This window comes from Vipera ursinii (assembly GCF_947247035.1).
Source record: "Vipera ursinii genome assembly, chromosome: 2".
NCBI lineage: Eukaryota > Metazoa > Chordata > Lepidosauria > Squamata > Viperidae > Vipera > Vipera ursinii.
Window position 1 is genome coordinate 100332272 of NC_139513.1, and position 72089 is coordinate 100404360.

General features: G+C 39.4%; 2 protein-coding genes across 2 annotated transcripts in view; both read right to left on the reverse strand.

Annotated features, from left to right (window-relative positions):
• The window catches only part of DOCK2 (dedicator of cytokinesis 2), a 341341-nt gene extending 339466 nt beyond the window's left edge, over positions 1–1875 (reverse strand). The window contains exon 1 of the mRNA XM_083351346.1: positions 1712–1875. Within this exon, the coding sequence (XP_083207472.1) occupies positions 1712–1751 (40 nt within the window). The 5' untranslated portion in view covers positions 1752–1875. The remainder of the gene's footprint in view (positions 1–1711) is intronic.
• A 4409-nt stretch (positions 1876–6284) lies between these two features.
• SPDL1 (spindle apparatus coiled-coil protein 1) lies at positions 6285–33987 on the reverse strand (the record flags this gene model as incomplete). Its single annotated transcript, XM_083356581.1, has 11 exons — positions 6285–6513; positions 16209–16506; positions 20589–20776; positions 22558–22667; positions 23752–23892; positions 24797–24907; positions 27106–27204; positions 28841–28990; positions 29221–29415; positions 31032–31208; positions 33823–33987. 11 exons carry the CDS (start codon positions 33985–33987, stop codon positions 6357–6359), a joined length of 1791 nt encoding a protein of 596 aa, XP_083212707.1. The 3' UTR covers positions 6285–6356.
• Between the last annotated feature and the right edge of the window lie 38102 nt (positions 33988–72089).

Genomic DNA, 72089 nt, shown 5'->3' on the forward strand with positions numbered 1-72089 from the left:
TTTGGTGTCAGTTTTTTTTATCAGAGCTAAGAGGGACTGATTTTCCCAAGTACTGAATTAAACTGAATTATATAATTTAGATTTTACAATAGTCAAAGCAGTGCCACATAATTCAAATTACCCCATTGTTTTCTTGCAACATAGAGAACGAATATATCTTTTTTTAAAATGCTGTACTATATAGCTTAACAGATATTTTGCTTTGTGATATTTTGAAAGATCCAGTCCATTATTATGATCACATGGTTCTCAAGGCTCCAGGGGTGACACTCTTTTCTTCCTGTTTTGGGGGAATATCCAAATTTCCTGGATGAGGCTCTAGGTTCTCTGGGAATAAAGTGTTGCTGGGAAGCTTGTATGGATTGAAAAACCCAGTTAATGGGCCTAAAATGTTTCACAGAACAAGAGATCCTTTACTCAAGCCTGAGATTTGTCCCTGTACTTGATGCACCTAACCTGAGGGAGAATTTGTTTATTCCTTTTCAAAGGATTGAAATTATCATTGTTGTGTCAACAAAATATTACCTCACCCAACAAAGGTTTTGAAATTTTCTATTTTCAAGTCTAACTTCTACAGCTCTATCTGTGAGAAAGCCACCCTGGAATACTGTGGGCTATGGCTATGTCTTGTCTGAATGAAATGATTCCCCATTACTGATTCATGGAGATCTAGCCCAAAAATCAGTTCCCTCACTTGCAGAAACTCTCTAGACTATAGAGTTTCAACATTGCAGTGATGGAGAATGAAACTCAGACCTCTTGCAGACTCTAAGTTGGCTTTCAAAATAAAGCCACTACTCTAGTGGTTTGAGCTAGAAACCAGAAGACTGAGTTTTACTTCTACCTTAAGTATGAAAGCCAGCCAGGTGACTTTGGGTCAGTGTCTCAACCAACCCACCTCCCAAGGTTGTTGTTGTGGGGAAAATAGGAGGAGGAAGGAATATTAGATACGTTTGCTGTCTTCAGTTATTTATAACAGTAAGGCGGGATATATATATATTTTAAAAAGTTCAACATACAGATGTGTTCTCCTCCTGCTTTCTCAAATGCAAACCCTCTTAATGCTGCTGCCACATGGGTAGTTTAGCATAGAATATAATTACATTATCATTGGAAAATGCACAGACAATGCCAGCAAATAAGGAGACTTTGCAGAAAGTAGACTGTATCTTCTAAATAACTGTCAATTGTGTCAAATCTACTACAAAGAATAGATTGCAGTTCTTAAGAAGTCTCTAGCAATTCACAGAACTCATTTCTAAGAAAAAAAGTCTGTTATTTCCTGCCTGTATAGTTAAGCTGAAACTACAGAAAAAGTTAGTGAACCCTCCCATTTAATTTTGATAGCTTAAATTTCACAGCTAATGACAATTGAATAATTTTCACACACAAAAAAAATCTCAAAGGTCAGCTCAAACTGAGGAGTTGCTTGGGAACAACCTTATTTTTAATTATTGTGTATCAATCAGCTCAAAAATATCTCTCCCAATCTTTCTGGAACCTTCTGGACTACAATTGTAGAAATCTCAGCCACCAATGGACATTCTGAAGGGAAATTCTGAGAATTTTAATTCAGTGAATATGGGGATTCCCAAGTTAGGAAAACCTGCTCGCTTTGGCTTTTTTAAAAAAATGCTTTTCAGCCATTTTGGCATTTTTACCCACCCTCTGCAGAAAGACATACTCAGAGAAGAGGCTGCATGATACATACCCACTCCAGTCTTCTTTTCACTTTTGTGCCAAGGAGGCATTGCTAGGGAGTCCAGCAGTAAGCCGTGATTCAGAATGGGTGGCTGGGGTGGACTGTTCCGATTAATACAAATGAATCAGAAGGTAACTTTGGCTGCAGCAGCAGCAGGTTTGGGCTGTGTGGCTCTCCCTGTTCCTCTTCTTCCTTCCTCTTTTTGTGTTTGCGCACTCTCCTCAGTGTAAGGTTCTTGCACCAAATGAAAGTGATACTCAAATGGGCATGTCTTGCTTGACAGAAGAACGACAGGGGAAGTAAAGTCATGTTCCAGACTAAGCAAATCAGGCAGCTATAAAGCCTATCAGAGATCAGTTCTTCAATCAGTCATATTTTTTTTAGGGAGGGGGGGGTCATCAAAATAATTTTATCTGGAAATGGCAGATCTACCAGAAATCGCTGTGGCAGTCAACTTATGTTTTACAATAGATTGAGATTTATTAAATTTATATGCCGCCCTTCTCCCCAAGGACTCAGGGCGGTTCACAACAATAAAAAATTAAAAAAACATAAAAGTACAAAATTTAAAAATGTAAATACAGAGATTGTAATGTAAGCTCACACAAAAAGATGCTTCCTCTTTCACAGAAACTATAGTTTCAGCTAAATCTTCCGAACATTTGGAATATTGCTCCATTTTACAGTAAACTTCTCTCAATTGCCATGGAAAAATTCAGCATCGATTGCTTTACTGTAAGTGGTTGCCATAGTGACTTAATTTTCTACCAGCATACCTGAGCTGACATAATCAATTGATATTATGGATTATTGCACAAATTCAGCCCTACCAACTATATCTTCCCTTAGAAGCAGAGTTGATGTTATAATTAAAGAGCACAACTAGGGAGAAGTTGTCTTGTCACAATCAGATTGGTCTTCATATAAACCCAGCTACACTGAAATTAAGATTCCTTTTGGTGGATAGCAAAGAGTTTTGCAACATGGTAAGACATGGTTTTGGATAATGCATGAACTGACATTATAGATTAAATTATTTAAGATTCTTAAACCCAGTTTGTACCCATGTTTGTTTCAAGTAAACTCACGCTTATCACAGTAATGTGTGTCATCTAAAACTGGCTTTAAGGGTTATTTTTCCCCACCTTTCAAAATAAAGTTAAAATGTAATTAATTACGCTGTGGTTCATATTTTGTGAACCCAACTAGAAAAGTTAAATTGTAGTTTGAAGTTATGCAAATGGAGGCAACTGAGTAAACTATGCTCCGAATTCATCAGGATAAAGCGTTCTGATTTTAGCAAATATTTGGTTACAGGGAGAAAAAAACACTATTTGATACATATTCTAAGTACTTCAATGTCTAACTTTAATGTATATGATTGTGACAACAAAATAGCATTGAATAGTTTGGCTTCTCACCTTAATTCCAAATTCAAGCAATTTCAAAGTTCTCATTATACCAATTATTCTGTAATCATTCTTGTAATCAGTTCATGCTTGATTACTACACTAGACTTCATGCTATTGCACTGTCCAAATAATTATTCTATTCATGCTATTTTTGAGCAATATTTTATATTGTTATAGATGGACTGCAATATCATTTATCTTAATAGGTAAGAATCTTAGCAATGCAATGGTTTAAAATCAATATTCCACCAAGAAGACATTTAAAATTCCATCAAATCTAATTAAGATCCTGCCCAAAAATGAGAAAATCTGTGATTCTGCATCCATAATTTTGAGGACATTATGCTGACAGAGGATCAGAACCAAGGACGCATCATGCCTGTCTAAGGGGAAAGCAATGCAATCGTAAAGCGCAATGAGACATCACATATTTAATTTCGGCAATCCCCACTGCCATTGTTAAATGCAGATAACTGTTCATTAAAAGATTTCCTTACAACTTCCTGCCAGCTTTCAACAAGCATAGTCAATGAAGAAGTTGAAAGTTGCAAATTCCCCAACAGGCAGTTGAGAGGCTGCTGCAAAATCGGGAAGGTATGATGGCTCTCATGACACAAGCGTAGTAGTGTGGTTGTTGCTGGGTATGCAGATGGCTGGCAGGACCACAGAGAGCCAGGAATGGTTTCTGCCAAACGCTTCATAGTGCTGTTGTGATACATGTGCAGGAGTGCATGGATGTGACAGGGCTGGTTGATGCCCGATGTATCATGGTGTGCAATTGGTTATCGGCGTATGACTCTTGTGCAGCAAGTGGCTGCTGAGTTACATAGCTGGCCAAGGACACGGCAGTACTCACATGGCCAACTGTTAGTGGGTGTGAGGGGCTGTAGGAGCATGTCACAAGTGCAGCCTGGCTGCTGCTGGATGAGGGAGGTATGAGGACTGGCAGTGCACAGTGCATCCATGGTGGCTGCTGCTACCGTGTTTCCCCAAAACACAAAAATTAGTCCTAGCTTGATTTTTGGAGGTGGGCCCATTATAAGCCCTACCCCAAAAATAAGCCCTAGTTTTGGGGCAAGGCATACCTAAAAATCAAGCTAGCTGCCCCAGGTGCCCTGCACCCACTTACCTTGCAGCCAGGCCTCTCCTCACCGGCCCACTTCTTCTGAGGCATCTTACCTTGCCGTCAGGACTTTCCCCCCCCCCTCAAAAAAAGACCCGGTCTTATTTTCGGGGAAACACGATATACATAGGGAATAGTGTGCAAGTGGGTGCCGTGGGAGGAAGTGCTGGGGGTGCCACAGCCGGACACCTCAGGTAGAAAAGCTGCTGAAATACGAGTGACTTATCAGAGGAACGTGAGATCTTCCCTGCTGCTTCTGCATTGACTTAGCTTGTGGAATGCCAGTAAGGAAGGTTGCAAACAGCAATAACGTGGTGCGGGACATTGGAATTATCTTAAATAAAAGCCAGTTGCCACGTATCTAGATTGTGATCATGTGACCACAGGGCTGCTGGTATGTCTGGAACTTCAAAGATGTTCATGAATATGATCGTTAAGCACCAGTGTAATTTTGAATGGTCACTGAACAAGTGCTTGTTAACCAAATATTATCTGTACTTTCTTTCCATACTCTAAAGGACTGCCTTGCAAACCTTTTCAGGTGTGTGTACCTCAATTTGGAGACAATTGTTTTAAGGAAGGACAAGAAATAAACCCACGGAAGCTCTTTATTAAACAGCTAAATCTCTTGGCCTTAGTGATCAATAAGTTTGAAGGTGCAAAAACCCAGTGTAAAAATTGAATTCCAATACTGTATTGCATTACAATGCCTGGTGGTGTGCATGTGTGTGTCAAAAAGTCCAAACAGTGATGTGACTAGGATGTAGTATAGATTCCATTACATGAATATCCCTGATTACTCTTTAACTTCATTATGGAGCACCTTTGCCTTGTAAAGATGATACATTTCACCCCCATTAAGCTCAGAGGTATGTCTGCTCCACCTTGATTGGCTATCTCAATTTGGCATAAACAGCGTATACAAAACCGTACAAATAATTGGAAGGAAATCACAGCTCCTCCCTAAGCTCTACAGTTCCTTATTTAGCACTTGGCATTATTTGGCATAAGCTTTATCTGAGACAACTCAACTAAGTTAAAATTTCTAGGCTTTCCCCCTTTCCTATCCTTCCAAGCTAAGAGATGCTTAGCTAGCCTTTTGATGCCCTCAAGAGACATTTAGATTTTATTTATATGATTCTCAGTACCCAGGCAACATGTTGCTTCCGGCCAGGCTCAGCCCTTGCATATTATCTGCAAAAGGCAAGGCAGGAGCTCCACTCTGATTTTATATCATCAACCAACTTTCATTCAAAATAATTCATGTGTTCAACTAACAATACAATTCAAACAGTCATAAAATGAAACACGTTTCGATTTGACACAATGGTGTATGGATTCTCTTTTTGGTAGGAAACTACAATTTTCCTAAGGGAGAAGCAACCCGAAACAGGTAATGCATTTTACACCTCTGAAGTTTTATTTAATATTTATTACAGATGAATGAAACGATTTCAAAATTTTATTTAATTAATACATACGTACAAGTAGAGCAGAAACAGTGCTATGTTACATTCTCATTAATATATATTACATCCATTTATTTATATCTAGTCTTATATGTTCAGTTGGGATTCACATAAGGAGTAGATTATATACTAGTATGAATATACTGCTGGTAAGCAGCATACTGATTTTTTTTTTCCCCTTACAGATTTGCAGTTTTTAAAAATATACTACACGGAACTTACAACTGAAGTAACAACTTCAAATTGTTCAGGTGTTATGTTCAGCTGATATTATTAAAAAGCACTGAACAAAGTCATTTCATCATCACTTATTCTGCAACAGCTTTCCCCAATCTGGAACCCTCTAGATCAGGGGTTGGCAACCTCGGCTCTTTTATGACTCGTGGACTTCAACTCCCAGAATTCCTGAGCCAGCATAGCTGGCTCAGGAATTCTGGGAGTTGAAGTCCACGAGTCATAAAAGAGCCGAGGTTGCCGACCCCTGCTCTAGATGAATTGGACTAAAACTTTTATCATGCCCAATCAATACAACTACTGGTTATACTGACCAGAAATGATGAGAGTCACAGTCCATACATCTGGAACCTTGCAGGTTGGGGGCAGGCTACTTCAGATACATTTGAAAGGACTCACAAAAGTGACAAAAACATTCATTGTTGAGTGCATTGATTTTCAAGATTTTGCTTGGAAGACACATATGTTATGGGATAAACATTCTTTCTGGTTTTCTTCTTGTGCTTGGATGTATCTTCAGCTGCACCACCAAGATCATTTTCTTCAATCTTTAAACCAGGGTCAGAGGTTAACCTATAGTTAAAGCAACCATTCGAGTTTCACATTAAATATAAACATTAACTTGTCTTCAGACTACATTAAGCATGCCGTTAGTCCCTAGTTCCCATATTACTTAGCTTTTGAATGCTAAGTTCATGCCAAAAAAGGAAAAAGTGGATAGAAAAAAGCAAACAAGCAAAGATTAAAAACAAAGGAAACCATTTAGCTAATAAATTACATTACATACAGATATAGTTGGAAGCGTAATAATATACCAGATTTATTAGCCCAGGTTTTACATCAAATTAATATTTGATGGATATATCTGAGATCTATTTTAACTGAGCTACCGTAGCATAGAAAGTGCATCAAAGACTAAGCTTATACTGTTTCAAACAGGATACCTCAAAAAAATCTGTGTTGCATAAGTTAAACTACTTTTTGAACAACCTTGCATCTTTTAACACAAGAGCTAAATTAATAGGCAGAAAAATATTTTAGAACAAAGAAAATAGTATCACTGTGTGTGTGAGGAAGGGATTCAGTTCACTAATGTAGTATTAAATAATTATGGATTTGCAGGAGTAAATGATATACAACAATACTATTTATAAAAGATTATGGATATGGATAGATATGGTTTTTGACACTGCTCCAAATTACGGTATGTCTCCAAATTTTGGAATTTGATTATTGTTGAGGAGTTATGGTTGCTTTGGGCCGAGTGTTGCTAAAATAAAAACCCAGGAAAAGTAGTAATATTCCTGATATATTAAGGATTGAATTCAAGAGATCTGTGAATTGTTCATTTTTGAAATCACAAGTTTATCCACTATTCAAAAAATGAGGAAGAGGAAGAGAAGTTTATTAAGTCACTTGAATGTAATAAAGTATGCAAAATGCAAATAGATACCAAAAAAAAAGTTCATAATAGTCAGTCCTACTACAGTAAAGCCCAATCTGATCTACTGTAGGTATTCTGTCCTCTTTGAGATGGCTTTTGAAATTAAGAGTGCAATCTTACTGGTGATACACAAGTTTCTTCCCTGCAATAGGTAAGATTGTTTTTAGTCTTTTTAAAATATTTTTTACGTTTTAAATAAGGGTTTATGTAAGCAGCCCTTTCTGGACAATATAATCTGCCATCAACATCTTCAATGGCTGATGCTCCACAAATGCAGTCTTTCTTCAATTGGGACTCCATTAAACGTCCCATGTCTTACCACGGAGTCCAGTTGTTTCAAAGTTTTTGAAAGAGCTGTTGAAGCATGTAAATTGTTAAATATTTTTCTCACTAATTTGGGTTGAGCCAGCCACTTCAGACACTTGACACATTTAAGTGCAGTGTGTGTGTGTGTGTGTGTGTATATTATAAAAAACAGTCGTTTATTGCTAAAAGATCATAATAAGCAATATCTGTTCAATTGGGTTTGCTGTTTGTTTGCAGCAAACAGAGGATAACGCAACTCATAAGAAAAAGAAGATACTGATCATGCAACAACTAGCCGAGAAGACAAGGAATGATCTGAAGACAACCCCAATTGAACAGATATGGGTGAACTAAGGAAAGAGAACGCCACAACACACATACACACCAACACACAAAGAACATCCAAATACAGCAAGATCAACTAAATCAGATAGCAGAAAGCAAGGGCGGCATATAAATAAACAAAAAACATTGGGGTGGCTAGTCCAGGGATCAGATAAAGATCAGTGAATAAGCATTGAAAGAAAGATATACGTGCAAGTGAATTGGGGCGGGGAGCTCTTTGCAGAAATCATGGAAGGGAGTCAAGAGGGAAACCGGGGCATAGCACAGAATAGCCAATCACAAGCAAGGAGGGTAGAGAAGGAGGACATAGAGAACAAGGAAATACAAATACCGACAGCTATGACATTGGACGAGGAACAAGAAAAGAAAACAAGATCAGTTAAGGTAGTCAAACCAAAACAGATAGGGAGGAGAAAGATTAAAAAAAGGGGGACATTAAGACCGGATTGCAAGGGAAGCAATGCAAGATAGTCAGAACAATCACAATTGCCTAGAGCAAGGTCCATCACGCGGCCAATGAGCAGAGCGCAGAACCAAACAGGCTTACCAACGGTTTTTCAAATCTTCAATGCTTTCTGATGATGGTGGCAGAGGACCAGTGAAAGCTTAGATTAGGTAGATATGCTTTAAATGGTTACTTTTTATTGCTTATTATGATCTTTTAGCAATAAACGACTGTTTTTTATTCATCCTGGTGTTTGAAGATTTTATACTTTAAGTAAATATGCCTGGGATTCATATTTTTAAAATTATTAAGAATATATATATATATATATATATATATATATATATATATATATATATATATATATATATATATATATATATATATATATATATATATATGAATACTAGCGAATCATTGATTTTTGTTAAACAGTTCTTCCTTTCAATTTGGTCAACTGTTGAAATCTGATGTTTACTATGTGACGTATATAAATGATTTCCCCCTTTTGTTTTATTTTCTTTTATGCTAGTTATGCTGTGTAGCTATTTTTTAGTTTTTCAATCTATTTATTTTCCTATTTTAATTCTTGTCTAGTTCTTTCTATAAAACTTTAGATAAATTAAAAAGAAAGAAAATCTGTATTAATTTTTGCAATTTACATTGACAATACTGTAAAGATGTAAGCAAAATTTTAATAATTAGTGAATGCATGTATGGAATGTATTGAAAAAAAATGGGTTGCAGCCAAGTGAGAACTCTTATGTCTTCCAAATAACTTTAATTCACCTTCAGAGAGATTTTACCCCACAACTGGGGGCAAACCAACCTCAACACTTAAAATTAACTTTTTCCATAAAACATTAAATGCCATTCCATAGTCTTCCTCTAAATTTGATATCCTTCCTCTGTAATCCCACTAACTATCCTGCCTTCTCTAACCACTGAGGTTCTTTCACAGATCAAGCTTTCCATTCCCATATACCCACTTCACATATCACTTATATGCATTCTGTTCACATTCTATTTACTCCCCAAACCTGCATCTACTTGCAGCAATGTCCACAATGGTATGGCGGTGGTATACATGTGCCTCAAAATAGGCAAGAAGCAATGGTGACATAATTAACAACCTGTCTCTTTGCGTGCGTATGTCATTTTGCCGATTTTGACCATTAATACAGAGCTGCTGTCCATCTGCTTTAATTTGCTTTTAAACATCAACATATTCTTTAAAAGGATACATCCCATAATGTTGACTTAGCCCCACAGTTCTATCCACATAGCAAAATGGATGGTGTTTGCATTTTTAAAAAACCTAAATCTTTTCATAATTACAGCCCTGTAATATAAACATTCAATAATCTCACAACGTAGGTTAATTCTACAGTAGATCTCCAAACAGAAGCAGTGCCTCTACAACACATTAAGATAATTTTCTATGTAGAACTACTGCTTGTGTTATGACTCAAAATAGAAACATCTATTTATATTTAACTAAATAAAAATTCATTTCACTGAATGAAAAATAAGCTGCTCTATCCTGCTCAGTAATTCTGTGACTTTATTCCTTCCCATCAGTCATGACCTTTTCAGGTGTACTGCTGCATCGGTTTGTAACTGGGAATTGGGGAGAGGGAAAGGGATAACTAGAAGCTGCAGTAACTAAAGATGATAAAATTGATAAGTATGCAGGTTCTTCTCTTCTTGTACTTAATCCATCAATTATCTTGGTGTCTAATTGTAAGAAAGACCCTCCATTGGAATATCTTACAGGCATCACTCGCCTTCAGAACAGCTTGTGTGTGCGTCATTGCTGAAGGTTTTTAAGAAGTGATTAGACAGCCATGTCAGGAATGGTATACAATCTCCTGGTTGGGCAGGGGGTTGTACTAGAATACCTTCAAGGTCCCTTCCAGTTGTTATTCTGCTACTTCCCATGGGGAAAAAGAAATTACATATAGTAATTTCTTCCCAGGTTATAAGGCAATGCCTAGACATCCTCAAAGGAATCACTGAGTAGCTAAATGGGACTCAGATAAAATGGTGTCTCAGGGACATGATTCACTGATCTCCTTCAGCCAACTGTAGACAGCAAGCTAGTGGTCCTCTCTGAAGGGCTGCAGGATTATTAAGGAACAGGAGGCCCAAATTAAGAACTCAGGCAGCTTCACCAAATCAGCATTCAGATGTGAACAAATATCACTCCAAGAAATTACTGCCAGGTATGGACCTGAACTTGACTTCCCAAAGCAAACACATTTCTTTCATTCACTTAGAACCAGTTACACTCTGTCCAAATCATCAGATAGAATACTGAAAGCTCAGTATTCCTCCCTGTATTAGTGATACAGGAAGATTACAACATCCTGATTAAAAACACACATTGTAGTGTGTTTAATCCTCAATAAAACTGTATATGATTATCCAGTGAAAGGAAAAAAAATAGCTTTTAATGAATGGTGCGCCATGCCCAGCAAGGACCAAATGCCCTGGAAGCCTCCACAGTGAGGCACGAGACAGCCTCTGCCTTCCATGAAAGGCCAAAAGCTTCCAAGGAAGCTGATCTCCTCTAAGAATCTGCTCAATGTTTTTTAACACACGGAAGTCAACTTTTCTATAAAACCACTGAGCAGATTCTTAGAAGAAAGTGAAAGCACTTTTAGAACAAAGCCAGCATTCCAACCCCTTCTTGTGCGCCAAATTTTTGATCATGTGGCCATGGGGGTGCTGCAAAAACCATAACCTTTGAGCAGAGATAGTAACTACGTTCAGTACCTTGACGTATCACTGAATGAACACTCCCAAGTCGAGGACAACCTACAGCACTATACAAAAGATGTCCCAAAACTTGCTGATGCCTATGAACACTAAACTAAGCCAGAGGTTCTGGCTAATGAAGTTAAATGAGCCCTATTGCTAACAACAAAGCTGCAGGGTCTGATGAAATAAAATAAATGCTGTTTAAAATCTTCCAAAACAATGGAATTAAAACTTTTATTTCTTAATATATATCTTAATATATATATATATATAGATGTGGAAAATTCAGCCGTAGCCAAGGGATTGGAAAATATCAATTTATACTCCAAAAATCAAACAACACTTCTAAAGAATGCTCAGATTACCTCACAACTGCACTCGTCTTAAGTGCTGGGAGGAGACTTAAGATTTCACAATCTAGTCTTCAACAACACATGAAAAGGAAGTGTTGGATGTGTAAGCTAGGTTCAAAAAAAGCAGAGGCACCCAAGATCACATTACTAACCTCCAATAGACCATGGAAAGAACTAAGTTATCAGCAAGAAATGTAAAAACTTTGCTTTATGGATTACCCCAAAACCTTTGACTGTGTAGACCACAACAAATTGAGGATAGTTCTTAATAAGATAGGTTTGCCCAGGCCAGCTCTTCTGCTTACTGCTTAACTTGCATGATTACTAATGAGCAACAGTTAGTGAAATATGGTGCAATTTACATTGTTCAGAATTAATTTTGCACAGTGCTACCTTCTTTAACATATATGCAGAGAACTGATAGGCTAGAAATAGAATTAAAAGTGTTGGAAGAATCATCAACAGCCACAGAAATGGTTGTGACTGGAAGAAGAAAAAATTTAATATTTTCTTGTTAAAAGTGAAAGAAGTTAGTACAAAACAGTTTCTGCTATCATTTATTAAAAAATAGAATATATTAAAAGGCAATGCCAACATACATAAATGGATGGATAAGCTGTTGAAATCTTCATGTTTTCAGATTCAAGCATTCAGATACCGGGACTTAATGAAACAAAAATGCCTGTTACTTGAAAGAAAATCTAAGACAACTTTATACAAAATACTGAGGTGTAGAGATATGATGGCAACAAGGGTATACATTGTCAAGACTGTTATTTTCCCAGTTGTCACAAATAGCTCTGAAAACTTGAACACTAGAAATGTTGAAGAAAAATCAATACCTTTCAATGGTAGTGTTGGAGAAAATTGCTATGAGTACCTTGGACTGAAAGAACAAATAGTTCATTGACAGATAGGGTAGCACAAATAACAAAGCTAGTTTAAATATTTTGGTCACATAAAGTGAAATCTATAGTCATTGGACAATATCCTGGCACCTGGAAAGTGCAAAAGAGATAGGAAAAAAACAAAAAACTACATGACTAGATGGCATCAGTGATGACACAATGTGACCTTAAAAGAATTCAAAGAAGCAACTACTGACAGACAATTCTAGTAAAAGGAATTTCATTCAGTAAAGTTTACTGAATTCCATTCAGTAAAAACAATTGTAAGATGAAAGTAAGAGATAAATTGACTACCGAGAGGTTTAGATTTCAATGTTTTTTGTGTACAGAGTTAATGTTTAAGGTAGATAACGTTACATTTGGAATTTAGCAGCACAAGACAGCATTTGAAATCAAACTATGTACCAAAAAAATGAACATTTAATTGCTAAAGTGTATAAACTTTTATTGGAATTTGAAATGGAAGAACAGGTGGAAGAGTATGGTAAAGTGAGCCAAAAACTTTGGACAATATTTATTATTTTATTTATTCCTTTATTTATATCCTGCCTTTATTGTTTTCATAAATAACTCAAGGTGATGAACACATCCAAAACACCTTCCTCCTATTTTCCCCAAAGTACCGGTAACCCTGTGGATTGGGCTGAGAGAGTGACTGGCCCAAGGTCACCCAGTTGGCTTTCATGAACTCACTTGAGCTTGCTTTCTGGCCTAGAGCCTTAACCATTGGACCAAACTGGCTCTATCAATATATAGATAGAACAATGGGAAAATATGTAACTGAAAGAACTGTAAGTTACATTATAATTTAAGTGACTTTATAAAATAATGTGCCACTGGTACATGACTCCAAAAAATTATCCAAAATGTATAAAGATACTGCAAATTTATGGTGGAAATGTGGGGAACATGAAAGGTCATTTTATCATGGCTGGTAGACTTGCACAAAAGCTAGAAAACGGTGGCTTCAAATATGTAAAATGATACAAATAATTTTAAAGAGTAATAGATTCAGTTGAAAGCAGAAATCTTGTTGGGACAAACGGATAGACAACTAGAAAAGAGCTGGGGCAGACTATTTTTATATATAACTGCTACAAGATTATATGCTAAAAAGGGAAAGATTCTGAAATACCCATGATGGAGGAATAAATGGTAAAGATGACAGAATTAGCAGAGAGGACAAAATTGACTTGTCTGATTAGAGAAAGGACGAAAACTATATTTATTGCTAACTGGAAGCCTCTTATGGACTTTTTGCTGAAAAATAAAAAGAAAATGAACTTGTGCTTTAGAGATTTGATGATTAGAAAGGATAGACAATGGAAAAAAGGAAATTATGTTGCAATCTTAGAAAGAGTGTAAAGTATAAATGTATTTGTAATTGCTGTTAAGATTGGAAGCCATTTGCTTATAACATTATCTGTCTTTTTTTTTTCTCTTCTCTGTTTTTTCCTTTGTACTTCTTGTACTTATTTGTTTACTTCCCTTACTCTCCTCTTTCAAAATTTGTATTGTTTTATTCTTTTAAAAAATATTTTGATAAAAATTACCTAAAAATAAAAAGGTTTACAAGTGACAGAACAATTGATCAACAAGTTTATTTTGTGTTACTGTCTATACCAGGGGTCGGCAACCTCGGCTCTTTTATGACTCATGGCCTTCAACTCCCAGAATTCCTGAGTCAGCTATGCTGACTCAGGAATTCTGGGAGTTGAAGGCCATGAGTCATAAAAGAGCCGAGGTTGCCGACCCCTGGTCTATACCTATTTGTCTTCAGCTATGAGGTGCTCTGGTTGAAATTGGGTTTTACGGGAACAGTAGGGATGACTGCTGGGTTTTTAAACCCTCCCTGCTTCTCAGCAGCTTTCCTGCCTGAGTTGCTGAATGCCATTGCTAGGTTGGCAATAACATCTCCAAAGATGCTGGGAATGGTGTTATCCTGCTCACATATTTTCAAAAACCTTACAGTTGTTCTCACTCCTACCCACCTTCATTTAAACTTTAAAATTTAAAAACTCAAAATAAAATAAAAAGACAGTCCAACTGGCCAGTATTAGCATCCTCCATTTCCTTGATGACATCAAAAGCAAGCAGTCTGGTTATTATGACCAGTTTTAAAGACAACCACACAATGAAAAGCTAACTTAACACCACTGTATTGCCATCTCAACAATATAGGGAAGAAACCAAGGAGTTAGGACAAAATGAAAATGCTAGCCAATGGTAACTGGCAACGAATGAGTAACTACCATGAAGCTCTTGCGTTCACACTGCAGAATCCTCCAAAGTATTTTCAAATATATCACAACAGAGGCAGAACCTATGAAAGCTCATTGTCCAGTAAGCTATTGCATGATTATGAGGGTATGATGCTAATCTGGCAGTAGAGCATATGAACATATGCTTAATTGCTCATACCGTGTTTACCTGAAAATAAGACCAGATTTATTTATTTTTTTGCCTCCAAGAGGCACCAGATCTTATTTTTGGGGGGTGTTTTACTCACTTCCGGCACCGACAGTCCCGCCCAGCAGGTCCACTTTTTCAGGGGCCGAAGAAGCAGCTTCATTCTGCAGCTGCATTCTGGCCTGCATTTTGCAGTCAGGCTTTTCGGGAAGGCCTATGCAAACAAGTACCGAGCTATGGATTCAATTTATAGCTCGGTCCTCAGCTGCATAGGTCTTGGCTGCACAGGCCTTCCGGAAAAGCCTGTGACTGAGAAATGCAGGCCTGGCTGCAGAAGATGCCTCAGAAGTGGGCAGGTGAGGAGAGACCGGGCAAATCCACACCCCCACCCCCACTTGATTTTTAGATGTGCACCTCGCCGCAGAGCTAGGGTTTATTTTTGGGGGAGGTCTTATTTTAGGGGAAACATGGTAGTTGCTGAGTAATACAAATCCTTATAAGTGCTTTAGAATGCAAGAAACATATATGAAATACTTTTCTATAAACCTTTAAAGCAGCCTAGCCTCTTACAAAATTCACATGATTTCAAACTTATAGGATAGCTACAAATAATTATGTGGATCTGGAAAGAGGCACAATGTAATAGGTGAAAAGGAGCTGCTTGTTATTGCCCAAATGTTTTCCAGAGTATCTTTTCTGAAAGCATTTTAGAGCCATAAAGAAATCTTAAATGTCTTGTCAATTCATACAAAAGCTCTCATTACGAGGTTATACATCCAGACATTCAGATAGCTATCATGTTCCACCACTGCTTTAATCGCATCTCTACTTTCACATATTACATACATTTTTACAGTCTTAATGCATCATTCATTCATTCATAAAGAAAAAAAATCTCTAGAGGCTAACATTATCGAGTCAATATGAAATAACTGTGGGTCAGATTTCCATCCTGAACTAGAATACAAATTAACTTTGAAATGACAGGATGGTACAATAGCTAATGCAAATGAAATCTAGCACAGGCACTATATTAAGGTGATTTTTTTAAAAAGAAAAAAGGTGTGAAACAGTAAGGAATACTGAAGTCCATAAGAGTCCTTTCCATTTTCTATTATTTTGCCTTTTTAAAGAATGTTGAGAGTTTCAGACTAGGCAACTGGAGCTGGGGTAGCACACTGCATGCAATACTGAGAAAGTAGATGAAGAAATGTATAGCATAATGCATGCAGCGAAAAAACAGAGATGCAGGTCTGTGCTGATTGTCTTGCACATAGATATTAGTAGACACTGACCTGGTGGTCTGAAGCAATCCTGCATCATTCCCAATTTTCTTATTCATAGCTGTTCTGTCAAAGTCTTTCTCCTCAATTTTCACAGTCTTCTTTCCTCTTTGTTCTATTGGTGGAAGAGGAACAACATTCATTGACTTAATTTGAAGTGTAGTTTTGAGACCAGCCTTAGCTTCTTTTGTCTCTTCCTTGTTTTGAAATGGCAAACAAGATGATTCACCCAAAGAATTACTGATATTGAAGCTGTCTGAAGACCCATTTCTTGCATCCTTCTTGAGGCTGATCAGTTCTCCCATTAATTCTAGGAAACAATACAAAATTAAATCAGATTAATTCTTTAGAACAAAATTTATATAGGGGGTCTTTGCTAGCACACATCGTTACTCCTTAGTGACATACCATTCCACAAACTTAACAATTGATGGGGAGAAAATTGCACAAAATTGAATTCTTATTAGAACAGTTTTCACAATGAGTCACTAATCTCACTAAAGCATTCCCTAAGATGATTGTGTTTATAAGAGCTCATTCATTTGTTTGTTCACCAATTGTGTTTATTCTCTTTTAGAATAATATTATGCAAAGTGCAGAAAAAGAGAAAGTAGTAGTGAGGAAAGGAATGTAAAGATAGAAGCTTAAAAACAAGAAATCTAATTAAATAGTTTCCATAACTCCAACAACTACACCACACCATGCCTATTTTTGCCTTGCTAACTGTCCTTACTTTTACCATACCCATACAATAAAATATTGCTTCTCGTTCTTTAACTTCTTACCCATTAACTCCATCCAATCACCACTTTCTCAATCATCTCAACCTAATTCCTCTTTCTCACATATTTTGTGATTCAATCCTATTTACTTCTGGATTGAATTTCCTCACATGGCCTACAGTTAGTTAAGTAGGTCTCAGTGTTTAAGAGTCTCCATTTTCCCTTCTTTTGTCGTGCTTTCCTCTCTTCAGGTTGTAAGATTAGGTAGAAGGAAGGCTTTTCTATCCTCATGTGTCTCTTAATAAATCTATCTTTTACTCCAGATATGTCATGACAGCTAGGCTGTGCCCATATTCTGCTTCCAATATGACTAATATGCACATTTTATTCTTTTTAATCAACAATGAATAACTCATGTTATTGTGCTGCCCTGTTCCCCCTCCAAGAGTCTACAGGTGTTTATTCAAACCCTGGAAGTCCAGGAATGCAGCCCACAACATGTCAGGATACATGGCACGAGCACACAAGGTGCAGAACTGGGCACATTGCTCCAACAAGATTCAAGTCCTCAGAGAGGGATTAAGTAGGCAACGCCAGTGCAGCCCTTTATGAGATGCGAGGTTGCCTCCTCACAAGTTAACCAGCATTGTCCCTGTCTCCTCTTTGCTCTATGTGTTTTTAGATCAGGAGAAGGTGTGGCCTCCACCTCCTACTCATTGCTAATGGGAGGCAGTTACTCCCAGTCCTAGCCTGGAGCTTTCTAGCCAACTTCCTGCAGCTGTGGCTTACCTCCTTTAGCCTGTCGCTCAACTGATTGACCCAGCTGAGGCTGCTCTGTCAAGCTAGCATTCTCTGAGCCCCAATCCTCAGCTCCGCAGTTTCCTCTGATGACTCAAACTCACCCTTCTCCTCTGAACTCGCATCTGGAGATGGGTCCGAGGGCGGATCCATAACACTTATACATTCTATTCTCTTAACACTCTGCTTCTAATTGAAAGCAAATCCTCCAGTAAGAGCTTCTGTTGAAGGTAATGTTTTTCTTTCTCAACAGCCAATTCTCACTTGGGTAACAACGTGGGCTGAACCATAGCCTGTATCATTTTCACTTCTTTGAACATACACATTCATTCCTTACAACACACCACCGGCATCTCACGTCTCAAAATCCTTCATGTGTTTACTGGTTAAAAAAAAAGTGTATCTTGATCTCTTTTTTTTTCTGTCTTATATAGAAAACACAAAAGTTGGCCTCGTTCTGTTCAGTTTTTAGAGCATTATCCCCCCAATGGATGAGCAGAATCTCAAAATTGCATATCTGATTTCTTTCCAATATTCACTGGGGTTAGCAAGAATAGCATGGTAGGAAAAGCATGCAGAGCATGGCTTCTGCAGTTCATTGTAATCCTTAATACAAATTTCTGTCTGGGAAAGAAGAGGAAGACAGGCTTCGAATGGAGCAGCTGCCAACAATTTCAGGCGCTGCCAGTTTGTCTGTCCCACAATGAATGCACTACAGGATTTTTTTTCTCTCTCTACAGCCCCAACTAGATCCACACCATTTTTGAACTTGATCTTTTTTTTGGGGGGGGGGAGAGCCAACTTTCCCCCCAATCCCCGAGTTTAATGCCATTCCATTCTATTTTGGAAGAGTTGTATGGAGAGACATACCAACCGACTTTTAAGCCCATTTATGTGACTCCCAACGTTCAACCAGATTGGAAAGAATAAAAGGAGAAGGAAATGAGGCCTCCTCCTTGGTGGTTTATTGGCTTCTTGTTGCAGTCAGCTACAGGGCCTGGCAGGCTCTTCTGCTACTACCCTCAGGAAGGTAGAAGCAACTCTGGGATAAAACCTGAGCAGGTCACTCCTAAGGTTCAGAAGAACAATCCTTCTGAACTATCTGAATTATCTGTTTGTTCAGGCCTTTTACTGCTGCATAGGAAGGTCTCCATGGTAAAACTGTGAGTTAGTAATCTCATCAGAACCCTCAGGCTTTGGCTGAAAAGACTGAAAATTCTCCATAGTGAGAATTTATTGCCTACTCTGTATTCCTCACTGCTTTTTTATTTTTTAAAAAAGCATAAGCTACCCAGAGTCATTATAGTCAAGCTACCTTTAAATCTAATCAAATAAATAAATAGCTCTGAAGTCTGAAGCTACAAGAGAACCTGGAACAGTTATCCTCTCAATTGATCAAGGGAAAATTACTACAATCTGAGGTATGAAGACTCTGTGTCAGGGTCCTCTGCATTACAGACTTTATAATTTTTAATGACATATTATCAAGAAACCACTTATTCCTTTGCGTGTGTTGGGGAAAAAATCTTATAAAGTTTTTTTTTCCAATTGCCTGGGGAAATCTGTTTTTGCAACACTCTGGCTCATGTGTAAATTGGTTGTTTGAACAGGCCGGCCTGGACTGAGGGATTGGATTTTAGAGTTTAAATTTTAAAAAATTTAAATTTTAGAATGTATTTATTACTTAGGGCTATTGATTTAATCTTATTTTAATTTTTATACCTTGTGTGCTGTTAGCGTTTTAATTGCCCTGTACACCGCCCTGAGTCCTTGGAGAGGGGCGGTATATAAATCTAATAAAATAAAATAAAATAAAATAAAATAAAATAAAATAAAATAAAATAAAATAAAATAAAATAAAATAAAATAATAAAATAAAATAAAATATAATAAAATAATAAAATAAAATAAAATAAATAAATAAATTGGTTTGCTTCATCAATTATTGACATTTCCTCTTCTTCCCTCCTAAAAGACAGAACCTAAACTGAAGATGACACTGAGTTACTTACGCTAACAACCTATTGACTATCCTTCCTACATAATAGGCCCTTTGTTGGGGCATCATAAGAAGAACTAGAAGAACCAGCTACATGGATCAAGAGTGTATTCTTCTTTAGGTGCCAGGAAGAACAAGGGGTAGTGAATGAGAGAAGCTTGGCAATGTATGCTGTCCACAGCCAGAACTCCAGGTGCAATAAAATAATGTTAAAACATTCGTGTTGGGGATCTGTATTGTCTATTACTTGGAGGAACATAAAGTCAGCTTGAACTAGTGCATAACTCACAGATGATTTTCCCTACACAAATGAAGCTGATTGATTCTGGAGAAAAAGGAGATGTACCCTGGCAGGGGTCTTTGCTTTCTAAAAGTGCTAGTGGTCTGAACCACGGTAATATTCATCCCATGTTTCAGCGAGGTCCCCTAAGGCGTGGAATTACAACACTGAACTTTCTACAGGGATTCCAGTTGTTGGGGAAAGTAATAAAGGTGAAAAATAAAAGAATTAAAATGCAGCATAGCTCTCGACAACGTTTCACAAACTGGTGCTAAACTGAGAATCTGCTATGCCCCTAACCAAAATGAAGAAGTAATGCATTTTCAAGATACACTTCTCCATTGTAAGAAAACAGAAGAGATTGTGCAGCCTGTTCTATGCCCATTTGCCTCAATGAATAACCTATATTGTTCTAAGGTCTCTCCCAGGCTTCTGAATTCTCAGCTATGCACAAACAATACTAAGCAATTCCCAATTGAGACTATGCAGTGAATGTGTAACTCTCAAAGCCTTCAAGAACCTCGGCCAGTTCCCACACTAAAAGGCAATATACGGATGGAAGTAGTGATTTACTAGGGAGCAGGGATAATTACCTTCTGGTTCATATTTGATTTTCAGTTCATCCAGCAGCACATGCAAATTTATGTTCTCACTTTGACAAGCTTCAAGTTGCTTTTCGGTCACAAAAAGCTTTCGCTCCATCTCTAAGACTCGCTGACTTTCAAATAAAGCTTTCATCCGCTGTAAAGACAATTCATCCTTCAAATTTTCTTTCTCCTTACTAACAAAAAGGAAACAAAAAGTATTAGAAAACATACAACTGCATAAAGTCAACATCCATATTGCAGGTCTCAATTCCTTTCATTTTTTTTTTCACTTCATCCTCACATGAACACTGCGTAAGGATTAAAAATGTGTAGAATGTGAACCAAAATTAGCAGCAAAACCATTCAAAAAGATTCATGGTACTCTCAGTACAGGAAGAGTAATAGCTTTTCGAGCAGAAATTTGTCGCTTATAGGATAGAGCAGAGGTCCGTTTTGGGCACCAGGGACCGGTTACGTGGAAAGAGGTTTCTCTGTGGACCGGAGGGGGCATGGTTTTGTATGCTGCCTGCATCCCGCGAATGGGGTTTTGCTTGTTTGTGTGGCCCGGTTGCTGACATGCTGCGGCCTTGTACCGGTCCACAGACTGGGGATTGGGGACCCCCTGGGATAATGTACAGGAAAAGGCAAAATTGAAGGAAAAGCACAACTTCACTCATTAAAAATATCAAGCCTTATTCATAAAGTAACATTAAGAATTTTGAAAATGGCCAATGTAATGTATGATTAAGGTGTTGGACTAAGATCAGGAAGGCTCAGCTTTGGGTTCACCTTCAGATAGGGAAAGTCAGTGACTGCCTTTCTCTCGGCCTAAGTCCACTATGTATGTTAGAATTCTGAACTCATATTAATATTCCAAAGGGTATTGGGTTTTTGGCTTCTAAAATATCTACTAATATTCAAAGTACCATCTCTTTTGTTGCATGCAAGTAAGCTGTTTTTTTTCTTATTTTTTCATCCTCTCAAAGTTGAATTAGTGGAAAGATAAAGAAGAGAAATGACTTTTTGTGCTTTTTGTACTCTTCTAATACACTCCTCCAGATAGAACATTTGCACATGGTTATTAATTTCACATACAACAGACTAAGCAAGGTATTTGTTTAATTTAGCATCTTATAGGTAGTCTAAAATTTATGACTGTAATTGAACCTGAAATTACGGTAATAGTGCTGGTGTTAAACATCAAATTACTGACTTAATTTTACATTTTTGGCAACAGTCACTAAGCAAATCACCATGGTCATTAAGCAAGTGCCACAGTAATCAAGCAAACCCATTGTCCTCAATGGGAGCTTTTCCAGAAACCAGAAATATATGTCAGTTTCCATCAAAAAAAATAATCATAAATTGTAGCCATGTGACCCCAGGACACTGAAAATTATAACTGTGAGCAGGTTGCTGAATACTCAAAATGTTTCATGTGACAACCAGGACCACTTGGAATCATATAGTTAAGTACTTTTGGGGGGGGGGAAGAGTTTCTTGTAATGCAAGTTGAGAACTACCTACAGATGAACTCAGTTCTTTTGTTTGAAACCGATATTGTGCTCAGCCATTATAGCTTATTCAACGAACTTTGTCTTCTGTGTGACCCTAGCTGATTCATCTAAGATACTAAAGCTGAATACAGATCCTAATGTATTATGTTCTTGCTAAATTCACACAACATGCTACACCATAAATCACCACTTATAAACAATGGTGGCTGATTTCACACAATATATTCCGTAGTATTACTTGGTTTCAATTTAAAATATTGACATTATGTAACCAAGGTTTATTTTGCTAAAATAGTTAATAGTTAACTTTAGCAATGGACATTTTAATCAAGAAAGTAAAAAAAAATAATCAAACAATTTAGCATTTAGAGAAGAAGAAATTAATACTCTAATCCAAATGAATACGCCATGGCTCAATCAGGCTGTCAATTTCCACAATTAGAATTCACAAGACTCACTCTGAATTTTCAAGTTTCATTTGAAGCAAATCAACATAATAGCCATTTTCAAATTCAGCATCTTCTGAGGCATTAAACGGTTTCAGATCTCTTGAGTTCTCAGATACCTTCTGGGTAAACAATTATTTTAAAAAAATTAAAACTAATATTGGCTTCTGGTAATTTTAGTTAGTGCCAAAAAGGTATGGCAACAAGAATAGAATATTTTTGAAGAAAAATCATCCCATTCAACTGTAACAAAATTATGCTATATACCATGAGGCAAAAATATGACTGTATAAGGGAATATATAAATTCAGCTCTCTTATATAGGAAAATTATCGAACAACTTACACACCAAATAGGTAACTCTATTGGTATTTTATTGCTTTTATGCTTCTTGAAATCAGCCTAGAAAACACAACCAGGGAAAAATAGCTGTGTTTGGTTCTTATCCCACAATGGGTTGTTCACTGAATATGAAAGCTTATCTTTATATAAATGCAAAGTTGTAAAACCATTTCTCTTCTTTATTGTATTTCCTGGAACTGAGATTGACAGAGCACACTATTGTGGGTACTATTCCTCAGCACTGAATTCTTCAAGTCTTTCAGTATGATCTACCACCATGATGAACAATGCTTGGGATAGGGATAAAAACCACGAAAAGCCATTCTTCAATATCATTGGAAGAAGCATGGTCACATTTCATTTTTATCCCAAGTTTGGGCCTCTCTAAAGCAAATTGCTCCTATTCCATTCTTAAAATCAGAACCATAAGCTGAGAAACACAAATTACACAGTTATAATTTAGTCATTTTGCCACTGAAGAACCATGATGCATTGGGGAAGTCTCTCACACCCTCCTTTCCTGAAACGCTCTGGCTTTAAATATTTGCTTGTGCCTCTTGCCTTGGGTATATGATTTGATAGTTCTTGCTGCTATCACCTATCTGCCTGGGGCACCCTCACTTGGAATACTCCCCACTAATAACTGTGTGTCAGAGAGAGATGCCCCCCCCAGTTATTTTCTGCATAAATTCTTATCCACATCTATTGTCTTAGCTGCACATTTACGGTTAAGTCTCTCTTTATGATTTCATGATTCTGTTTGCTGCATGGGCTTATTCTATGTAATGTTTTCTAGTCCAGTTCTATACCATTCCTTCACACCAACTGCCAATGAAGGATTTGATAATTTAGTCATGTACATACCACTGATTTTTCTAACTGTTTCAGTTTCATGAGCAGCTCTTCTATTTCACCATTCTTTTGTTGAAGCATGCTTTGTAAACGTTCCAGCTGGTCATGCTCTCCTTGTGAACCTTTCATTCTTAGAAGTGTAGCCATCTGCAGCTGCAAAATCAAACCAGATTTTGGTCATTTAAAAAAAAAATACAAACATTTTCTTATAAAATATATTCAGCTAACAGTCAGTTCTATGAGATTTAACACCAGTTCTTGTAAGTATCCATTTGTACTGAAAATACCAGCTAAAAATACCAAGCATGGATACTCTGGCAAACTTGCTAACTAAGAATAGCTATACTTTTCACAACAACCAAAGTTAAAATCTTCCTAATATTTCATACCAATACAACATTTTGTTTTCTACACCAGAAACAGAATGGATCAGTATCTCTCAACCTTGGCAACTTTAAGTTATGTAGTCTTCAACTCCCAGAATTCCTCACCGAGCATGGTGTGGATATTTATGCCAGGAAGATAATGACACATTTTGCTGAGTCATGATTAAAGAAGTGCTTTGATTAAAGAAGTCATGATTAAAGAAGTGTTTTTTGTTTCGGGAATTCAAAAATAATTTAATATAGAAGGCAACTTGTTTCTAGAAAAATAGTATTTACACAGCAAGTGACATTAATATTACACAGATGAAACAGCTTTGTTACTTAAACACGGCTTTCTTAATTCCATAAATATCTCATCTTAACTCCGTAGGGAGAAACTTCCTGACAGTGAGGACAATCAACCAGTGGAAACAGCTTGCCTCCAGAAATTGTGGGTGCTCCATCACTGGAGATTTTTAAGAAGAGCTAGACAGTCACTTGTCAGAGACGGTATAGGTCCTCCTGCTTGAGCAGGGGGCTGGACTAGAAGACCTCCAAGGTCCCTTCCAGCTCTGTTCTATCTATTCATGTATAAAACAGAAATGCTTCGCTATTAGAAATCAGAAAATTCCAGCATAAATGATCTAAAGATTTTTTTTCTTCTAACAAAATAAATTTTAAATTAAACATACCTTGACTCTTTGCAACTGTTCTCTGGTGAAATTATGCTGTTTTTGTAATAACTGATATTTTACTTTCATGCTAATTAGTTGACGCTCCATTTCTACTCTACGGTCCTCTACCTATGGCAAAAAAAACACCCCACTTAAAGTTGGTTCACAGTATAAAGCATTTAATATTTATGGCAAATTATGCAGTCCCTGTATAAATGCAGTATAAGAGAAATTATCATATAAGATGCTTAGAATGCAGTATGAGAGAAATTATCATATAAGATGCTTAGAAAGGTAAATAATGAAAGTTAATAACGTTGTCATATTATTCCCCAAATCAAAGCTATGTAGCTTCCAGGTAATTGCCAACTTATTTTAAAAATAATTCCCACAACACAACTGTTTCCAGAAGTTTGAAAGAATCTGTGAGGTTACTTAATCATTACTGTTACCATTACAGGGATTAGCATCATAAAAAATAAGCAAGTTCCTATATATTTGGATTCTGTAAACATTTTTCAGTTATAAGCTGCTCCTAGCAAGAGTCTATCAGTAGTTTCACAGCAACTCACATAGGTAAGTTTTAGGACTGAAGAGAAAGAGCTACTGCCTGCTTAAACTGATATATTTAGATAGGTTGTGTGCTACTGTAGCTCTGCTACATGCATTTATACAGCTAAATTGTTTTGAATAAAATATTGTCCTAGAGCAAGAAAAAAAAATCTTCCAACCTGTGATAATTGTCACAGCTTTTTTGGCATTTAATCTAGCCTTGAACACAACTGGAGGATGGGGAATTTCACATGCTTTAGTTCCTAGCCAAACTTACTAATTAATAATTGGACTGAGAAATGTTTATTACTGAGTCTAAAGCAGTGTTGTTCAACCATGGCAACTTTAAGATGTATGGACTTCAACTCCCAGAATCTCCCAGCCAGCACAGTATATTGTTTCCAAACATATAATAACTTACTACAAATAATAATAATAAACCTTTATTGTCAAAGTACAACATGTGTACATTGAGATTAGCTGAGCCTCCCCCTGTGCTCTCTCTCCCCACAACACACAGTGACAACAAACCCTCCATCCTACAACACCATGTGAACCAACTACACCACACACCGGCCTCCCAAGTCAACTCTGCATAGGTTCACAGAGATTATGTCCCATTTAAAAGCCTAACAGCCCACGGATAAAAGCTATTTTTCAGCCTGTTGGTACGGCTGGCTATATTCCTATATCTCCTACCAGATGGTAGGAGAGTAAAGAGATACCGTCTAGGGTGTGAGTCATCCCTGAGAATCTTCCTCACTCTTCCAAGGCAACGAGCCCTGGCGATGTCATCCAGTGGTGTCAGGGAACAGCCCACAATGTCTTGTGCTGTGCTCACTACCCTCTGTAATACTTTCCTGTCCGCGGCTGTCAGACCAGCATACCAAACCACAATACCATACGAGAGGACGCTCTCTATAGTAGACCGGTAAAAGAGGGTCATTAGCCGTTGTTCTACCCTGTTCTTCCGCAAGATCCTAAGAAAGTGAAGCCTCTGTTGGGCCTTTCTAGCCACCTGGGTTGTGTTAACTTTCCAGGTCAGATCTTCACAGAGGTAGACTCCCAGAAATTTAAAGGAGGAAACTCTCTCTACACAGTCCTCCCCGATGTAAAGTGGGGCAGGTTCCTCCTTTTTCCTCCGGAAGTCTAACACCATCTCTTTCGTCTTGCCAATGTTTAGGTGCAAGTTGTTGTTACTACACCATATGGATAGTATTTGTACCTCCGCCCTATATGCTTTCTCATCCCCACCTGTAATAAGACCCACCACAGTTGTATCATCTGTGAACTTGATTATCGCAGTGGATGGGTCAGATGATACACAATCATAAGTGTATAAAGAGTACAAGTAGGGGCTAAGCACACAGCCCTGTGGCGTGCCGGTGCAAAGCTTCAGGGGGGTGGACAAAGCAGACCCGACCCTCACTGTTTGTAACCGATCCCTAAGAAAGTCTTGAATCCAATCGCAGATGGCGGGGGAGAATTTCAAGTCAGTCAGCTTCTCGATGAGAATGCTCGGCAAAATGGTGTTGAAAGCCGAACTGTAGTCAACAAAAAGCATCCTGACATAACTTCCAGGTCTCTCGAGATGACTTGCTACAGAGTGTAAAGCAGTCGCTATGGCATCGTCTGTCGACTTTGGTTAAAATGCTTATTCAGAATGCTCTAATGAAGAAATAATTCAAGAGAATTGAGAAAATGACTAAATATAAGGTTTTGAAACTAACAATGGCTTTGTTGAAAGTAATATACACTTTTATGAAAATCCATACCTCAGCAAATAGAGAATTCCCTTGATTGGGAAAATCCAAGGTCTGCTGTAGCGCACGGTCAAGCTGAACTTGAAGATCTCGGTTCATTTCACGTACTTCCTACATTTGAGTCAAACATTGTTAATTTACCCAAACTAAATGCATCTTATCTACACAACTCTCCAATCTTTTGGAGCTTGTAATATTCAAAATTTCAAAAAAACCATGATAATGGTATTACATGTCCAAAACATCAACCACAGCCAGTTTGATCTAGTGGTTATGGCACCTGGCTAGAAAGTAGGAGACCATGAAATCAAGTTCCCTATTAGCCATGAAAGCAAGCTGGGTGACTTTGGGCCAGTCAGCCTCTCTCAGCCCAACCCACTTCACAGGGTTGTTGCTGTGGGGAAAATAGGGGAAAGAGGGTGTTGAATATGTTCACTGCCTGGAGTTATTTGTAAAAACAATAAAGGCATGATATAAATAGTAATAGCACTCGCACTAAGACTTATATAGTGCCCCACAGTGCTTTACAGCCCTCTCTAAACGATTTATAGTCAGCATATTGCCCACAACAATCTAGGTCCTCATTTACCAACCTCAGAAGGCTGAGTCAACTTTGAGCCGGTCAGGATTGGTCTGCAGTGGGCAGAGTTAGACCGCAATACTGCATTCTATCTATTGCACCACCACAGCTCCATAAAAAAAAATGTCTAGAAGCAATCTGCTAAGGTTGGACTTTGATACCTTCCCAGGCTGCTGTGTTATGCTTCAACTTATTTTAATCCTTATTCAGACCAAGGAGGCCGTGCTGGACAGTTGCTGCCTATCATTTTATTTCCCAAGACAAGATCAGGATAGGTGCAGAAACATTCTTGTAAAAAGAATGTAATCCTCCAATTTATGATTTTGCTTTGTCCTACACTAGCAAACATATTTTAAAACAACTGAAAAAATCAAAATAAAATACTAAGTGGGGCGTGAAACCTAGATGTACATAAGGATGTGACTTTGTAACATTTGTAATAAACTTTCCTATAAGCATCCTAAATTTGTTCAAGAAACAAATCTCGTTCTAGTTTTGCTCAGCTTCTGACAACTACAGTTAAATCCTTTTATTTTTGCTTGCAGTAATATGAGTGACATATACAGTATATCACTAATATTGTATATTAGAAAGCAAAAAATTTATCACTGACTAGTCTTAGAAAATAAATGATAATTTAAGGCAGTCCAGTAATGGTTTAGAATAGTAGATCTAGAGAATAACTTTTGATACTTAAAACCACCTGGAAGGACAAAAATCAAGTAGAGGATTGGCTTAACTTATCCTTTCCACAGATTCAAACAAATATATTCCTAATAAAATAAATAATAGCTAAGCATATGTCTTCTCAGGTGAAATCTGTAAAAGAAACAAAGCCAACAAAGCCAATTTACTTCTCACTGCTAAAAATATTTATGTTATAGAATCCTGAACACAGCCCAAGGAATTTCAGTAAATCAATTCTATTTGAACAAACAAGCTTTCTTGAGGGAAGGGTATTATAATTTTTTTTGAATGTTTTTTTCTTGCTTTTTTATTATCTTTTATTGTTTTATTCAAACTTCTAACATAATTCGAAAAAAATCTATTTAAACAAGCAACCCTTTATTAAATTCCTCACTATATTATTGTTTGTTTGTTTATTTAATTCCTCACTATATAGTGCAAGATCCTTTTGTAATTATAAATATCAACATAATACAACACCTCTAGTGAATTGCAAAACGAAACAAGATCTTTTTCTCTCTCTTCTTTCTCTTCTTCAAGCCGAGCCACTCGATTCATCAAATTGCTATTTCCAAGTTCCAGCTGTTCTTTACTGTATTGCAGATCATATAACTTGTCCTCAAGATCTGCCTGTCACAAAGTTAATAAACATGTGAATTATTTAACTAGCAGTTATATTTTGTCATGTAAACAATTATTAGGAGCAACAGCCCAATGCACAACATTTAATTTCAATTACTTTCCATGATATTTAAACATGATCAACTATAGATCAGAAGCCAACAGGAAGAATTGCTATCTGCAATTTATGTATTAACTTACAGGACACATAAGAGTTTCAGAATGAATCTGAGGCATACCTTTCCTTGCTCTAGGGATAGCAGTTCAAGCTGAAGACTGAGCACTTCTGAAGACATAGTTTCTTGCACACGTTCTGACATTATGTGTAGTTCTTCCGATTTTGAAGCAGTCACATCTTTCAGATGGTCCACTTTATGCTTCAGTTGTTTCTCACTAAGCAGCACTTCATCTAACTCCGATTTTAATTTCTCAACCTATAAAACAATGGTTTTCCAAAGGGGAAAATAACTTTTACATTTAACTTTTACTTATACACATTCCTCTTCAAATTTACCAGCATATTCTCACTAACTGTTGCTCTACTATATATTTCATTTTTATTCCATTCTAAAACTTAAGAAAGCATATATTAACTAAGGTCAACGTTTTTTTGTACAAGCCTTGCTGGTCAAATCACTGTATTTATAAAATAAAGCAATATTTTTAAAAAGACAGCACTGTACTTGCCAGAATTTTGTTATTACATTCCCTAAGGAAGAAGGCTGAAAAAACAGGCATGCAGTTGGGTGGTGTGTTTGTTTATTTACTACATTTTATGTTTCTAGAGCAGGGCTTTTCAACCAGTGGTACGGGTACTACCTGTGGTACATTGGCACCTGGCAGGTGGTACGTGACCATCCTAGAAAAGTGGTAGCGGGGGAGGGGAATGAGCTGAACCAGTGGCAGCACCACACAAGCCTGAGTGAGAAATGGCTGGAGCTTCAGGGCTGTCAGGGCTCAGCGGAAGCACCAGGATCAGTGCAGCTTTCCAGCTGATTGGCGCTTCTTTGGGGCTCTCAGGGCTCAGTGGAAGCGCCAGGATCAGCGCCAGGCTCCAGCTAGAGCCCAGCGCTGATCCTGGTGGTTCTTCTAAGCCATGAAGAAGCACCAATCAGCTGGAAAGTGGCACAGGTCCTGGCACTTCTGCTGAGCCTAGACGAACAGCCAATCAGCTGGAATGTTGCAGCATCTCCAGGGTCTTGTGATTTACATTCAGATGCTTGGCAACCGATTCATATTTATGATGGTCACAGTGTTCCAGAGTCACGTGAAGTGACCAAAACCTGCTGCAACCACCCAGCAGAGGGGGGGGGGGAAATAAAAACCAAACACCCCACCCCACCCCTGCTGCCAATCCTCAACAGAAATGCTCACAACAATGAAAACCTTGGACAGGAGGAAGAGTGCCGCCGGGTGGGCAGGCAGGTGTCTTGCTCAGCTGTGGCTTGGGGGGCACTTTTTTCAGTGCCATTGTAATCTTGAACAGTCACTAAGTGAATTGTTGTAAGTCGAGGACTACCTGTACTTCATCATTTTTTTCCTCTTTTTTTGGTCATCAAGTTTTTAACACCTTGCTAGGCGACTGGTGGCACTTGGATGTTGCCATATCCTAAAAGTGGTACAATGAGTGAAAAGGTTGAAAAGCCCTGTTCTAGAGTGCCCATCTCGCTTAGGCTTTTAAACACACCATGTAGTTTGAAGCAATGGGTTCAATCCCATCCCTCCTTTCTGCTCTAAAGCAGGATTTTAAAAATGGAAAACATGTTATATGTGCACATATGTGCTCTCTCTCTCACACACACACACACACACACAAACACACACACAAAACACACTCCCAGCTACCCCAAAAACTTTCCTTGCTATCCTATCAAGCTGCATATAATCAAGTACACAGTAATAATTTAGCATTGCAGAAAAATGCTCCAATTCACAATTGATTTCTCAATAGATGTATGGAGTCCAGAACATTTTAAAGACAGTTTAGCATTATTAGAAAGGAGCAATGACAATAAAACAACATATTCATCTTATTCTTTGTATAATGCACCTTATTCGTAAGCTCCTTTATTTCTTGCCCGTGTAATGTTTCCAATTGCTTACGCATTGCATCCAGCTGTGCATTTTGCTGCTGCTTAAGAGCGTCACATTCAAAATTTAAACTTCCCAACATTCGATTCTTCAGTTCTACTTCTCTCTGGAGAGTATATTTTTCTTGTTCAAAATTCTGAAAAAGAAGTATCCTGAAGTTATCACAAAGTACGACATCTGCTATAGAAGCACAGGGACAATCAAAAAGTGTTGACCCTGGCAAAGACTAAAAAATCGCACATTTCTTAACTGCACCAAAGGGAGAAGGTCTAGAATGAAACTGGATCAGCACGGGGAAAGATTAAATTCTACCTCCTTGCACATGGGGAAAATCCAACGAATATTCAATCATTCGTATAATGAATCATATTAATAGGTTGGTTATACTAATAGCTGGAAAATCATTCCAAATTACATTTACGTAGAGATGCTGACCATATAGGATAGCAATGTTTTTCTTCGTGATGGTAAAGGTAGTTGTTGACTTATAACCATTCATTTACCACAGCCTCGGAAAAAGTCAGTTACAAATTGTTTGGCACTTATGACCACTGCAAACCATTGAATACGAGCTAATCTGAGGGCTAATCCACATGGAGCTCCATTTCCATCTGTCCTGTTTGCCATCATTCGCTCCCTAGAGACTAAAATGGATGATCTGAAACCAGAGCTGGCCACAAACAAGGAGTGTATATCGGAGGTGGTGGCCCTTTGATTGCTGTATGCAATGAAATTTCATTTTGATGTATGCTGATTGGTGTACATTCAAAGTGACAATAAAGTTGTTGTTGTTATAACATCCCTTCAGTTACACGATTGTAATTTAGGCATTTGGCAATTAATTTACATTTATGACCAGTTACGTGATTGCTATTTGTGACATTTTTTTCTGCTTTTTGGCAAAAAACAAATGCCCATTGGGGAAGCTGGAATTGCTTAAAAATCATGTGATTTGTTTAATGACAATTCTAAAAATGGTCACAAATGTAGTGACTTAATTTATGACCGCAAAAGCTTACAGCCACAACTGGAACCATTGTAAGTCAAGAACCATCTGTATATTCTAATTGTAAATTTAATTATTTGCACACAGTCATTGGAAGAAGACAAAGCCCAGTGTTAGCAAGAGAAATAAGCAGAATGCTTTGCATATAAAAGTAGTCCTCAACATATGACCACAACTGAGACCATAACTTCCACTGTTAAGCAAAGCAGTTGTTAAGTAAATTGCACCTATTTTTTATGACCTTTTTGTCATGGATGTTAAGGGAAGCACTGCAGTTAAGTGAATCATGCGATCTTTAAACGAATCCAGCTTTCCCCTTTGATTTTGCTTGCTGGAAGCAAGCTGGGAAGGTTGTAAAGCAGGGGTGTCAAACTCAATTTCATTGAGGGCCGCATCAGCATTGCTGTTGCCCTCAAGGGGCCGGGTGGGTATGGCCAGGGTGGGCGTGGCCTACTGGGTGGGCGTGGCTAGAGTGTGTATGGCCTACTGGGTGGGCGTGGCCAGCTCTACATCGTTCGCATCAAGGGTGCCTATTGGGGCCTGGGCAGGAGTGGGTCAGATCTGAGGGTCTCTGGCAGAAGGAGGGTCTCTGGGTCAGGGCCAAGGCAGCAGGGGCCATTCCCTCACTGTTTCCAGGATGGCTTCGCGGGCCGCATGAAACCACTTCGCGGGCCGCATGAAACCACTTCGCGGGCCGGATCCGTGCCCCAGGCCTTGTGTTTGACATGTCTGTTGTAAAGGATGATCACATGAATCCAGGGATACTGCAACCATTGTAATATATGCTAGATGCCAAGCAACCAAATTTTTATCACCTGACCATGGGGTTACTGCGTTGGTTTTAAGTGCGAGGACTGGTTGTCACATTTTGAGTGGCATAACTCTGAACTGTCAACAAATGAATGGGTTGTAAGTCGAGAATTACCTGTAAGAGTAACAACTATTAACCTCATTATTAACTAATGAAATACAACAGACATGTCAAACACAAGGCCCGGGGGCTGGATCCGGCCCACGAAGTGGTTTCATGTGGCCCGCGAAGCCATCCTGGAAAAAGTGAGGGAACGGCCCCCACTGCCTTGGCCCTGGCCCAGAGACCCTCCTTCTGCCAGAGACCCTCAGATCTGTCCCATTCCTGCCCAGGCCCCCATAGGCACCCTTGATGCGAACGATGTAAAGCTGGCCATGCCCACCCAGTAGGCCATACACACTCTAGCCACGCCCACCCAGTAGGCCACGCCCATCCTGGCCATACCCACCCGGTCCCCTGAGGGCAACCGTAATGCTGATGCAGCCCGCAATGAAATTGAGTTTGACACCCCTGAAATACAATTACAGTACTCCATCACAAAATCTTTAAAACTGGTGTAGAATGGGGTCCCCAACCCCTGGGCTGTAGCCCACTACCAGGCCATGAGAAAACAGCCAAGCTCGTGCAAGTGGAATTTCAGGCACGAGCACAAGGACCCTCCGCTTACCACAAATGGAGCTGCAGCCACACCTGCCACTCTCTCTCTCTCTCTCTCTCTCTCTAACTCTCTCTCTCTCACACACACATGCACACCATGCTGGGCCACCAAGCTGGAAAGGTTGCGGACCACTGGTGTAAGAAGACTATACAGAGAACTATATATTTTTTTTAATGTTAACATGTTAATGTTATTTCACAGCAGCAACATTAACGCTTCTACTTCAGAGAGTAGAATTTGTCAAAACACTCTGATGCAATTGCTTAAAATTTCACCTCTGTTATGGTAACCATTTCATTTTGCATCTCATCTAGCCGATTCTGCAGCAAGTTTTCGCTTTCCACCAACTTTAAACCGTACTGTGCCGCTTTTCTTCTTTCCTCTTCAGCTTCTCTCAGTTGACACTGAAGACGTGAAATTATGTCTCTGTCTGTCTCCATTTTCGGTTAAAACTGAAACGATATATGATGTAGAACTTTTAACAATCAATCTATTATGGGTAAAATCCATGAATCTTATTTACTGATGGGATTTAGAAGAGCTCCCCTTCATAATTTATATACTTATGGGACTTACTCCTACAACCTCCCCAACAACAACCCCTCCCCAACACTGACTGGAGCCATCCCTAGAGAAAGGAGAACCACCATAACACCATATCTCCCCTTCACTGTGGACCTTGAGCTGATCCAAACTAATACCAAAGCTAATGTTATCAAAGACTGCTGAGACTGAGGATCAGGGGAGATGCACTTCCTCATCTCAAAATTATCCCAAGTTATTAAAAATGTGACCAATGCTGTCTCAGTACTGTATCCCAGTTTGAAGCCATACTAAAAGGGGTCCAGATAATCTGTTTCCTCCAGGGCCCTTTGAACCATCAGACCAACAACCTTCTTTACAATCTTCCCTGAAAGGTTAAGCCAGACATGTCAAACACAAGGCCCGGAGGCCAGATCCGGTCCACAAAGTGGTTTCATGTGGCCCGCGAAGCCATCCTGGAAAAAGTGAGGGAACGGCCCCCACTGCCTTGGCCCTGGCCCAGAGACCCTCCTTCTGCCAGAGACCCTCAGATTTGTCCCACTCCTGCCCAGGCCCCCATAGGCACCCTTGATGCGAACGATGTAGAGCTGGCCACGCCCACCCAGTAGGCCATACACACTCTAGCCACGCCCACCCAGTGGGCCACGCCCACCCTGGCCATACCCACCCGGCCCCCTGAGGGCAACCGCAATGCTGATGCGGCCCTCAATGAAATTGAGTTTGACACCCCTGGGTTTAGCAGAGAACAGTGTCCAACTTCGGACTGCTCTGTGACAGACAGATAATTTTCAGCTTCAAAGCCACCCATCCTTTTACTATTGCTACCAATTAGTTCAGCTGTCACTTTTTTACAACCACATGGAAAAATCCTATGCTTAGAAGGTTCCTAGACCAAAACTCACACCACATCCTTGCTTTGTGAATGCTACTCATTGGTTCAAGGTATTGTGGGTCATTATTGTGCCATCAAAGAAATCAGCAATCATCTAAAAATCTTAGTCCTCATATGCAGACCAGCTACACTTTCATAAACAAGCTAACCTTCACCAATCAATAATTTCCACTGCTCATCCTTGAAGAACTCACTACCCTCAGTGACATATTTAATCACAGGTAGGCTATGACTAGGTCTTTAAGGTCTTTAAAATACAGGCTATGTACCATTTTCTGCCAGATAAATAACCAATCCATTAATGTATTATATATAAATATTGCTATTCATCCATAACCATCATGAAAGAGAAAGGGTCTCTTATATTTGGGAACACAAATATATTAACTGAGTGTGAAGAACACAACGGTCTTAGTACTCTTAGCCTGATATTAAACTGCATTCAGGTTGGGTTTACAAACTCTACCATGGTTTGCTTAATCATAGTTTATTACATAAGATAAAATCAGCTTGGCTCATATTGCATGCAAAGCCAAACATTTATGGATTAGGATTATACTTGAATCTCATTTCATCAATTCACATAAAAAGACTCCTGGACTTTTAATATTTCAATATTATAATGAAACCCAATCAAAATTACCAGTACTTAATGGCAATTGTGGCAAGAATGTTTATCTTCCTCTTTTTCCTGATTAAGCTAGGTTGCTTCAGTCTGCATAATAACATTAAGCAGTGTACTTTAGAGCCATCAGCAACATGTCAACCTTTTAAACTAGAAATATACTGAGTCATAGTAAACTAAATAAGACTCTAACATCTAATAACTTTTACAACATTTTACAATTTGACATAACACAACTAGCTGCCACAAAATGCTTAAACTAGAAAATATTTGAAAGCTACATGCAAAGTAATACTTGGCAATAAGTAAGCATTAAAACTACATTCAAATGAACACCGAAAACTAAAAAAACTGAAATCTTCTCAGTCCAGTAACATTTTGCGAAGAAAAAACAAGAAACTGACCTTCAAATACATTCCATCTTATGAAAGTACAAATTTAAACCAAATGATGCTTTTTAAACTGGGAAATCTGTTTACTTTTATCTTGAAGATCATTCCTGATTTTGTCACCATAACTGCAGGCTCTTAGAATAGCTTTTCTTAAACCACATGGGGAGATAATTGAAATGCAAATCCTTTTCAATCTGTTCCTTCACTATTTCCATGGTTGCCAAATCCTACAAGATTGCCAAGGAACAGTGGTTCTCTGTAATTTAAGGCCAAAGAGTTCCATTCTCATTTCTTCCAATACTTATCAAGACAGCACCAGTATACTGAAACTTTGTTATTTTTGCTGAGTTTTAACAAACGTTTTACACTAATTCACTACTAAGACTTTACACTACATTAGATATAAAAAAAATCACAAGTAGAAAATCACAACTCTCAAATTTGCATAGGAAATTTATTAAGGACTATTTTAGAGCTAGCCCAAGAACCTTTAGGCTGTAATCCTAGATCCATTTACCAGACAATAAGAACCACTTAATTCAGTGAGATTTACTTCTAAGCAAATATGAATAGGACTTCCCTATTGACCTTTCAAATTTAATACATGGTACCAAAATGTATAGCAATGAGGCTTTATGAGGCTCAACAATGACAACCATAGGAACACTTCATCTGCTATTTGTATCATTTTAAGGTCTAGAATGCTGTCTCAATTAAGAAAGTTGAGCATTTCTTGGATCCATGTTATTTATTTAGATTTGTGTTAACTACCTATGCCGAGTGATCACGCTCTGAAACCAAACCTAGAAGATTCTGGTTTTGGAGATTTAGAAAGTCTTGTTTCACTTCAAAAACAGGCACTTCATCTCTATGCTTTTTAATTTTTCACCCTAGATAGATGCACAGAGGATGTTTGTTTAGGATAAAATTGGCTAAACATTCTCCCTTGCCAACCTTTCTTTACCTTTTAGTTGTGTATACATTTTTGGACAAAAATCCAGGATCTGTTAGCCACAAGCATAAAGATGTGTTTACTTAGCTGGGAACACCCACTATTTCTTTAGTTATCTGCCACCATACCAGTGGTAAATAGTAGCAGATTGGATTTATTCAGTTGGGCAAACCCAGTTTGTGGACCTTTATTGCTCTGTAATAAGTAAGAAACAGCTTCTCTCTTAACATCCTTCATTGCCACTGCTACTTGATTCGTTTCTACAATATTTACCAAAAGTGAGTAAAGATCTCACTTAGGAAGAGATATGAAAGGACAAAAACAATTTAGTACGACAGCTACTGAAAAATGGTTATCCTTTCACACACACACACACACCCTGGAACTATAACATTCTCTATTCACTATTTTGGCCTTTTGCTATTTTATAAGCCATTGCCAGAAAGCTTTTCCCCGTTCTCTCATCATCTTGTTTCTTACCACTTTTTTTTAAAAAAAATATATATTAAAAGTATTTTTCTTAATATAAAATAAAAATAAAAATAAAGACAATAAAAAACAATGCAGGGCTCCTGGAGCAGTCAGGAGAAAGGGCAACACAGTTCATGCAGGCAAGCAGCAGCTGTAGCTTCCTTAACATTTATGAGACTTCACATTTATTAAAGTCACAATCAGTCTGCCGATTAAGATATCCATTGTACTTTGGATCCAGCTGAGGACAGAAATCAATGGCTTGCACATCTTTCATATCCTTGCCTCTGGATAAAAGAGGCAGGGATATGAAAAATAAAGATTGCTGGAAAGTCCCTGTGATCCCTCCTTTGACATGAATTGAAAATACATTTTAAAATGAATTGGAAGAGCGGGAAAAGGTTGCTGGGATTGTGGATTCTTGTTTAATAATTGAAAGACTGCAGCCCTTTCATAGGAATTTCTGGGATGGTAAAAAATTCTTCTCCTCTCAGTAAGGATGGAAAATATTATTTATGTTAATTGAGTTTAGTGAATTATAGGTGGTTAAAGTTGATTTATAAGTATAGTTTGCAAATAATTTCATTTTACAGTTAAGAGAAGGAAATATACTATTCCTTTTATTAGTGTCAGATTAAAAATTCAATTTTTTATGAGAATGGGGAGAAGAATATATTTTACAGTTACACCGGTTTTTAATAATTTCTTATACAATTTCATAAATGTATTTTAGGAAATTTAATCTATTTAAACGTGTTCTGGCCCAAGTCTGTGACTAACGTCTTCACTGCATCCATTTTGAAGATGAGCCCCCAAACTCCTTCCAATGTGCCTTCAAACCTGAAACAACTTCCTACTTCAGTGCAAAATTGTGGTTTCCTCTAGTCACATTTATTCTCTGTCTTTAGTATCATGATCATCCTGTAAGGGTTCTTAAAGTTACACAATTTCTATTATAAAAATTATCATGAAAAATATGCACCCCAACTTTACCACTGTATTTTCTACTTCTGATATTCTGTGTTTCCCCGAAAGTAAGACCTACCCCGAAAATAAGCTCTAGCTTGATTTTTGGGAGTGGGCCTAATATAAGCTTTTCCCCCAAAATAAGCCCTAGTTTGGGGGAGAGGCACACACCTAAAAATCAAGCTAGGGTGGGGGGTAGAGCTCACCTGTGCCCTCACCACACCCACTTACTGTTGCAGCCAGGCCTCCCATGCCCTGACAGCTGCCTTGCATCGCCAGCCCACTTCTGCTGCCGAAGGAAATATCTCTGCAGCTGAGAATGGAGCTCTGGCCTGCATTTCGCTGTCAGAGGCCTTCCGGAAAGGCCTTTGCAGTCAAGAGCTGAGCTGCAGATTTCAATCTGGAGCTCGGCTCTTGGCTGCCGAGGCCTGAAATGCAGGCCAGAGCTCCATTCTAAGTTGCAGAAGCATTTCCTTCGGTGACAGAAGAAGTGGGCTGGCTGGGTGGGGCTGTCAAGTGCCACCAGGGCAAGGTGAGTGGAAAAGACAACCCAAAAATAAGTTTAGGTGCCTATTTTGGAGGAAAAAAAAAAAAGGACGGGTCTTATTTTTGGGGAAACACAGTAGCATCTTATTGTAATTATTCTCTTTTTGTAAGTACTTATGGTATATTCTTTAAAACACTACAAGGGAAAAAAAAATCTCACAATTATTTGTTTACTGAGTTAGGAAAACTCCTGGACAGGCAAGGAGGAATCAAATGAGAATCTAGCCTTGAGTCCTTCAACAGTCACATGGGACATAAACCTGACCCTCTCCCTTAACTCCATGGGGTGTTGTTTGTTCTCAAGGGAAGGTAAGCAGACTGGGAAAGTTCCTGCAATATAGGTAGAATGCAATAAAACAGCTGACTTGAACCTTTCATGAAAAGGTTAGAGCTAGTCACTCTTTGCACTGAAAGAATCTCTTCAGCTCCATTTCCTTTCTCAAGTTGTTTTAGCAAAAGACTGAAGAACAATAATTCTTCCTTTCAACCATCTGGCACTCCAGCACTCGGGACAATATATTGTCTAAAAACTAGGGAAAAAATGCCTCAAGGTCTGCAACTGATGATTTCAAGATTAAGAATTTTTAAAATGTTAAAAAATAACTGGCAAAACCTCAGTTACAGAGTATATGCTTCAATTCAAAAGAATCAAAATCTAAATCTGCATCTCCAATTCAGAAGAAACTTGAGCAGCAGCATATAAAATATCCCTGGATAGGAAGAAAGTGAAAAAAGTTATCAGTTAGGATTGTGGAAAACAGTATTGTGCAAACCAAAAGGAAATGGACCATTTACTTTTATAGTTACAAACCAAATGATCTTCAGTGTGTCTGTATGTATGTATATATTTTTCTATATATGGAAATATATATATATATAATTATATGTATATATAATTGTTTAAAGTTCAAGTTCTCTTCCAGTACAAGTATCTTTATAGTACAAGTATAAAATAAAGCTATAATAAAACAATAGTAAAAAAGCAAGTTACATACAAAAAAAGAACTAACTAACATAAAACTAACTCGGTTTATCAATTGGCAGGCTATGCATTTTGCATATGAGGTAGAATTTAGCTACTTTTAGGGTAAAGGAATCATGGGTTTCTAAGAGTAAAAACTGTTAAGGAAAATTGATCAGAATGTGCAGGGCATTTGTTTCAACGGTAGGATCAATTCTAATTGTATGCCAGTATAAAACAGGCGATATAATAAAACTCTTTTCTGATTCTTGCCCTGCCTAAACTATTAAAGAGGATCATGAAGTAATCTAGGTGAGTGCAGGGTTGAGCAAATGGATCTTATTTAGGAAAGGCTAGCCCAGGGGTAGGCAACCTCGGCACTTTTATGTCTCATGGACTTCAACTCCCAGAATTCCTGAGTCAGCTATGCTGACTCAGGAATTCTGGGAGTTGAAGTCCATGAGTGATAAAAGAGCCGAGGTTGCCTACCCATGGGCTAGCCCATAGCATAAAGGCTCTCCCCCTTTCTCTCTTTTCTTCACCCAGCCCTCCAGATCTAGCAGGCTGAAGCTGCTGCTTTTTACTGTTCCCCAAAAGGCAGATGGGAGTCCAATACACAGAGGGAGGTTTGCCTTCAGCCACACGGAGTGAGAACAGGAAGAGGCGGAGGAAAGAGGAAGCAGGTAGCGGCTCAAGCTGAGAGCAACTAGGAGGAAAACTATTGTTAGGATATAAAGCAACTGTGGAAGTTTCTCCAGAAGACCTACAACTAGGAAAGTCCTGGCAAACCTCGTTTTTTTTCCTTTTTTAAAAAAAGGTTAATGCAGTCCTACTGAATATTAGCGGCAAAGATCACTCTAGAGCAGGGGTAGGCAACCTCGGCTCTTTTATGACTCATGGACTTCAACTCCCAGAATTCCTGAGCCAGCCATGCTGGCTCAGGAATTCTGGGAGTTGAAGTCCATGAGTCATAAAAGAGCCGAGGTTGCCTACCCCTGCTCTAGAGAAAAAGAAAGGTCCTCTTCTTCTGTCATTACTGCTGCTCCTGCATATTTTGGCTATTACTGTGTAAGATGTAACCCACCCACCCACCCCATCCCATTATGCGAGGATTTGTGCCGGAAAACCGGCTGGCACTTACCCGCTTCGCCTTTATCTAAAAAGCGCAACAACTCCCGCAAACCTGCATTTGAATTTTAGTCGCAGAACCCGCGCCAGGCTGATTCGATCTCGCGAGATTTATGAGATTCGGCTTGGGAAAGACTCTGCGCATGCTCAGTAGAGAACCCGCGCTGGGGCGGACGAGGTGGGCTTTCAGGTGACTTAGCTACCCTTTGGGAAGCCGCGATGCCTAAATTGAGCGTACAATGTGAGCGCCGCCAGGATAACGGCGGGATTTCCGAGGTGGGATAGGGAGAAGGCCGTGGACTCATTTGCCAATTTAGCAAACGGCTTTGCTGCAAGGAAGAAAGGAGAAGTCGGACCTTCATAGATCCTCGTACTTGTTCATAGGATCCACCTGAAATAACAATTCAAAATACTAATTACATTCGTATGCATAGAAGCAACTATTATAACCGGTGATATCCAAGGAATTCGGGGATAGATAGATGGATAGATAGATAGATGGATAGGATAGGATAGGATAGGGAAAGAAAGAAAGAAAGATGTATCCTTATAATTCACTATCTGGATTCAGCTTTTATCACATACTAGTGATATTACAGAATGCAGCCTTCTAGGAAAATGGCCTGTATTTGGCTATTTAAGTGTTTCTTAAAGTGTGGTCTTAGGACCACTGGGGGAATCTGTGAAATCAAAATTATTTGCCAGCGTATGTTGAATAATAGTACAATATTAAAATCCCATGAAATAATTTTGAGAAGCCGGAACATCGGAGAATGAATCATTTTTAATGTTTAATATAGTAAATGCATATTACAAACAAAGAAAAGCTATTTGCGTGTCCCTCTATAATTTTTAAAAGTAGGAAGGGGTCCTGGAAGAAAAAAGTTTAAGAAATTCAGTTATTTCATATGATTTCATATAAAATCTTAGCAAGATCCACAATTTTGCACCGCGGCAGTTGATTCTTTAAGCCCTCCAGTGCCATTCAGTCTGAAAGAAGCTGGTGTCACCATGGATTTTCACTGGGTGACTTTCACCCCTATCTCCTCACATGTGGTTGTGGGGCATAAAAATAAAAATATCCCATATAAGGGGCCTTGGAGTTCCTGAAGAAGGCAACAATATTCCTGCATGCATCGAAGTGCAACATAATTATACAAATTTAGGATTTTGGTTTCTTACTCATGCTTAAATTGCCGAAACAAACTTTCATGGCATCCTGCTTATATTAAAGTTGGGAATTGCATCCTGTCTTCACTTTATTAATGAAGCCTAAACAGTAAATTGTTTCTTGATCATGGGGTGAATTCAAACACCATTAGAGCAGCACTTGCTGCCAGAAAGTTTTTTGTGTTCTAGCCCTATCAGAAGTCAACCAAATCGCATTACCTTTTTCCTTTGCAAATCTTGAATGCTATCTGAATAAGATCCTCTACTCTAGCATCATGCCACTAGCTCCACCTTGTGGGAGTTGATCTCCATATCTTGACATACAACATTGAAGCAAAAAGTTAAGGATGCAAATCCTTCAGTTATATCAGGTGAGATTTTTTTTTTTGTAACAGGTTATCTAAGATCCTGTTGTCATTAGTATACTACAGTTTTCTCCATGAAGGAAAAAAGTAATCATATGGAACAACATTAGATAAGATAATCTTTATTGTCATTTTTTACTGTGGCCACAATGGCGCACATCAAAAATGAAATTTAGTTGTCCGCTCTCAAAGTGAGACATACATGACACACACCTAAAACATACTATATACAACATATGTATAGACCCATACCCCTACATATACATAACAAATAAATATTAAATACTGTCCATCTTGAATATATAACTGAAGGAGGAAGCCTGAGAGTTCACAAGGTTAATGTTGTATAGAAAGAAACTATGGCTGAATCTGGATGTTCTGCTACAGATACCATGAAGCCTCCTCCCAGAAGGTAATAAGGAAAACAGGTGGTGAAGAGGATGAATAGCTTCTTAAATGAAGTATTTTAGAGCTATTAAATAAGTTTTAAAAGCAAATATTGATGCAGTTATTCTTGTGCCATATCCGTTATTGGTTATTGGATGTTGGCGATCCTATGGAATTATTACTATGTTTAATTATTTTTTGCATGGGCTATTTTCAACAAAAATGACAATGTCTTGCAAATAATAAAAACTTTAAGCACATCTTTTATGTAGATGTATTTTATATATTTTATGCATATAATTTTTCCCTAAAGGCATACTGCTTTTTATACAAATCTTGAAATCAGATTGCATGTATCATTCTTTTATTGTTTTGTTGGATTGAGAAGTGCCTCTTGCCGTGAGAATTACAACTGAGATTCTTTGAGTGGACATTCACAGCATGTTCTTTTGTTTTTTGGGGAGGAGGTTCAAAATTTGGCAATAAGAAGCTGAGTTGTGAGGCCAGGAGGACCTCCAGGTTGTGCATCACATCTGAACTGGGCAGTGCCATCTTTGCTCTTCCCCAGCCATACCCTCAAAGCCTGCAGTCTTTGAGACAGTATTTCATTTGGATACCTGGTGCAAAGTACACATGGATATCAATAATAAATGAATGATGCCTTACTTTATAATAGTGAACGACCAATGGTTTGATGGAGATATTAAAAGTGGGGAAAGGGTATAGGACAGAGCCCTGAAGCAGCCTGTAAAACAACACTTGACTGGAACCGACCCAGGAAGAAGGAAAAGAACTACCTTAACTTGGCTTTCCCCACTCCCCACTCGCTAAGCCAGTCCAGAATAACAGCATGGTTAATGGTATCAAAGGCTGCACAAAGCCAGGATGGACATACAACCCCCACTGTGTTCATGTTGTGCACTAACCCATAGTTGCTTAAACTGCAGACAACTCTATTCATGAAACACTACATCATAAAACGAGGTTTACTGTTCTCCATTGTTGGATTCACAAAGTATACCAAGCAAAACCAAAAAAAGCAGATTATGGTGTTGTTCAAGGTGTGAATCCAGCCTTTAGGAATTTTGGAATCAGAATGACACAAGTTTTAAAAAACAGTATAGGTCCGTGGTGGTGAACCTATGACATGTGTGCCACAGGTGGCACGCAGAGCCCTCTCTGTGGGCACGTGCGCTGTTGCCCCAGTCCTAGGCCTTCAGCTAGGTTTTATAAAAACTTCAATTTAGGCCTCCGCTGCCGTATGCAAAAAAAAAAGGTTCAATCAATCAATTAAAACTCACGGGGAAAAAAAAGATCTTGCAAAGTTGGAATTGATTGATTGAACTTTTTATTCCCACCCAGTCTGCCATTACCACTGCAGCCACACCCACCCAATGGGCCATGCCCACCCAATTGCCCATGCCCACCCATTGGCCACACCCACCCAATGGTCCATGCCCACCCGGCACCCGATGATACATAAGTGGGTTTTGAGTTGCAGTTTGGGCACTCGGTCTAAAAGGTTCGCCATCACTGGTATAGGTCAACCTCCTGCTCGGTGCAAGAATCAGTTAAATCAGTCCCCATTTATAAAACCTCCAGCAAAAGGGAGTTTCTCACATTTCTCTGCAGAGCATTCTACTCCTTAATTATTCCTACTATCATAAAATTCCTCCTAAGATACAATTTGATTTTGCTTTCTTTAATTTCACATCCACCCACCATGTGTTATTCTGCACATCACTCCAACTCTTTTAATCTATTATGCCATCATCTGTTTGATTCACGTTAATAATTGTAATCTAAGTCACTTAAATCCTAAAATGTATTGTATCTTAGTCAAGCCTGGGTGCAGCCCAATCTAGAAAGATCCTAGGGTGCTTTTGCAGGGATCAACATTCAGGGAATCCTTCATTATTAAGATAAGATCATCATACATTAAAAACTGTACAGCATCTAAGTTACAATTTTTAACTTTAAACATTTCTCACAATCTGTATATCTTATAGTCTAATCTCTCTCAGCAACTAGCAACTTCTCTGAATTAAAACATCCCATTTGCATTTCCACTGCACCAATCTGCTTTCCTTGTCCTTGCTATACACCATTTTGCCGAGCATTCTCATCGAGAAGCTGACTGACTTGAAATTCTCCCCCGCTATCTGCGATTGGATTCAAGACTTTCTTAGGGATCGGGTACAAACAGTGAGGGTCGGGTCTGCTTTGTCCACCCCCCTGAAGCTTTGCACCGGCATGCCACAGGGCTGTGTGCTTAGCCCCTACCTGTACTCTTTATACACTTATGATTGTGTATCATCTGACCCATCCACTGCGATAATCAAGTTCGCAGATGATACAACTGTGGTGGGTCTTATTACAGGTGGGGATGAGACAGCATATAGGGCGGAGGTACAAAAACTATCCATATGGTGTAGTAACAACAACTTGCACCTAAACATCAGCAAGACGAAAGAGATGGTGTTAGACTTCCGGAGAAAAAAAGAGGAACCTGCCCCACTTTACATCGGGGAGGACTGTGTAGAGAGAGTTCCCTCCTTTAAATTTCTGGGAGTCTACCTCTGTGAAGATCTGACCTGGAAAGTTAACACAACCCAGGTGGCTAGAAAGGCCCAACAGAGGCTTCACTTTCTTAGGATCTTGCGGAAGAACAGGGTAGAACAACAGCTAATGACCCTCTTTTACCGGTCTACCATAAAGAGCGTCCTCTCATATGGTATTGTGGTTTGGTATGCTGGTCTGACAGCCGTGGATAGGAAAGTATTACAGAGGGTAGTGAGCACAGCACAAGACATTGTGGGCTGTCCCCTGACACCACTGGATGACATCGCCAGGGCTCGTTGCCTTGGAAGAGTGAGGAAGATTCTCAGGGATGACTCACACCCTGGACGGTATCTCTTTACTCTCCTACCATCCGGTAGGAGATATAGGAATATAGCCAGCCGTACCAACAGGCTGAAGAACAGCTTTTATCCGTGGGCTGTTAGGCTTTTGAATGGGATATAATCTTATGCAGAGTTGACTTGGGAGGCCGGTGTGTGGTGTAGTTGGTTCACATAGTGTGGTGGGATGGAGGGTTTGTTGTCACTGTGTGTTGGGGGGAGGGAGCACAGGGGGAGGCTCAGCTAATCTCAATGTACACATGTTGTACTTTGACAATAAAGGTTTATTATTATTTATAAAACTAAAGAATTATGTGGGTTGTAGAAACAAAACACCTGGATTACAAGAATTCAATGCTGTCTGATAGGTCAGATTTCAAATTAGTATTTCATGAGATCAAAGTACTTTTAAATATTTATAAATCACGATGATCTCTCTTTATTCTATTTTTCAAGCTGTGGTAGATGTGTCCAACTCATTTAAACTTTATTTACAGGGTTTGGTTTCCAGGCTCTCTATCATCTTCTTAATTTCCTTTTAAAGTGTGATGCCCAAAACTGGACATAGTATTACAAGTACGGTATTGGTGCAATGAAACCTCCAAAGATGGTGATGCGACTGTTTCACTACTGTATCACATTACTTACTCATGTGCAATAGTTGCCAACTAGAAACCCTAAATGAAATCCTTCTAATACCAGGTCCTAGCACACTAAATCTCAATCTGATAAGCATTCCTGATGCAATGCTGGTTAAATCAGACTGGAGAGAAATTTAAATAGGTGCTTTTTCAACAGAGCATAATTAATATGTGGAATTCATATTAATGTGTGCTATTACGACAATAGCATGTTAATAACTACAACTTGGATAGCATTTAAACAGGGTTGAATAAGTTAATGAATGGTGGCTGTATCCCAGCCTTTTCTTTCTCCTATTTGAATGTTGGATTTACTCTACTTAAGACTTTTGGTATCTTGCCATTCCTCCAGTTTTCAAAACATACAGAACATGTTACTTTTATTAGGTGTTTCAATATTTTGAGATGTAATTTGTTTTATCCTATGAATGCAAGTACGTATAATTCTTACAAAATGTGTATCAGACCTGAACTATGTCCATCACCACTCCTTATTTTTATGCAATCATAGCCATTTGACTTTCCCTTACCAAGCCATATTTAAGCAAACTATCAGTTAACACAAAGTGAAAAGTTGGTTAATGTTTTACTGCAAGTTTTATTTGTATCGTTTAAATCAAGTTTTTCAGTGCAACAGATTGCCAGTCCCTTTGGTTCCTGCGTGTTACTTATTTCTCTAGATTAACTTTCTCCTTTTAGCCAACAAGATGGGAAAGAGGACAAATGAAAGATCAAGGAGACTTTTAAAAGGTCTGTAACTGGATTGAAATCTCTCTTTTCATTGGTGAGCTACAGGGACTAGGCAGGATAAGATTACTGCTACCCAGGTAAATTCTACCTGTCCTAAATTCTTAGACTGATCTTTTGAGATCAGAGAAGCTTTAGGACTCCTAGAATAGGAGCTGCTCTAAAGCCCCTTTCATGTTAAGATAATCCTATTAATGTGCCCCTTGGTGTAACCGAAAGCTCCAAGTTCTAAGTACCCACATACATGGTTCTTAACAGCATAACCACTTATACCACTAAAATACTAGAGTTAGTGTCTTTAATTACTGCAACCCCTAGAGTAGGGGTCTTCAAACTTGGCCCTTTTATGACTTGTGGACTTCAACTCCCAGAATTCCTCAGCCAGTGTCCCTGGCTGAGGAATTCTGGGAGTTGAAGTCCACAAGTCATAAAAGAGCCAAGTTTGAAGGCCCCTGCCCTAGAGCCTCTAAACTCTTTATTGCAGTTCCCCAAATCCTTCCCACACCACTATTAGATTTCAACTTCCTGTCCTAATATTTTTTTTCATAAAATGAAGGAAAGCTTCCTTGATTCTTTCCAAAAATCTGGATCTCTGGTCTCATAGTCTGACCAGTGCAAACCTATTTACCAATTTGCCTGAGGCCTCACAAATGGTTTGATGTGAGTCCTTATCAGCAATTGCTCTACTAGAGCCTCACTGTAGAAGAAGGGAAGGAATTATTTTGGAACACATAGCATTTTGCCCTCTAGTATGAACACCCACAGAGTAGTGCTTGCATGTGACAAGCGTGAGTTATGCAAGCAAGCTTGGAACTGCGGAGAGACATTCCTGGCATCAATTCTACATTCTTAGTGCTCGCCAAAAGAGAGCTTGCAAAAGAATGGAAGTCTTCAGTCCATCAAGACCCAAAAGTAATCATTAGAGTGGTAACAAACAGCAACACTCATGTGATTTACAGTGTAAGCATGGAAACAGATCACAGACCAGACTGTGATGAAGCAAAGATTTGTTTATTTTAGATTGATTTTTCCAGAGTGCTGTTTCTTGGTTTTAGTTGCATAGTATTGTTTTTAAAAAATAAAAAAAAACTTTCAATTGTATCTGGAACTGAGATATATTGAAATCTGTCTGTACATAATTTATTTTATGGTTTACGCTGATGCATATTGACAAATGGCGTGTTATGCTATATAATAAAAAAACCCACAAAGGATGTTTTGAAAACTTGTTAATTCCAACAGAGAAAAGAGCTGTATGGAATTTTAAAGTCAGAATGATTTACTGCAGTATGAGCTTTTGTAAAACAGAGATTTTGTAAAACTCTGAAGGTATGAGAGATATATTACACACATATGGAGGTCTAGGAAAAGGAATGTTTTTTTTTTAAACTGGATGAAACTTAAAAGATAAAGGGGTGCATTGTGAGAGCAGGAACAGAACATGTGAGCCAATTGTAGAAAGATAAGAATAAGATAGAAAGTAACATGGACCCACCATTTTACATCTCTCAGAGCCCACTCAAAATCAGCACTTTCCTCTATTTAGAAGAAGCAATCTTGTAAGCCATATTTTTGCCTGTGACATTCTATGAAGTGAAAATTAGACTTTGAACAGGCAAAATAAGAAGAGTGTTTTTAAACTTTGGTGGTGTAGAACAATCCTGAGAATACCATGGATAACTAAGATGTATAAACAAAAGGATCATCAAACAAATCAACCCTGAATTCTCACCCAAGGCAAAAATGACTAGGGTCAAATTATTATCTTTGGAACACATTATGTAAAGACCTAGGTATTTATTTTAAAAAACAAAACTTTCCACCTGAGAAAGTCGGAAAGAAAGAGAAGAAGAGGACAAACAATAGCCTGGTGGATGGACTCAATTACAGTGGCAATCCAGTGCACCACTGGAAGAACTGAAAGGTTAGAGATAGATTGTCATGGAGAAAAGCTATCTGTGTGGCTGCTAGGAGTTGCCAACTTGATAGTGCATGTCAATCAATCAGTAGGAAACCTACAAAACTGTGGATTATGTTCTAAAATAAGCTGAACATATAAACTTCCCCTAAACTCTGAGAGAACAATATTGCCACACCAGCTGTACCTGTTTTGCTTCCTGTATGCACCCTGGCTGTACATCTCTGATTAAATGGCTTCAAAGTATATTATAGTCTGGAAAAAGGCATGCATGAATCCCAGTCACCCTTTGTAAAACACAAAGAGAAAACAATATTGTCTATTAGAAAATTTACTAAATATATACTGTATGTTTTAGAGTTCTGATACAGTTCAATTTTCATAAAGAATGTATTAAAATATTAAAAATTATGTCTGCCTTTGTGGTTGCAGATGTTCATCTCTCTTCATAAAAAGGAATATATAAAAAAAATATGGTGCTATGGGTGGGGTCTTTATGTGCCTCTCTTTTCTTAACTGAGCTCCAAGTTACTGGAGGCAGTCTTCTCAGAGGCAATTCAGAAGTTACTTTGGCTAAAATTAAATCTTAATCTCGTTTATTAGATATATAGTGTTGTATCTAAGCAGGTGGCAGGATCCAGTTAACCTTGTTGGGCTTTGTAAGCTAAGCAGAGATAGTAAGACTGCCAATACTGTGTGTCATGATTCTTATTTTGCATATGCACATCTGTTCATGTGGAAATTTATTGCAGCTTGTAAAATAGGAGGAGGGTTTAAAACTGACTTGTCATTAACTTCCTTTATGCTTAGAAAAGCTAAGAGCATCATAACCCCATCAGTGCTGTCTCGCCAGTTGACTAATAGAACAATGCAAAAAAAGCCAGTGCCAGCTCCAAGTTACTGGAAGTTGGTTTTTTTTAACAAAAAAAAAGCAAACAGAAAACCCTACCACAGGAAATAAATTATTCCATGAAAAAGGGAAACAAAAGAAACAGATAGTTCCTGCTCCCACATACACATTTTCACTATATGTTAGCTGACCATCATCAAAAAGATTACCTGATTGATTGCTATCTGAAATAATTTCCTGGTTGTAGAGTCACTATTCTTCTGTCAGGTTAAAAAAATCTCTTACAAATAATGAAAATAGTGTGGCATCAATATGGCAACAAGACATAAAGCTGGAATCATAAGTGTGAAGCTACATTTTAAATAATGCCTATAGGCAGGCACCAAGGAAAGTTATCATGAGTTAAGGAACTGAGGGTAAGAGTTAGGGCAAGTACTCATCATAGTGATCAATAACTGCAGAGATGGAACACTGTAAGTAGTGGACTCAGCATAGTTCTTTTTTCAATTGAATTAGTAAGAGCCAGAAATAAATGGACTTATTTCACCAATTAACTGACCTTGTGAGATCAGATCAGCTGTAGATGCCATACACTAAATAAATAAAAATCTCAGTAGAAGTGTGCAGTAGCTCCATGGAACTTTACCAGAAGTTCTCCCTGATCTGTTGCCACATCTGTGGCTTTTTGTCAGAAAAATATGGGCAACTCTGATGCTTCAGCCTACTCTTGCTATTTCAGGGAAAGAACACTGACTAAATAAGAACCAGACAGAGGTGCCATTCATTGTCTGAACATGCTTCTCATCCCATGTTCCAGACTTGAATAAAATGCTACATCCTTAAATTATGTGGTTTATTCTGTCATGTGAAACTTGCTTAATATGTTGTTGAATGATCCAGGCCTTTACAGACTCTTGATTCTGGACACATTCATTAACAGAGAAATTCACTATTCTTTGGAAACTTTTGCACTGAACAATAGGCTTTACAACATTATTTCATGACTCATAGGTTAAGGCTTTCTGACTTGAAAGCAAGATAACGGGCAGGAATGGGGGATGAAGCATCAATAGCCAGAAAAGGAATTCTGTTCAGTATATTGTAGTTGTAAGCATAAGATGGAGGCTCTGGCAGCTCTCGGCCACAAGAGAGCATTGCTGCTATTCCGATCTTTCCCATTTCATCATCCTTTCTGCTTGGGTATCATTTCTGTAAATCCCTTTCTGATCAAAAGCACAGGATCTTGGAAGATATCCACGCATCTTATTGGAACAGGATGCTACAGCACATTCTTGTCACTGTGAGTTGCTTCATTGTTCTGGGATGCCAAGAGCCTGATCCAATTTTTTCACACTTTTATGCAATACCATGTGAAGCATTGCCAACGTAACTTGTACTCCTCTTTTCTGAGCCAGGATTCCTAAACTCTCTCATCCACTTCCCTGATGTTAAGCAGGCTCACTCATGCACAAGCTAAAGGAGCTCGCTTTATAGAATTTTAAACTTCAGTCTATACATGTTTGTGACAGCTCTATCCACCCTCACTTAGTATCTTATAAAATTTGCTTCCATTTTCACAAGGGAGTTCTTTCCCAGAGCAAACAGATATTTTACCGAAAAAATTATAGCTGAGACTACAGCTTAGACTACAACCCATTAGATTATCAGAATTGCAATTTTTTATGCATCTTGAAAAAATATTAACATCAATCACCTCCACTCTCTTCCTCTCTCAGTGTTTGCCCTTTAATTTCCCAATAACAAGATTTAGTGTGCATTTTCTATGAACAGTAAATTTAAAAGCGTTTCTGATGGATATCTAATACAAATTTCTGTTCATACGATCCTATCCTAACCTTTTTTTCTTTAACAAAACTATTTTTTGGATCTCCGTATCTGTAAAATAATCCGGAGGAAGTAATTGAAAATGTGCTGTTAAGCCTTACATTTTGTAGGGTTGCAGCCAGAGCATATTCAGCTCAGAACATTGGGCAGACAAAGCTATTAACAATCAGAGTTTTCACCCCCAAAATAAATAAACCTGTATACCCATGATAAAATACCATACAACCCTCAGATGCTTAACAGGGAGTCTCTAGAATCACAGAGAGCAAACTGCTGGCAAGTGACAACATATATTTCTATCTGTTAGAGAAATTGATGCTGCCTTCAAAATATACTTCCTCTGCATCAGTCACAATCCTTACACAAAGGCACAGAGAGGCCTTTCATATTAAAAAGTGGCCACCCTTTCCTCACCAATTTTTTTTTCATGGATTGCAGGCCACCTTTCAAGAAAATATGTTCAATTGTAAAAAAACACATCCAATCCTGGAAAACAGAGTGATGGAGTCCTTCTTCTGTGCCTGCAAAACCATCTGCCTAGATGAAGCTCTACTTTTCTCAGCTCAGTCTGAGTGGAATTATACTCAGTTGTCCCAGTGATAGAAGAAGAAGATGTTCTTCAGCAACCTTATCTGATTGTCTTCCTCTGAAACTACCATGCTTTCTCCCCTTACCCTTGGTGTTATAAACTCATCAGACTCTGAAAGAACTGGTGGAATGTTAGTCTTGGTTGTCAACCATCTGAGGCTGTTCCTGGAACCACTGGCTTAGACTCTGAACAGAAGGAAGCTGATCCAGATAATGAAGAGTTAAATCCCAATCTTGGATAAATGCCAATCCCTAAAATAAAAAAGTGTAAAAAAAAAAGCTGAGCTGTAGAAATCTGTGGAACTCCTATAAAATTAATATCAGTTCCAATCAACTTGTGTTCAGCCTGACATCAATGCCTGGGAAGATACTGGAAAAGATAATCAAAAAACAGATCTGCAATCATCTAGAAATGAGTAAAGTAATAACTAAAAGTCAGCACGGGTTTGTTAAAAACAGATCATGCCAAACCAATCTTATTTCATTCTTTGACAAAGTGATTAAATTAATAGACCAGCGAAATTCTGTGGACATAGTATATACTTAGTCTTCAGCAAGGCACTTGACAAAGTAGACCACAATGTACTTCTTGGCAAGAAGTGGGTTAGATAGCATCACTATCAGATGGATTTGTAACTGGCTGACAAACCATACTCAGTAAGTAGTCCTTAATGGTACTACGTCTACATGGAGGAAAGTAAGCAGTGGGGTATTACAAAGTTCTGTCATAGGCCTAGTATTCTTCAATATCTTCAATATCTTCATAAATGACTTAGATGACGGAATAAAAGGAGAACTCATCAAATTTGCAGATGATACTAAGCTGACAGGAATAGCCAACACTCTAGATGATAGGCTCAAGATCCAGATGGTTTGATGGAGATATTAAAAGTGGGGAAAGGGTATAGGACAGAGCCCTGAAGCAGCCTGTAAAACAACACTTGACTGGAACCGACCCAGGAAGAAGGAGAAGAACTGGGGGGGACTGTCAAAGATAAAATGTATGATAAAACTTTTCAATAAAAAAAAAAGATCCAGATGGATCTTGACAGACTTGAACACTGGGCCCTATCTAACAAAATGAAATTCATTGTAGAGAAAAGTAAAGTCTTACACTTAGGCAAGAAAAAACAAAAGTACACACATATATAGATTGGGTGAAACCAGGCTTAATAGCAGTAACTGTGAGAGGGACCTTGGAGTTGTTGAAAGAAAAAATCTTCATCGGGGTCCAGTCTAAGCCGGGAATAATCAAAATGGAGACTGCTTTAGAAGGAAGGTTGTAGTTTATTGAAGAAGAGAGCCAGACAGAAAGATGGCTCTGGAAAAACTGACCACATGTAGCAGGGAGTGGTGGGCTTTTATACTTTCTGGGGCTTTTTGAGTCTGTTCCTGTTTGAGGCTTTGTATTTCCTCTGTCATGTACTTTGACCTGAGTCTGAGGTTGCCCTTTTGGTATTGGTATCCTATTTTCTCTCCTGTCCTTAGGATTTGGGTGGGGGTATGTAGATTTTAGGTGTCTTTGTCTTCCTAATAGCTTCCTGGCTCCAACATTCCTGAATGTAATATTACATCTGCATTTCTAAAAGCTGGCCTCTGCCTAGTTTCTGCTTGGGGGAGAGGGGCTGGGGCTGGTTTCTTGGGGCTGGTTTATGTCTTTTTAAAGATCTTCTCCATTACTCCTTTGGGGAAATATATTTTGCCTTTTTAATATTCCCCCAAACATTTCTTTCTCTGGCTTCTTCCCACAGAGTCTTAGTGTACAATCAATTAATTATGAGCCAACACTATGTAGCGGTAACCAAAAAAGCCAATGCAATCACAAATTGCATTAACAGAGGGATGCAATCAAGATTGCGTGAGATACTAATACCACTCTATAAAGCCTTAGTAAGAACACACCTAGAATACTACATCAAGTTTTGATCACCACGCTATAAAAAAGATGTTGAGACTCTAGAAAAAGTGCAAAGAAAAGCAACAAAGATGATTAGGGGACTGGAGGCTGAAACATACGAAGAATGGTTACAGGAATTGGGAATGGCTAGTCTAGTGAAGAGAAGGACCAGGGGAGACATGATAGCAGTGTTGCAATAATATTTGAGGGGCTGTCACAGTGAAGAGGGGGGTCAACCTATTTTTCCAAAGCACCAGAAGGCCAGACAAGGAATAACGGATGGAAACTGATCAAGGAGAGATTCAACCTAGACATAAGGAGAAATTTTCTGACAGTGAGAACAATCAACCAAAGGAACAGCTTGCCTTTATCACTGGAAGCTTTCAAGAAGAGACTGGACTGCCATCAGTCAGAAATGGTATAGGATGTCCTACTTGAGCAGGTGACTGGACTAGAAGGTCTCTTCCAGCTCTATTCTATTCTGATTCAGTTCCAGTCTACATGCAAAGACACTGGAGTGTTACATTGGGTGTAAGCTTCTGTTTGATATACAGTCATCAGCCTTTGTTTACCTACTGAACTGATTTATCGTTAAACTAATTAAAGCAGTTAGAATCAAAGAGCTAATTCACTCCAGACTTTAACAGGACACTTTGTAATGGATTTTAGATTGGGAATACTAAATTGCAGAAAGACCAAGAGATTTTGAAAGATGGCTCCTGTTGAATCATATATTTTCTACAGATAGATGGGAGTGATTGAGGGCTTCCTGATGCACAAGAGTATGTGTCTGTATGTAGGGGAGAAGAGGGTCATAAAGAATGGCAGAATGATCAAGGAATTGTCAAAGAGGTTTTCTCCAACTCTGCCAACAGATTTCTCCAATTGGATCCACAGGCTTCGTAGATGGATAGAGCTCTTACTTTATGCTGGGTTCATTCAATAGGCTGTGCTGGCCAGGGAAAAAATATTTCAAATATTTTATTTGAAATAAAAGCTGTGGAGATTCTCAGTCATCCAGGTCATGGTTGTCCCAAAGGTGCTTTTTCAAGAGGCAATTGGACTTTGTTTTTCTTTTTTCTTTGAAGACGTTTCTTGGATGAGAAGCAAAACATCTTCAAAGAAAAAAGAAAAAAAAACAAGTCCAGTTGCCTCTTGAAAAAAAAAAAACAACTTTGGGAAATTTGAAACAAAGCATTGTTAAGAAGTGTACAAACCAAGGCCCAATGTGCAGTAGCATGCTAAGTATAATGATGGTGAATAACTTAAAATTCCAGTGCACTGATCAGTTCTGTATCATCTTTGCAGTGGGATGGTTTTATAACCGAGACCCTTAATGTATCACCGGCAGCCATTAATGTACCCATGGGTATCTCTCTTGGCACTTTCTTTCATTTAAAGAAACAAGAACCTGCCATTTTGTAAAGGGAAAGCATCAGTGTCAAACATATTTTATATTTCCAAAATGTCTCTGTGCTCCCATATAGACTGCAGTCTTACTGAAAGGAAAGGAGGGGTGGTTTAGAAGAATGCCCACTTGTGCGTAAAAATAAAACCAGTAAGCTGAAATGATAGAAAAATAGAAAGAAGGCAGGAAATCAAGAAGGAAGTTGGAAAGCATGCAGCCCACAAATTTGCCCTCTGGAAAAGAAATATCACTTATTATGGGCAGTAGCCAATGGTTGCATGCTGAGATCACTTGCAGACATTTTGTGAAGATGCCCACAACGTGTTTCCCACCTCTGTTAAGAAGGTTGGGGATTTCTGATTTACATAATTCTATCCTTTGAAATCAAGGATGCAAATCTATCACAGAGAACCCACATTTCATGGGCTGCATGTGATTTCAGCTACATTTGTAATTGTGAAGCACCCTGAGTTTCCAGTGGACTACTGAAATTCAATGGGCAGAAAATTCTTTTTTTTACATTTTTCTATCCCTTCATGTTAAGGGATAGTGTGGGAGCAAAAGTCCTGTGGAAAGTAAGCTGCTCTCATATTCCTTACCCTCCCACAGAATCCCACAAATTTGGGGGCCATGTCCCCAGAAATCTTTTGTGTTTCACCTACTGGTGGGTGAGTTGCACTCTCCCCCTTCCAAAAGATTAGCCCTTCCTGGCATAAATACGTTTTTCTAGTGGTTATATTCATCTTGTTTTAGAGAGAGAGAGAGAGGAGACAAGATGAACATAACCAGTAGAAAAGCATATTTATGCCAGAAAGGGTTAACCTAAAAACAAGATGGGGTGATAACATCAGCAAGTATTATGCGCCCAATTGGCAAAAAGAAAGCTCAAGACTATTGGTTGGAAACAGGAGGAAGAGGCCTTCATCCTGCAATGGATAGATAAGGGCCAGAATGATGATATTCGTATCTTCAACAATGACCTTCTCTTTTTATGAAAAACATGGTAGAGCTGATAAATTACCAAGATACAGAGCAGAATGGGTGGATGTCGTGATAAGAGACTGGATGCACGTCTGAGGGAACGTTACTGCAAATTCATTTTATGTTTGTTTGTTTCTTGTAGCACTCCAATTTCTTGATCCATGGATCATTATAATTTCTGAGTAAAGCATAATTAGAAGGAATTCAGACCTCCATGTTGCTTAATTGAAAAATACGTTTATGGAATAAATCAGTAACAGTGTGCTTTGTGAAAGTGGCTTTGAACTGTCTAATTGGATTAGCAGCAGATGGTGGCTTTTCAATTGTCTTGGCTTAGAGCGGTTGACTGTTTTTTAAAAAAAAGGACCACAAAACAACTTTTATTGAAAATGAATATTACTTAATCTGAGAATATCTCCTCTCATCTGCCTGTGGCCTATTATGTCATTTGAGTAATTTATAGCTTTAGCAATCATTTTACTTTGCTTGCTAAAACAGAGCAGTGTGTTGACAGACACGTTTTCCCCTTTAGGACAATGTGTTCTCAAGCAATGGCATTCCTATAAATGCAGTATTTGCCTTCCTCATTTTGTTCCCCATTTTTTTTAAAAGGTTCAACTTTATAATTTAGAAACGTTTGTTCAAACATTTCAGTCTTAGAGTGGCTCAAAGGCTGGCCTGAAACAGGGAAAAATCCCAAATAAAATCCAGGCTATTTATTATTCAGTATAGATTTGCAGATAGTTTTCATTTAGCAATCAAATCTTGCCCTCATGGGCTTTGCAGGTCTGTAAAACAAAGGAAAGCTAAAGTAAGATTGTAAGGTCAGTTGTAGTTTCACTTACTGACTACTTTACTTAATGACTGAGTTGCCGCCCCCTAATTGTAGTCACTAAACAAGGACAAACTATATATGATGGTTTTGCAGTGTCAGAATTGCTTTATATTGACTATTTAGATGTTTTGTCATTGTATGTATTCCGTCCGCTGTTGATGTCTTCAGTGGGCCTCCCTCCTTGTCTGAAGTATATGGAATAAATCTTGTATCAAAAGAAAACTTGTCTCTGAAAAACAACATAAGACACAGTAATTGTCTTCATACAGTGGAGACCATAGTTGTCTAATCATAGCTATTGAATAAACCATAAGAACTAAGTAAACATTATGGTAAGCCATAAATCATACTGTGTGAACCCCTAGTTTTTGCATTCACACAACATATTTTGCTACACACACAGCAAGCCCTAGCACAATATGCTTGGAAAACAAACAACTGGAAATTGTCAGTTGTTATGGCTCTAGACCAGGAAACCCAGTTTATGTCTGTCAGGGAGTCTCAGAGAAAAATAAGAGGAGTTTAAGCAATTCAAACCAATACTTGCTGGGGATCCCTTGATTTGAAATCCCACACTGAGATCTGAAGACTTCAATGCTCTCTTCCAACACTTTGATTCAGTTTCTTTGATTCTGTCTGGCATTTATGGCATAGCCTGCCCTGACTTTGTGAATCAATACACTAGCTAACTGAGCCAGATCTAGAGTGGCGTAAAGATACACAGGAGATGGAAGTATGGCAGTAGACTGAAGAGGCTAGATTAGATGTTCCTCTGGGTCCTACTCATCATCCAACTATTTGTCTGGTGCATCTGGAGTGTTCCACTACTTTATCAGTAATGGCTATGGAATAGCTGGTGCATGGCCAGCATAGCAAAGCTTCTGCCAGTTCCTATACTCCCACAGCTAGCAAAGCGTCAGTGTACAATTACACCCTAAAGGATTTCTACAATCCACCCTTCCTGTTTTCCATCACTTTTTTTTCCCCCGGCACAAATGTTTTTCAATAGGAAAGGACATTTCTTCAAAGCAAACTTCTTACTTGCAGCTGTGACAGTATCAATCTACGTGTGATTGAAACAGTACAGAAATAGCTACATTGGCTTGCTCTCAGCTTGAAAGCAGGAAGTGGTTTTCCAATTGCTGAAGCAAAGTCTTTAAAAACTTTTCATTTAAGGTTTTATGTTATCCTCCTATAAACAAAAGTGGTTTTGTTTATTTTTTTTTAAAAATAAACTTGTCTAGTCCCATGGTTTGCCAAGTGCAGCTATTCATGCCAGTACGAGTTGCCTAGTTTTGCCTACAGCTCTTATGCAATCCTTCTCCGCATCGAGTTTCTTAAAATTGGATCACAATTAAACCTGTTCCGTTCTGTCCAAATTCCATTATACACAGGAACCTTTTAACGTAATTTTTGAATCAAGACTTTATGTTGTTCTACCTACCACAACGATCCTGAGACGGTTCTTTGAAATGATTGTGTGATCCTGTCTTTTACAAAAACAGTAAAAAGAAATAGTATCTGAGATATACTTCAGATTTCAGCTGAAAATGTGTACCCATTTACAGATGTTGTTATGGTCACTCAGGAATATTTATCAATTTCTTTCTTGATTTCATTTACGGCTCATTTTTCCTCCAAGAAACTTAAGATAATCTGTACTTTATATACCAAAGATCTCTATAGCTCAGGCTAAGCTGAAAGATAATGGCCGAGTTTACACTTTGCACTATGCCCAAACCTAATTTTATTTAGTCTGGATTCAGTGAGAGATTTGCAATGTGATCACACACCAGCCCTTTTCTTGATGTTTCTATTGACATAATGTCATTATTCTTTATTTTGAAAACTTTAGAACTTAGTAAATACTTACACTGACCCAAAAATCACGTATCTCAAGAGGGATTTGTAGTTGCTTCTTGCCAAATGGAGATGGATATTCGAATATGGCAATAGGAATAAACATATGGTGCCTTCCAAGTGTTTTAGATTTCAGTTCCTATAAACCACAACCAGTTTGGCCAATGGCAAAGTATTCTGGACACAGGGATCTAAAATCACGAGAAGAGTTTAACTTGCCTAGCTCTTCACATGTACATTTGAGGGAAACAGCAACCTGAGGATGATTATGGAGACTGTCAGTCATTGAGGTCATGGTTGTCCCAAAGGTGTTTTTTTTTAAGGAAACTGGACTTTCTTTGTTTATTTGCTTGAAGACATTTTGCTTCTCATCCAAAAAGCTTCTTTTGAAAAAAAGCACCTTTGGATCAATCTGAGGATGAATTTGATCTCATTGTAGGCCTGATGTAGCACGGGTTCTCCCCTACAGTAGAAGTGGCAGCTTTTAATGTCAGTCCCCTTCTTATAAAAGATATGCTTATATGAACCACAGCCATTCTGACAGAGTGATTAAGATGCTCCAGAAGACCCTGAGTTCTAGTCCTCCCTTAGCCATGGTGCTGATTTTGGGCCAGTGATTCAATCTCAGCCCAGCCCACCTCACAGGCTTGTTGCTATGGGAAAAATAGCCAGGAGCATTATGGACACCGCCTTGACTTGTACAAAATAAAGATGAGAAAATAAATCTGATAATAAATTACTTATTAATAAAGGCCATGGCTCTTCTTCCTGTTGTTCCCATTGCTAATCTTATCTCGCATGCCTAATGATGCCCATGTACCAACTTGTACCTAACCACAGCACATACACATGCTTTTCTATGTGTTTCTGTTATGTTCCCATGGCTACTGTCACCATGGTTTTCTGCCAATTCAAGGAGGGGACGACAGCATTTTGACTTGGCATTGGGGAAAGACTTTTTATCTCACTGCTGGGCATGGCACAGGCTCTGTCAATATCAAGTAAACCACGTCATGGCTTACTACAGTGGTTATTACATGGCTTACTACATGGCTTACTACAAACATTAGAGAATGTTCTTTCCCCTTCTCACTTGTTTCTCATAATGTTCTTTCCCTTTCTCCCCTTCATCTTCCTTTTCCTTTTCCCTTTCACACACACACACACACACACAAAAAAAAAAACCTTGCATGCAATATTTTACCTAAACACCTCTTTTCTGAGTGTAGTATAGTAAATATACCATACAGTATAAAAACTGTAGAATATTCTGTTCATTATGATTTATTGGGGATGATTTCAGTGGTGATCATGAGTTTCTGACATTTTAGGGCTGTCATTAATTTAGTTTTTAACCATGTGGCTATATGGTACATAAAGTACTAGCAATCTTATTTAGTGTTCTGTGTTATGTTGCAAACACTGTGCTGGGCTACAGTGTTTTGCAGATAACCTTTCAGCCAAATGAGATTCCTCTAATATGTTTTCAGAGACAATCACAGGTGATGCTTCTTTTGGGTTGACTTTCTAAACCAGGAATGGAACCTGAGTTATTTGAAATAGACAAGGCTAGTTGATATAATATGTTGCCACCATTTTTTTTCAATAAAAGTAAGGATGCACAACTTTTGGTTGCCACAGCTGCATTTGCTGTTATTAGAAGGTGGAGAACTTCAAAAGATAGGTAAATGTGCAAAGCAACTGTTTTTGCTGAAACTGATTTTTATTTTATTTATTTATTTTATTTTAATAATATTTATATATATACCGCCCTTCTCCCGAAGGACTCAGGGCGGTGAGATCTGAGATCTGGTAATGATATTGGTGATATGTGCAGAGATTGGATTTTTAATTGTTTTTTTTATTATTGTGGCTATTGGTTTATACTATCTTGATGACAACCAGCCACCACTGAAATGATATAAAGCAGGGGTGTCAAACTGCTGGCCCGCGGGCCAGATGCGTCATGACGAAACCACGCCCACCCCATTGCCGGCAATGGGGAAAAAGCTCCGATACGTCGTGCGACGTCACATGATGTTGCGAGTTTGACATGTCTAATATAAAGTCTTTTCCTGCTTACTGTTATTTTGGCCCAGTTATAGTTGGATGACTTTAGAAGCCACAGTAAATCACTTCTGGAGAAATAATCGATGCAATATCTATATTAGATTTTATATTACAGTTGTAAAAACTACTTCTAAATTTACATGGTGCAGAACATCTCTGTCTCTTATTTATTTTTCTTCCCTTCTCAGCTTCTCAGACTAGTTACTGTATGTACTTTTAACTAAAAAAAATTTTTTTGTTAGGGAATGTGTATCAAACTCCCGGATAAAATCCTGTTAATTGTTCCTGTTCCTGTCACTCCTAAGTGTGCTTCTTGGAATCTGACTGCCTTATATTTCTGCTACTGAAGGAATCCAGGGTAGTGCTTTTCAAATACCTGACAGAAGATCACACAGAAGATCAAGATCTGTTTTCTCTCATTCAAAATGTTATATACAGGCTAAATCATTACAGGAAAGCAGATTCCAACCGAAATGATAGGGGGAAAGAATTTCACAGCAATATGAACAGCTTGAAAGTGAAGTTAATTGCCTAGAAAAGCTTCAGCTCCCCTTCACTGGACAAGTGGAGGCTAAGTTGTTTTAATCTGAATACCTGTTCTGAGCAAAACAGTAGATTCAATGGCCTAAATGTTTCTGATAATGCTAGTATTCTCACACTGTTCAAGTTGCCCCTCTCTGCTTGTTAGTTCTAAAACCATTTTGGGCCAAATCAGCAGAACGTTAGTCTCCTTCCATATTTCTCTTCATTCCATGATCACTTTCTAGGTTTCCTTACAAGCAGATACACTCTGGTTAAATAAGACCAGGTGAGTACAGGTAGTCTTCGACTTACAACAGTTCATTTAGTGATCATTTGAAGTTACAATGGTACTGAAAACAGTGACTTATGACCATTTTTCATACTTATGACTGTTGCAGGGTCTCCATAGTCGTGTGATAAATCTTCAGGTGCTTGGCAACTGGCTCATACTTATGAAAGTTGCAGTGTCCCAAGATCATGAGATCACCTTTTGCAACCTTCTGATAAGCAAAGCCAATGGGGAAGCTAGGTTCACTTAACAACCATGTTACTAATGGAACAAATGCAGTGATTCACTTAAAAATGATGGCAAGTAAGGTCACAAAATGGGGCAAAACTCATTTAACACCTATCACATTTGGCAACAGAAATTTTGGACTCCTGTAATTCCACGCCAGTAGCGATATCCCATTTTTTGTAAAATGGCCATTCCCAGAGAAAACAACTTTGGGCCCACGATCTCTCTTTACGAAGGAAGATGTTTCAATTTTCCTAGGCATCTGAAGAACTAGATTGCCTAATTTTAGATCTTCATGCTGTTTTTGTTTTATGTGCCATATTCATTTCTCCCTGAGCTGATTTTACCTCAGCCTTTTTTAAAGTTTCTTTTTATTATTTGAGACTTTATGTTTCATGTTTTTCATTTTATGATTTTCATCTGTTTGAATTTTCCTTTACATTTTTTATTATAATCTATGGAATAACTATTTTATGGGGCAGTTTAAAGGTTCAATAAACCTTGGTTGGTAAACTTCAGGTTTGTTGTTCAGTTCTGAACTATAATTAAGAAGCAGTTTAATATAGACAAATAGCCCAAGATGGCGGACGTGCGGGCGGCCGTGTGAGGTTGAGCTTTGCAGGTCCGAGAAGATAGGCGTCTTAGGAGCCCCTCAGGGCTTTTTCCTTTATGCCCTGGGTTGGGGGAAGGGTGGCAGCGATGAACTTTGCAATTGTCTAGGTTTTTTTTTACCAGCGTTTCGCAGGGCTGCCGGTTTTGTTATCTGCTCAGCTGCTCAGCTGCTCAGCTGGTCGTCGGGAGTTTCCGGCTATGTCGGGCGGTCTTGGCTTCTTCGGCGGCGTTTGGAGTTCCCGGCGGCTGGCGGCGGCGGTGCTGCGGCGGCGGCGGCGACGGAGCTGTTTGCGAGCTGCTTGGCCCGCCTTTTCTATCGTTTTCCTTTTAACCGGTCTGCCTCTGCCTTCTGCCTGCTTTTTGCTTGCATCAACGACGCTTTGGGATATCCTAATGGCGGCGGCGGCGGCGGCGTTGTTCCTGGGCCGTTTGCGGGCCACTTTACCATCGACTATTGTGGTCTGGCCTGCTTTCACCGAACCGTTTGTCCCGCTGCCCCCTGGGCCTTTTTGGCCCGTTTTTCATCGGCGGAGGCGGTGGCTTTCCCCGGATTGTTTCTGGCCTTGGTGGCGTTACGGTGGCTACGGTGGCTACGGTGGCTACGGTGATGGCGGCGGCGGTGTCCATAGCGGCCCAGCGGCAGCGGCTTCGATGATTCAGCGATGGCGTTATGGTTGGTTTGCCGGCCCCCCGGTTGGTTCTGCATATCCCAGATGGGTTGGCACCCCCACTGCTTCTGATGGCCCTGAAGGTTCCTGGGCTAGCCGGTGGATTCCGGTGGAGCCCAGTGGAGCCTTGTGGACTTGGGCCATTTTGAAGGACTTTGGAAGACCGGCGGGGAATTTAATGGACCTGGGGGAGCCAATCTTTGTTGACCACAGTCTGGAAGGCCCCAATAATTATGGAACTGAGGGCCTATGGACTGGTGGTCAGTTACAACCTCTAGGAATGACGGGACAACGGGGGACTTGGCTTTTACCAGAATTGACTATGATGGCTTGTTTTTGTTTTCACAATCGATTGCGCATTGCCCCTTATACCCCAAAGGACAGAGAACTCTGGGTATTAGCCATTGTGAGAGGATGGCCGAATTTACATCTGCTGCCCCTAGAGGTGAGAGCTCTATGGGGCAGGCTATACCCAGTGCGGTTGCTCCAGACTTCCATCCCCCCCGAGAACTGGCTCTGTGGCCGTAGTGAGAGGACGGTGGCAGGCCTGCCCGGGGGGTTTATCCAGCTGAGTGGCAGCGGCTGGACGGAGGCCTGGGACTCCCTCTCTGAATAGATCCTCCTTATGGACTATTATCTATGGACTGCCTGCGATCCGGACTGCTATTTATGCCTTCCTTTAAATATTCTTCCACGGACTTGTGCGCCCTCAGGGGTGCTCCCCCCTCCTGGGTGCGACCCGCCTTGCCAGCCGATTATAACCTCGAGGAAGGGCCCATTTATTGGGACCCTGAGAGTTGGCTGGGCACGGGTAGGGGCCTTCGACGTAGACCTAATAAGAGGCCCCTGATTATTTTTCTTTCAAAATTTTTTAGGGGGTTAGGGAGGCGGGAGGGTTCTTTTGGTTGTTTGGATAAGGGGGGCTATCCAACTACCACTGTTCTGGCTAGGGCCGATGGAGATCGCAGGGGGGAGGAGCGGGGGTCGGTCACCTCCGGGGCTCCAGGGCTGGTCGTGGGGCTACCTATTCCCATGACATCAGGGAATGGCAGCAGATGTAGGAGCAGAGGGCCGTATCGATCTCAGGGAAGGCCTCTCCGCTGCTTACAAGCGGTGAGGCACTCCGACCCTCTGGCTCTACCCCAAGGTCCCGGGAGTGAGGGTGTGCAGCCCCCTGAGCTCCGGCTGGTGTATTTGAATGCCAGGTCCATCTCTAATAAGGCTCCTCTCGTTCGTGATCTGGTCGAGGGTGAGCAGGCGGACCTGGCTTGCATCACGGAGACTTGGTTGGGCCCAGAGGGCGGGATTCCGCTGGTTGACCTTTGCCCACCAGGTTTCCGGGTGCTGCACCGGCCTCGGGCTCAGGGTGGGGGTGGGGGTGTGGCTGTTGTTATGAGGGAGACCTTGTGTACGCGGGAGGCCACTGTTCCTCAGATAGTCGGGTGTGAGTCTCTCTTTTTGAGATGCGGCCCTGGTGCGCAGTTGGGCTTGCTGCTGGTGTACCTTTCGCCTAGTCACGCAGCAGCAGCCCTGCCTGAGCTGCTCGATGTCCTCTCTGGGCTGGTGGTTGAGTTCCCGAAACTTATAGTTTTGGGGGACTTCAATCTACCATCGCTGGGAGGATCATCTGAGTTGGCTCGGGAGTTCATGGCTTCCATGACGGCCATGGACCTGACGCAAGTAATTTCGGGACCGACTCATGAGGGAGGCCACACCCTTGACCTAGTTTTTTTATCTGGACGGTGGTTAGATGATCTTGGTGGGGGCTCTCCAATTATTATGCCCCTGTCATGGACCGATCATCATCTCCTGCGGCTGGTCTTCCGTTTTGCCACCCCCCGCCGTGGGTGTTTGGAACCAATTAAATGGTACCGCCCCAGACGCTTAATGGATCCCCAGAGGTTCCAGGCAGCGCTGGGGTCCCCACCTGCCTCCCTTGCTCACAGCTCGGCAGATGCCTTAGTGGAAGCCTGGGAAAGGACGGCCACTGAGGCTCTTGACCGAGTTGTACCCCTGCGGCCCCTGACCCGGTGCAGATCCCGTCGAGCTCCATGGTTCTCTGCGGAGCTTCGGGAGATGAAGCGTCGGAGACGGGGCCTAGAGAGCGGTTGGAGGTCCAGCCGATCCGAATCCGACCGATTGCGACTAAGAGCCTACATTAGGTCTTATCTCGCTGCGATAAGGGAGGCGAGGTCTAACCACTTCGCCACCCTTATCGCGTCCGCAGATAATCGCCCGGCCGCCCTGTTTAGGGTGACTCGCTCCCTCCTAAATCAGGAGGTGAGGGAGGATCCCTTGCAGGGTCGTGCCGAGGAGTTTAACCAACATCTGTCGGACAAAATCGCTCGGATTCGGACCGGTCTGGACTCTGACTGGGCAGAGTCTGACGATCAGGACACTGGCGGTCTTGTCGATATCATCTGGGAGGAGTTTGATTCTGTGACTCCGGAGGAAGTGGACAGGATCATGGGGAGGCTGAGCACCACCACGTGTTTATTGGACCCGTGCCCTTCCTGGCTGGTCTATGCAGCCCGGGAGAGGACACGCAGCTGGTTCCAGGCAGTTATATCGGCTTCTCTGAGTGAGGGTTGCTTCCCCGCCGTCTTGAAAGAGGCGGTGGTGAGGCCTCTCCTCAAGAAGCCTGCCTTGGACCCAGCTGTATTAAACAACTTTCGTCCTGTCTCCAACCTTCGCTTTCTTGCGAAGGTTGTTGAGAGTGTGGTGGCGCATCAGCTCCCTCTGGTCCTGGATGAAGCGGATTATCTAGACCCGTACCAATCGGGTTTCAGGCCCGGGCACAGCACGGAGACGGCATTGGTCGCGCTGGTGAATGATCTCTGGAGGGCTCGGGACAGGGGATATTCCTCTGTTCTAGTCCTATTAGACCTCTCGGCGGCTTTCGATACCATCGACCATGGTATCTTGCTGCGGCGTCTCAGGGGATTGGGAGTGGGAGGCACAGTTTTACAGTGGTTCTCCTCCTATCTCCGGGGACGTTCGCAGTCGGTGTTGGCAGGAGGACAGAGGTCGACCGCGAGGTCTCTCATTTGTGGAGTTCCTCAGGGGTCGGTCCTCTCGCCTCTCCTGTTCAACATCTACATGAAACCGCTGGGTGAGATCATTCGTGGCTTTGGAGTTGGGTATCATCAGTACGCTGATGATACCCAACTTTTCCTTTCGACCCCAAACCACCCCAGTGATGCCCTCAACGTGATGTCCCGGTGCCTGGAGGCGGTTCGGGTCTGGATGGGGAGGAACAGACTCCAACTCAACCCCGACAAGACTGAGTGGCTTTGCATACCTTCATCCCGGGTTTATTCGGATGTTCCACCTTTGGCTATGGGGGGTGAACTATTACCCCCCGTAGATAGGGCTTGCAACTTGGGAGTCCTCCTAGATTCACGGCTCACCCTGGAAGACCATATAGGAGCTGTGACTAGGGGGGCCTTCGCCCAGGTTCGCCTGGTGCGCCAGTTGCGGCCCTATCTTAGCCGGGATGATTTGTGCACGGTCACTCATGCGCTCGTGTCCTCTCGTCTAGACTACTGCAACGCTCTCTACATGGGGCTGCCCTTGAGGACCACCCGGAAGCTCCAACTGGTACAGAATGCAGCCGCGAGAGTTGTGTTGGGAGTCTCCCGATACTCCCACGTTACACCGCTGCTCCGTGAGCTGCATTGGTTGCCAGTTGTCTTCCGGGTGAGATTCAAGGTACTGGTAACAGTGTTTAAAGCCCTTCATGGCATGGGGCCGGAGTACCTTAGGGAACATCTGCTGCCGGCATCAAGCTCCCTGCGCCCTGTGCGTTCCCACAGAGAGGGCCTCCTCAGGGTGCCACCGATCAGAGAATGTCGATTGGTGGTCCCCAGGGGGAGATCCTTCTCTGTGGGCGCTCCGGAGCTGTGGAATCAGCTACCGGTAGAGCTCCGGATGGCGCCCGATCTTCGCTCCTTTCGTCGCGATCTCAAGACGTTTCTGTTTGCTCAAGCCGGCCTAGCCTGATGGGGATTGGTGGGGTTTTTATTCTTGTGTTTTAATTTTAATTTGGTGTATTAGAACTTGATTCCAACTGTTTTAATATGGGCAATTATTTAATCTTGTTTTAACGTTTGTATTTAGTATTTTATTCTGCCCTGTGAACCGCCCTGAGTCCTCAGGGAGAAGGGCGGTATATAAATATTATTAAATTAAATTAAATTAATAAAACAATTGCAGCTTATATTGTTTTAAAGTCTATAGCATAAGAATGTAATACTTTCTCCTGCATTGTGTAAGAAGTTGGATTCCATGGCTAATTCTTCTTAGTATTCCATGATCTATGACTGTTGCAATAATCCTGTTTCTTGTCTTTCTGATCTATCTCCTAATGTAAAGTTTGTTCCATTTGCTATAGAAAGCTGAGAAAGGGGACAAACAAAATGGGCTGTCACACTATTTACAATTAATGCCAAACTGTATTGGAACTCTTTAAAAACAAGCAATGAATCATGGCCAAGTTCTTGCAACTGTGAAACAAGTTAGTCATGTCAAGGCATCAGTGTTTTAATACAATCTTGTGCTACTGAATGTGTCCAGGATTTTGTCTATGCCATGGTGGTACAAATGCTTCTAGTTGTGTTACATTATTCAGGTGAAACCCTTTCTAAAAAGGTTTAGTGTTAAGTAGAGATAGTGGAGAACATGAGCACTTAAAATTTTCCATGTATTTCATCGTCTCCATGATGCAATGTGCACATTGAGACTTTTTAGACTCAGACAACTAGCCTTTGATCTGATAAATCTATAATTTCACTATCAAGCCATGTAGGAATATTCTAATACAGGGGTTCACAACTAGGGGTGCTTGTACCCCCTGGGGGTGAGAGGTGATATTCCAGGTGATATTTTGAAAACTTGGGTTTTCAAAATCATAGTGTATATGCATAGTTTGCTGCAATTATTTCGAATTTTTGTAATAGGTGCAAGAATATATCAGAAGTGTTCTAGGGGTGTGGGGTATAGAAAAGGTTGGGAACCACTGTTCTGATGGAAGCTTCAGATCAGAATACCCACTTTTCTGCCACTCTAACTTGTGTTTCTGGATTGTTTAAGGAAATGGGTAAAAGGCAGCAGTTTTGAACTTCCTAAAGAGGGGAAGATGGACTGAGAAGTGGTCTCTGTGTAACAAGGTATAGTAAATCTCTCTGTCTTTGATTTTCTGCAGGATGGTAAGTATACTTTCAGCCAAGAATTCCAGATCACCTTAACACACATTGTCCTCCCTTTGACTACACGGTGCTTTTCTTCACACCTATTTCTTCTTTGAGTACTTAAGAAAAGGTTTGTGTGAGGCACTTGTAGAATGTAAGTGATAAAAGTAATTTAATTACTTTTTGAAGTTACTGGTTTGAAGATAATTTAGTCTCACCTAAAGGGGTGTCTTCTTTTGGTTTTTCTTTGGAAGAACCTATGATCCTTCACATACTGCTGGCCACAGTCAAAGTTATTTATTTATTTAATTTATATGCCACCTGTCTCACTATCTTGAGTGATTCTGGATGGGTTACAGTAGTATAAAAATATAAATATAAAAACATTAAAATTAAAATTAACAACAGTTAAATAAAAAAATGATTAAAACCAAAATCATGGGCAATATGGAACTCAGGATCCATGTTGGAAAAGATTGGGAGTTATAGTTTAGAAACCTCTGGGTAATGTGGATTCCTCAATCTTGTTTAATCCTTTCTCAATTTTCTGTCTTCTCTCTGTTCAAGAATTGGTCCAAGATAATTCCAAGACCTAGCACAAGATGGTGTCTTTTCTCAAGTTCAAGTATAGAACACTGTTGCATTATCAGCTTGGATCTTAGTTGAACACTGGAAAGAGATGAGAATTGATCACGTGTCACTCTGTCTACTCTATGCTATAGATTAGTAGACCTTTGAATTTTGGAAGCACGGTGATCCTTTGCCACCTAAGCTTACTGCCATCCTTGTATTAATAGACTTAATGCACCTGGTTACTATGTTTTATCATATTCAGGGAGAGCAAGCTAATTTAGAACAGGAACAGATGGAGAACTGGCCACATGAGACATGCAAGAAGTAAATGGACTGAAGGTGGAAGTCAGAATGAACAACCAGGGCACATAGCTCTCTATCTAATGGTAGTGGCAGCTTTTCTCCAAATTAATGGTATGATGATTGCTGATTATCATATAAAATGATTAATTTTGTATTTATATCTTAATCACCATGATTTGCTTCTTTGTCAGGTCCCAAGAACCAAGAAAGATCTGAAGGGTTGCTTTTGAATAGTTTCCTGTATTGTTCTTCACCTATAGACAGAATCTTGCCAAACTAAAGCAACTACTTGGATCATTGCAGATATGCTCTAATAACTGCTAGGGAGAAGCCATCTTAACTCTCTTTCTCCTAACCAAATAATTAAACTTCTTTGTCTTTTGGTCCTCTGGAATGCAATCTTTCCTCCTGGGAATCCAGATTACATTCCATCACAAACTTGGTGATAAAAGCCTGCTTTAAAACTATGAACTTAAAGGAGTTCATATATTTAGGCTATGATCTAGGCTGCAAAAGTTTAAATTATCACTAAATAGTAGCAAAGAAATACCAAAATCTTAACTGTCTGATTCCATTTATTGTTCATGTAAACTTTTGCAGCCCAGATCTTGTGGCTGTCCTAGGTAGATAAATACTGTCATGACATCCCAAGTGCATGAGACAATTATGCTTTCACAATAAGTCCCCCCCAAGCATTAATATGCTGATTTTGCTATGGAAATAAATCTAAACCAGAAGCTATGCAAATATATCATTTTATAAAACATGAAATTGTAGCATGCCAAAATAAATTCATGCAGAGCTTTGTGACAAACAGTAACAAAATTCAACCAAGAGTAAAACAAATCACAGACATTTTTCTTTTTCTTTCTTTCTTTCTTTCTTTCTTTCTTTCTTTCTTTCTTTCTTTCTTTCTTTCTTTCTTTCCTTTTAAAAAAGTAATACAGTGCTGATCAGCTGCCATTCAAAGCATCCTGGATTGTTATTTTGGTGCTTTTTAGGGAAATTCCTTAAAGACACTTTACAACAAAACATTTTGAAGAATATTATAATGAGAGAAAGAGCAATTAATCAAGACAACAGAAGAAACAGCAACAAAATCAACAGAAGACCTGCAATTTTAAATAATCACAAGGATTGTCTAGTTACATAAGTTAGTACAAAAGGTCCCTATTGATGATGGTGGATTCACCTTAGCTTTGAAGTAGATCACAGAATGTCTGAACATCTCAGAGGCCAAAGAAAATAATAGAAATCTAAAAAAAATAGACTGTTATTCTCAGTGCTTTTTTGTAAAAAAAAAAAAAAAGGTGCTGGAACTCACACACATCATACAACCCGCCTTGCCTACCCTACAAGGTTCCATCCAAAAAAGATACTGGAACTCCGTTCTGTGCGTTCTATGACAAAAAAACCCTGGTTATTCTAATACAATTGGTGAATTTGGCCCATTGATTATCTCTCAAGGAGCCTATTTCACAGATGAAGAAGAGGAGACATGTGAAGAGTAATATAAATGCAGTTAACAAATAAATAAATATATTGACTGAAGCTCAGAAGGGTTGAGAAAGATTAACAAAGCAGAAACAGAAAATGAACTTGTTCTCAATGACAGGATCTTAAAAAATACATTTTAAGCAGTGAGTTCAAGACAACTGAAGATCTGCAGAACACATGAAGACAGATCACCATCAGATCACATGTAAAAAAAGCCACAAATGTTGGTTTTCTACTTTTTGGTTTTTACTTTTAATTGTAAGCCACCCAGAATTGTTGGACGTTGGGCAACCTGTAAATTTTATCACTAACTAAATAAAAATAAACAGGAAGATAACAAAAACAATGTAAAACAATCTGAATTCCAACACAATTTTTGTTTTAAAAAAATGATTCAGACATAATGATTTGATTCATTCATTGTTTTAAACAGTGTTTGCCATTTTGCTATATTCTGGGATATTGTTTATTTAAGTTATGGTTTCAAAATCAACTGAGATCTTAAATCGCATTGCTGATTCCAACAAATCATAATTCTTTGAATTTGGGCAATAGCAAACTTTGATTTGTTTTACAAAGAAAGCTTGGGCATCTGAGTAAATGCAATATTTCAAAGAGAAACAAGAGGAAATATGTAAGCTTGAGGGGTTTTTTTGCAAGCTTATTCATGGAACAGGAAATTACTAATTTGCACATCTGAACCAGGCAAAAGAAAGAAGCAGC